Raw genomic sequence first — 71899 nt, 5'->3', positions numbered from 1 at the left:
TCACAACACATCATTATACACATACTATTCAGTATTTCTCTCCATGTACCTATGTAAAATTAACCTCTCGCTGTCATATCTGTCATCGGGCACTATCTCTTTGTCAACTATATGCAAATCAGATGTAAACTTTATGGGCAGGTGTTGTCATTCCAGGTGGTTGAGTAGCAAAGTGGAGGTTGCCCATGTGTGACTAAATCTTAAGTACTTTTGCTAGATATGTACACACACATTTTCATAAAGTCACTGGTTTAAAGTTTCATGCCATTTCATGGGGTCACAGACATTTAGAGTAGCATTTAACATGCATTATTACATTAAAAACATATCAGTATGAGGATTTTTTTTTTACATCGAACTTAAAAAAAAAAGATTTCTGAGAAGGTAAAAAAATTATGTTTTTCAAACATTAAAATTTTTTATTTGACAAAATTCCATTTTTAGGCCTTTTAGATTTCCTACAGCCAACATTATGGTACAAAAAGTTATGGTAGTCTTATTAGCGTGCTCATCGTTAATGGAGAGGTGTAATATGCACTGTCCCAAAAAGCTGTATTTGATATTTTGTTTTAAAAGCATTGCGTGTTTTGCTTGAAATTTTGCATCACAGGCCTGGTTTCTTGACAGCTGAGGTATAAGGGCCAAGTATGTATATAGATGCACCATGCTGGGTCAACTGATTTTGAAGTTCACAGTGTCTAAAGCTTGAGTTTGACTGTTTAAGCTATTGATAAGTCACACATTAGGTAAATGTATGCCTCTTCATCACACATAGTCACCACTGATGCTGCTATAAGATGAATTGGTATGTGCGGAGTCCATTTATGGTTGACAGCTTACATGTCAACCATACTAGTAGGCTCGATTGTGAGTGTATTTGGCATGCACACACATACACAAACAATTTGCGCGATTGTAAATACGCACAATGTATGGCTTTATGGAGTGGCCTGAGGGTAATGCTGCTTACTCAGCGGCTGTTGCTCTGATTAATTGAATTTTATATTTAAAAAATCTCTCATTCTGCATGATTGATATATGCTTATCATTGCATCTCTACAGATTACAAACCATCGTATTTGTATAATGTCAATAAAACGCCTTAAAGTCAATTATTTACTTTGTGTGATTGGGACATTTGCAGTGCCTCATTGAGGCGAAACAAATTGTGAATTTTACATGTCGTAGGAAGCTAAATATGATAAGTGAGTATACTGTACTCACTGTGGGCTAAAGCACTCTGCTTCTATTCCAAGCCTTCAGGAGGTCACATGACATTCTATATGTTGTTCATTACCTCTTTACCGTATTGGTTGGCTGTCTGCGTAGAAAGCCATGGAATATGATAGGCACTCTCTGAGTGGATATTCCATCTCCCACTTTTTAGAAGAGACTGAAAATTGCATTAATGCGGTGCACTTTTCGATCCCATAGAAAAACCACAGAAAGCTGAAGCTCAATTTAAAAAAAAAAGTCATTGCAGAGATTTACTATATGTATGTAGCTTACCAGGTCAGCATTTATTTGACCAAAACCTACTGTAAAAATGGTAATATAACTGTTTTCTATTTGATTATATTTTGAGAATATATTTGATGCAAAGCTGAAAGGGATAGTTCACCCAAAAATGAAAATAATGGGGGGGGGGTATTGGCACAGTGGTTAACCAGAAAATTAAAAAATGGCACGTTATGCGGAAAAGGTTGCCGACCCCTGGTTTAAGCTATTGATAAGTCACACATTAGGTAAATGTATGCCTCTTCATCACACATAGTCACCACTGATGCTGTTATAAGATGAATTGGTCTATTTGGTGTCCATTTATGGTTAACAACTTACATGATTAATACAGAAAATTAGACAACTTACCACCACTACTAATATGCTCGATTGTGAGTGTGTTTGGTGTGCACACACATACACAAACAATTTGCGAGATTGTAAATACGCACAATGTACGACTTCATAGAGTGGCCTGAGGGTAATGCTGCTTACTCAGCAGCTGTTGCCCTGATTAATTGAATTTTATTAAAAAAAATAAAAAATAAAAAATTCCAGAGCCCTTATCTCTCTTTCTGCATGATTGATATAGGCTTATCATTGCATCACTACAGATTACAAACCATCCTATTTGTATAATGTCAATAAAACGCCTTCAAGTCTACTATTTACTTTGTGTGATTGGGACATTTGCTGTGGCTCGAGGCGAAACAAATTATGAATTTTACATGTTGTAGGCAGCTAAATATGATAAGTGTATCATACTGTATACACTGTGGGCTAAAGCACTCTGCTTCTATTCCAAGCTTTCAGGAGGTCACATGACATTCTATATGTTGTTCATTACCTCTTTACTGTATTGGTTGGCTGTCTGCACAGAAAGCCATGAAATATGATAGGCGCTCTCTGAGAGGATATTCCATCTCCTACTTTTTAGAAGAGACTGAAAATTGCATTAATGCGGTGCACTTTTCGATCTCATAGAAAAACCGAAGAAAGCCGAAGCTCAATTAAAAAAAAAAAAAGTCTTTGCAGAGATTTACTATATATGTAGTCAAGTCACCTTTATTTATATAGCACTTTATACAATACAGATTGTTTCAAAGCAGCTTTACAAACAGGAAAATAGTTTGTCAATAATGCAAGAGAACAATAACAAGTCAATTTTTCAGTTAAAGTCAGTTCAATGATGATTTAGTGATGTCATCATCCAGTTCAGCTCTCTTCCAATAGATTCTGTTCAGTCAAGCCGACAATATTGCCAGAAATTAAGCGTCCGCAACTAAGCAAGCCAAAGGCAACAGTGACAAAGAACCAAATCTCAATCGGTGACAGAAATGGAGAAAAAAAACCTTGGGAGACACCAGGCTCAGTCGGGGGGCCAGTTATCCTCTGGCAACTAGCATGGTGTGGTTTAATTCCAGGCTGCAACACAGGTCAGATTGTGCAGAGGACTTGTCTGGTTCCTGTGGTCTTGTCCCGAAGGCCGTCTAGTTGATGAGGTCTTCGTAGGGGATCTAGCTTACCAGGTCTACATTTATTTGACCAAAAATATTGTAAAACGGTAATATTGTGAAGTATTATTATCATTTAAAATGACTCTTTTCTATTTGAATATATTTTAAGAATATATTCTGTGATGGCAACGCTAAATTTTCAGCATCATTACTCCAGTCTTCAGTGTCACATGATCCTTCAGAAATCATTATAATATGATGATTTGATGCTTAAGAAACATTTCTTATCATTATCAATATTGAAAACAGTTAAGCTGCTTAATATTTTTGTGGAAACCATGATACACTACTATTTAAAATAAATTAATACTTTAATTTAGCAAGGATGCATTCAGCTGATCAAAAGTGACAGTAAAGACATTTATAATGATGCAAAATATTTCTGTTTAAAAAAATGCTGTTCCTGAAAAAAAAAAAAATCATATTTCCCCTTATGTATACATATAAAATGCAGATTTTGTGAGCTATATTAATAGACAGACCACATGGATTTTACATGGATATTATTTATATTTTCATAATCATTTGTCATACTGCAGGGCCATTAACAGCGGTGACCAGCTGCAGAACCAAATATTTACCCTTTAATTAATACATTCATATACAGTTAAACCTAAAATCCTAATTACAATGTAAAAAAAATCAATGGACAAGTAGTTATTACTGTAAATCAGTGCAAAGACTGATAGCATGTAGTACACACCTGCTTTGGCCTGCGGGCCTGCAATGGAATGTCACTGGATACATTACGTTTTTGGGTGACTTAAAGTTGTCATCTTGTCTGCTATAGCAGCAGAACAAAGCATGATTGCTCCAAGGTATTGTCAGCACATTCTCTTGTTGGCAGGGTTAAGGGTAAAATGTGTTGCTGTTAGATACTGTACAAGTGTTAGTGAATGCCCCCTCACCCTCTGAGAAGATATGGACAGCTGTGAAGGGTCTGCTTCAAGCATACAAAAGCTCATATACTTTCACCTGTTTCTGATTCTGCTGTTGAAGGAGGGAATCAGCATGCCATAAACTCCAGCAGAGTCATGTCATGCTGCTCTCCAAATTCGTTTGTCATTTTTACACACAAGGACTTTATTCCTTCTCCAGTTTTTATTTTAGTTTTTTTTTTAACTTTTAGGTTCCAAGGTAACTTATCATTTTAGTCTTTTTAATCAAATTAAGAGTTCTGGTCATTGACAATTCAGGTGAACTAACATCAATGACTTGAATCAACACAAACTAACAAAGTTCTCCCAGATTGAAACCTTGCAAGCATATCAGAGTCAAAAGCAGTTTTATATTTAACAGGGTGTTTTTTTTTTTTTAAGTTGGTGCAGAAAGACATGCAAGGTCTTGAGCCAATATACAGGCTGTCCCATTCTTTGTGCATCACCAGCTGTCGCTGTCTTTAGAAAACATTTTGAAACGTTTACCATGCTTTCAGTGAGCTTTCTTGGCATACTGCTAATGTTAACATACCGAAGGATTACTTTATTTTCATTGTTTAAACGGTGAAAAGAATGAATGCTGCAAGTGATGTCTATCACAGGCTATTCTAGCTCGGCCTGAAGTTATAATTTTTTGCCTCCGATCTCGTGAGAAAACTATTTACTAGGTAGTGATTTCGTATGAATTCTTACAATTGGGTTAATATGAAAACATAAGATTTTTAGAGAGAGTAAGCATGAAGATCCACCTCTAATCCCACACTTAAACCTAAGCATCAGTGGCAGAGGGTAAGCAGATCGTACAAAAATATGTGAATGAAATACAAATTCATGTGAATTAGCCACTAATTTACCCAAACATAAAATGGTGACAAATTGTCTATTGGTTTAATCAGCAGTTTCACTTAAAGGGATGGCTCACCAAACAATGAATGTTCTGTGATCATTGCTAAAATTGTTCCAAACCCTGTATTAGTTTCTTTCCTGCTGAGCACAAAAGAAGATATTTTAAAGAATGTGGGTAACCAAACAGTTGTTGGTCCCCAATGACTTCCATAGTATGAAAAAAAAATACTATGGAAGTCAATGGGGACATCACCTTTTTGATTACATGCTTTCGTCAAAATATCATCTTTTGTGTTCATCAGAAGAAAGAAATTCATACAGGTTTGGAACAACTTGAGTGTGAGTAAATGATAACAATTTTCATTTATGAGTGAACTATCCCTTCAAGGTTCAGCGCTGTTGAAACAGTGTGTTCTTTATTTCTGTGAATATATATAGTGAGCGATGATCATGTAAACCATTGAGCTTGATATTATTGTATTCCTGACTTGCTCTTTAGCCATCACTTTAAATGCCTGTTATTGTCAGCTTCCCACCTATTTTGTTTCCTTTAGAGAGTTGCAGTAATTAGCAGATAGCTAAATGGCTTATGCTATAATTAGGTTTGTGTGTACATTCACAAACTTGCCACAAAGGCTTTGTTTTCATGATTTCTAGTTTGTACATGCAGTTTCCTTTTACTATTTGTCAGCATTCTTTACATGGAAAAGATTTAATAGAGAGGTCAAAACTTTATAATACCTCTTTATGATGTCATTATCAAACGTTATAAAATGATTATAAGATCTATATGCATTTGAAATGTCCATATATGTGAAAATATCTTGTTATTATTTTATTATCTATTTCAAAATGCTGGGTTGTTTCAACCCAACTTTGGATCAAATATGGACTAACCCAACCATTGGGTTAAATTTTTACATTAAATGTTTAACCCAAAAGTTGGGTTGAAACAACCCATTATTTTTTAGAGTGTAAATAAAACGATCTATTACGCAATACATGACTTAATGTTTGAAAAATAGAGACTTTATATGAAACTGATGTGTCTTGTTATTCAGTAAAATGTGCTAAGGCTGCATGCCGAACAAGTTCTGCAAATTAAACTGCACAAGCTATGAAATGTTTCACGTTATGAAATGTCACAGGAGAGGTTTCAGTTGGCATTGTAATCACTCTGTTTTCAGAGCACAAAGTGGTGCATCTTAGTGGTATTGTTGCATTAACATCTTTGTGGTTCTTTTTAAATTGGCAGTTACCGTTTTGATCCACATATGCTATACTGCTTCATTTGATAAGCATATGACCAGTAGCTGTGTAGTCACAGGCTTTTATGAACAAAGAGTCTTTGCTAAACAAATGAATACAAGAGTTATTACAAAGGGAGCTGTTTACAGAGCTCATAATCCAATACGATGTTTACATTGCTAACCGTAAAGTCTTATAAGGCCATTCTAAAATAAGCAAAGATAATGTTTTGCTGTTACCATTGTTATTGTTGTTGTTCAATGACAAAGTACTTTGGTTTCCTAGCCACTTCAGTGATTAAACTGAGCCTTCATGGTGGTTTGACTGAAATAGGGCAGGAGACATTTCTACTTTAATCTTGGCTAGTCCCACCACTGCTTCAGGCATAGCATTACCCAGGATGCACGACTGTAAACATTGGCCCATTTTCTCATGTGAGAAAATCCCTATGCCACCACACCTCTCCTTATTTTAGATTTTGCTGTCCCAAAGTACTGTGCTCTGCAAAATATATAAACAGAAAGAGCTGTACCGATAAATATGAGCTGGCAGGCCACCAAGCAAACCATAAAGACTCAGATAAAACTTGACCCAGCCACACCTCAAATTATCAGGCTAATGGGCGGAAAAAATCACCACTAGAGTTTTAATATTTACCAAACTTGTGTGGCCTTGGGGCAGGGAAGAAGTTGTTTATCTTGTCTGGAAATATGTTGATATGTAAATCTCTCTCACCTGTCTCAGGTGAATTAAACATAAATAGGGCAGATGTCTGAAATGAGAGACTGCTTGCATCAGGAAATTAAGAAATCCCAAACCAGGACCTAAACAAGAAAAACTAAATACTGGAAATCAAACTTGATGACTTGAAATGGACACTGGAATTTAGGGATAGATGCCAGCCAGCCATCCAAAATCACATTCCTTTTTTACTCATCAGCACAAGAGACATCTGTCGTTTTATTTATCCATCTGTATGTCACACTTCTACTCTTGACACAACAGCAAACTTAAGCTTTTGCTTGAGATTGGATATAATTCAATTGTCCTTAATTCTGATGAATGCAGGTGAGTGTATTAATTCAGTGTGTGGCTATTGTACACATATAGCATTAAACTCCTAGCTGCCATAGTGCTGTGACCAGATCCACCTTTCCAGTAATATGAGCAGAGCACCTGTTCAACGCACACAGGGCTCATTTACTGGTACTGCTCATGTAAACCAAGCAAAAAAGACCTATTCAAATATTTAAATTACATTTAAATGTTGTTTTACTTGCTGCTTCAAAATCATAACAGAGAGATAACAGAAGTCTGACCTGGGTGATGGAAACATTATGTACATTCTATCTGGGTCAAAGACAAATAGGAATAATAAAATAGGCAATAAGGTTTATCAAGGCCTTTTTGTACCATATGCTGTGTTTTATGGTATTACTCTCACAGTCTGATATTAATTTAAAGTAGGGATGTGAATAATAATAATAATTATTATTATTATTATTATTATTATTATTTGTTGTAGGCCTAGTAGTAGTAGCCACTGTGTTATTGTAAGATGATTCTCCTCCATAAGGGCTAAGATCCAGTTGTTACATAAGGTGTCCAATATTTAGGCTATTACAAGATATTAAAAAATAATAATTAAAGAATCGTTGTTTTAACTGATACAAATCTGGCCTGTGTTTGTCTAAATTGACGTTTTCAACTGACAACGAGCCAGCTCGGAGCATCCCGCTCGCAGCTGCAGCCTAAACTATCCATAATGGCTGCCGCTTTATTGTTCATATCCTTCGTTGTGTTTCGAGCGCCATTTTGCATCAGGGCGAGTGCAGCCATGGGAGCCCACAGCCCAGTCATTATCCCGTGAATTTATTTTTTATTTTTATTTTTTGCTCGTTTAAACGTCCATCTAAAATTAATAATATCCGTGCTGCTGCCTTTTACGTCTAATGTTATCAAACACAGCCGATTTTGTAAAGAATATATTGTTTTCATTTTTCATTACAAAAGTTAATGATAATCACTGTTCGTGCTGCGTTGTTTAGAAAGGTTCGTCGGATTTGTTGCTTGTGTTTTAAAAATATATTTTGAATTTTACTACGTTTACTGGCTTATTCTTTTTCCCCCTGAGCTTATGCAGCTCTCACCTCTTTCTCGTACGAGTATTAATATAATGATAACAACAATAATAATAGTAACAATAATAATAATAATAATAATAATTAGTATCTATTATAAAAATAATCTTTGCATATACTCGTAATAACGTTCCTCAAACATTAACTCAACCTGCGGACTCAATTGTGTAGGCTAGTTTCTTCACAATACATCAATACCAAGGAGAAAGAACAAATTCTTAACATGAATGTCTTGATTTAGCCTATATTAAAATATTAAACATTCCTTATGAAATAATTCTTTAAAGCTTACAGAATCAAATCACACTCGCTCCACCATGTTGTTGGTTTATTTTTTATTTCAACTATGAAAATAACGTACAATAAATAAATTTGAAATTTACTATTAAAGAATCTCAATAAATAAACTAGTTCTAAAATTATTCAATAGGGACAACGCCCGCCTTGGGAGAATTGCTAAAAGCAGTTCAACTACCCTTGTGTCTGGCACAATTCCTGAGATTCCAATGATTGAGTTTCACTGAAAAAGTCCGCAACCATTCATCTGTTAGTCGACATAAACTAAAATCCGAGAATCAAAAGGCAATAAAATACCTGAAACCTCGACAGGGGCCATCCCGATGTGTATTCAAAAAGATTACATCATCGTATTTTCAAAATAATAAACTATTTATTTCCTTTTAGGCATTGTTTCACGCCTTTTTGCTTTTGTTTAAAAACCTGTTTAGGTAGATCTCTTTTCACTTTTTTTAATGTCTCATTATAGGAATGTTGCGGTCGAGAAGCATTCATGACATTGCAATAAGATGGAGTTCGATTGTTCTTGTATGCATTTTTATGTCATAATTGTTCAGAACTGTAAATGCTGCAAATCTATAGTACAAAGGGTGCTCGTAAACAAGTCAAAATCTTCCTCAGAGAAGTCAACTGGACTGTCCAGTGAGCTCTGCAAACTCGGCGATAAAGCGTCCGAAATATGCAGGCAGGAGTCCGTCGAAAAGAAATTCAAATCGGGTAGAGAGGTGGTATCCTGCGGCTCTGTGTACGAATGCTCCGGCCCAGCTGCTCGGCCCTCAGCCATTGTGGTGGGGTTATCTGCAGTAGGCGTTGGATACGGGGGGGAGTGAACCGCTGTGTCAGGAACAGATGCAGGCTCCGGCTGGTTCGCCTGGCCCTCTTCAGGCGTGGGCTGGCTTTTGTCCGCACTGTTCGTGTAGGAGGCAGTTGTCGGGCACGTCTCACTCTCGGAGGTTGCTGCCGAACCAGAGCCAGAACCAGATACTTCCAGTGATTGGCTCGAATACGGCGAAGCAGCGTCGGTTCCTTCCAGGTGCTCGAAGCCGCTGGGCTCGCCTTCTTGCCCGTCCCGGTGGTGCGTAGTTTGTCTTTTGTGCTTCATGCGTCGATTTTGAAACCACACTTTGACTTGGCGCTCGGTTAGATCCAAAAGTGCTGCTATTTCAACGCGCCGGGGCCGACAGAGGTATTTGTTAAAGTGAAACTCCTTCTCCAATTCAAGTAGCTGCGTGTTGGTGTATGCGGTCCTCAGCCTCCGTGAACCGCTGCCGTTATCCAGTCCACCTTGAGCCTCTGCAAGAATCAAAACAGAAATAAGTCCCATACAAAAGGCGAAGTCATCGAACTTCATATGAGAAATTGTCCAGATGACAATAAAATCCCAGTGTCGAACAGCCCTGTGGTTTGGGTTTGTCATGTAGCAGTGACTGCAATGGTTAGGCATGTCTTGTGGTGTACAAGCGTTATTTCAGCAAGCCCCATATTTTGTAGCGTTCCACAGCTTTCACAATATATACTCATATCCAAAATGGCTCCCCAAGCCATGAAACAAGGTTATGAATAAATATCGAGTCTCAGCTGACATCAATTGCGATGAAATCGTTATTATAGATCAAGATCTACTGTCTGCAGGATGGCAACATAATCTTTCAGAATGTGCATAGTTTTGTATATGTGATAAGAAATGGGGGAGGGCCAATTCCTGGTCACATGACTCATCTCAGCCAATCGAAATTCGGGGCCTGGTGGCAGAAGAAAGCAATATTCGTCTGAATTGCTAAAAAAAAAAAAAATACAACAGGATATTATAATCCAGTTCTTATTGTAATATGGACGAAATAATAATAAAAAAGTCCCTCGGCTGCCATGTGTTCGGACAGTCCTGTTTTGTCGTGAGAGATGAAGTGCGGGCCTCTTATGTTAGACAATAACAATCCAAATGCAGAACTACCGGTGATGTAATTCACAGGCCTTGCCTGATAAGGACATCCACAATATGGCTTCTTGCGTATTTACAATCAAGGGTCATTAATCTTAAAACTTTTGACAAGACTAACAGACAAGAGATGTAGGTCTAGAAATATTTCATTTATCAAGCACATAAATAAGGATGTACAAGAGTGATGGTGAGATTGTCTGCCACATTTGCCGAATAGGACATTCCCAGCTATTACAATACAAATAAATTATTTTGAGGTTTACCTTTAATTAGATTTTTTTATAAACACAGCCTCTGAAGAATTGCTGAAAACTGGGACATTAAAGAGCGTAAGTTTGCAAGTTAGATAATTGTCAAATGTTTTTATAAATATTTTGCTTATTTCTTAAAATGAAGGTGTAGATGGGACGTATAATACCGCAAGAAAAATAGTTGTTAGCGGTGTGCGTGTGTGAAACATTTGCTGACTGTGACAACCAAAAGTTCATCGTGAGGTCGCGCTTTACGAATGGAAATTGCGTATGTTTACTTGAAATTCTATTGCACATTGGACGAAGAAAGCATCAATATAATCTTAGTTGATGAAAAACTAAGCAATATTGGTTGCGTCAAAGTTTAAAACGAATGGGAAAAGGGGGTAGATATTTTTAGAGCAGGAGTAGAGAGGCAGCAAGGGTGATCAATCTTTTCGCCGGCAAAGCGCTTGACAGCAGCTACCCTCAAGAATTCGCCTTTTTCCTCGAAGATCACAACAAAGAAAACCCCCATTATTCCCTCGTAGATTTGTGGATTTTTTTTTCTCCAGTATTATTTTTTCTGCATTGGATTAAATTCTATTGGCCAGTCGCATCGATAGGATTAGAGATTAAAACTAAATTGTGTTGCAGCCAGCTGTAATCTGAAACTGACTTCATAATAATTCGGATAGCTTCGTTTCGTCGTTTTTCTCCTCTAAAAGAACAGTGGAAACAGATAGGCTATAACCCTGTGTGGGTGTTTGGGAATTTTAAAGGAAATGCAAAGCGAGCTGTAGGCCGTGGGCACTTCGGAAAGGGGTCAATCTAAAAAGGCCTTCCTTCACTACAGAACGGAGTTTACTGCGAGGGACTGGGACGCACTGATAATCTCTCTTTTTATTTATTGTTTGTGTGTTTTATGTTTCTATTTCGGACAGTACTAGCATAAACAATTGTCAAGTGATCCTTTTTTTTCAACAGTTTTTTTTTTCCGCTGGAAAATAATGATTACATTCTGGGACGAACTGAACAACCATTTTAAATGCTTAAAGGGATTTCTTACGATATGTCTTATGCTGTGACTATCTATCTATCTATCTATCTATCTATATATCTATCTATCATCTAAAATGCATGAAAAAGTTAGAATATTTGACTGTTTGATACCTTGCGTCCGTACAAATGTGACTGTATTTTGTGTATTTATTTAAAATGCAAGAACTTGCTTCATATGCCATTTTTTATTCTGATAACAGCTTTGATGTGTTTTTATGCGATATTTAGACACATTAAGATAGTATAAATGTCTGTAAAAGTATAAAACGTTTAATCAATCACATGTTGAGAAATCAGGTAATTGCAAACCGCTAAGCGCCGCGTTGGTTTTTTGTGCATGCCATGGAAATGATCACTGTTGTAATAGGCCTATTTAATTTCTTTATTTTGTATTCACGCGGTTCCAAATTTCATTGTCTACATTTGTCTAAAGCCTGGGCATGCTAAAATCAAATCTGTCGCTAAATAAATGAGCACAGACAGCAAGGTTTTTTTTTTTTTTTTTGGCTACAATAATCGATCGAGATCCAACAAGCAAAAATATGTTTAGTCATCTATTATCTGTACTTTTCTTCTTTAAACTTGGGATTATTTGTAATCATTTGTTTTAATTCCATAACCAGTTATGAGTGTTCGACGATTTTATTGGACTCCCTTCACGTGACCATTGCAGGCGCGGCCTCCAGGGCTCTTTCACAGGCCTCGAAGATCCCCCACCCCCACCCCTTTCAGCCTTTGCCTGTAAATTCTGTGTAGAGTCTGTTTGGTAAACTCATGAACTTCTAGAGTGGAAATGAATAACATAACATTTTATTAAAGAATTGTTCAACAACCAACTCTTAACAAGGAAATAAAAGTAGTTACAAAGGACAAATGAAGTTCTCAAAATGTTTCGCTATATTTCGTCTAAATCTCGACTATGCGGGAACGGTTTGATTCCGTTCTTGCGCCCCCTGTACAAGTCAAGACATTATTTATACAAGGGTAACATAAACCTACATATCTCTAAAATACAAGAACTAAAAATTAATTTGTTACAATGACAAGAACACAGCGTCTTTTTATAACAGGTAGATACTAAAAAAGTACATTTTTATCGATATAAATACATGGGGATAAATAATACAAAAAAAGAAAGTATTTAAACTGGCTATAACAAATAAATATATATTTATGAATGTTCACTTGAACACACTTAGTGAAAGACGCTGATTGAAGGTCTTCCGATTCAAAATAAGATTTACTTTTCTTCCTCACCCATTAAATGTAAACTCTAAGTGCAACAATGATGCCCAGACGAGAGCGCATTAGGCGTAAACAAAGACGTCTGCGCCCTGGCTTGGTTTCCCGGACATGCATTTTTGTTCAAATATACCCTGTTTCCACGTTAAGTCAAGATATGAGAAAATGTGGGCCTTTCATATTAGTTTGGACTAATGTAGGCGAACCCAAAGATTGAGAAAGATAAAGAACTGGGTTATGAGGGAGAGGGAGGGGGCAGCGAGTTGAGAACGAGGGAATGAACTTTAATTTACTAGTATTCTCAACTCTTCTTTTTTACCCTGTGTCAAAGCCATAAAATTGTATTTACTTATAATTAATAGTGATAGGTAGCATAGTGTAAAACGGACTTAAAAGAGATGAATATCTTGATCACGGTGTCTTGCTGAAGACAAGGTGCCAGTCTACTGCTGTTTTGGGAACAAGTTAATTAAAAAATCGACTGTTTTTTTGAGACGTTTAAAAAAGGAGGTATGTGAAATAAGGGTGGTGGACGAAAACAATCCAGTGGTTTTCTTGCACCAGTAAATTTAAATGTAAGCTATACCGTACCACCCTCCAAAGTGTGAGGAATGCAGCAATAATGCTGAAGAAATACACAAATATTTAGGATGATGTAATGAGGTCGTACAGCTAGACAGTCTATTCCTTGGCATAAACTAGCCACTTTTCATGAAGTGTATCATTTAAAGGGGTATTCAGACCTATGGATACTAAATTCAGGTGTGTTCACGTATTAATGGAAGGACAACATTGACACAAACCGCTGTTCTAGTCATGGCAAGAAACCACTGGATCATCTTTTTCAACCCCATTGCATCGCCCCATGGGTTAGTCTGTTTCGTCTTGTCTTCCTTTCATTTTTTTCTTTATTTTTCCTGTTTTTTTTATTTTTTTGTCCAAACCTGCTACAGATGAGTCAACTTGGGTGCTTCTTGGATTCTACCCTGAGAAGGATGGTGCGCAGACAGATCCGTATATGACGGATGTGGGTCACACGGTCCATGGTGCTGGTTCGCCGACATCTGTGTGGCACCGTTGTAGTCCATGCTTGCTGACTGGTGGTGTGGTAGGTGATTGAGGCCATATATAGAAGGCCCAGTGGCAGGCATGGCATCAACATAGCTACCTCCCACATACACGGGGCTACCCTGCATGTTTGGTGTCCCATAGGTGCCACTGTTACCCTGTAGCCCGTGTGGGTCATAATCCGGTGCAGTGTTTCCATACTTCTGTTGGGGTGGGCAACCTTTCATTGGGTTCTGATAGGCTGTTGACATGGCGTATGCATGTTGATGGGGCTTGTTAAAAGATGGTGGGGAGGGAGCATCATAACTGCCCATTGAGTGCATAGAGTTCATAAAACCAGCTGAGGACTGCATTGGGAGAGGAGGGCTTCCTGTGGGGGAGGGCCCTCCTGAGGACGAGCCGATGCCTTTCAACTTTTGATCCTTCTTGTACTTCATCCTCCTGTTCTGGAACCAAATCTTGATCTGCCGCTCGCTAAGATTGAGCAGATTGGCCATCTCCACGCGCCTCGGCCGGCACAGGTATCGGTTGAAGTGAAACTCCTTCTCGAGCTCCACCAGCTGAGCGCTGGTGTAAGCGGTGCGTGCTCTCTTGGAAGCTGCAGAACCCGGAGGGCTTTTCTCACCACCGCTGCTCTCCGCTGGGGTGAGAATGAAATAAAACATAATTACTCCACACGGAAATTGAATGCATCGTTCCCACTAATAAAGCCGGCCATGAAAAACTTATCCCCCTGATATTGGTTGTCAACACTTCATAACTTTGGCATTTATTAAGAGACGCATGCCCTAACATTGACCTTGTGTATGTAAATCACATTACAACTAAAGCCCAGGGCCAGATTCATACTGTGTACTAGGCAATGGTGTGTTTGCTACATGGTTTGTCTTTTGAATGGTTTACAGGGAGGATTAAGACGATAGAAACCTCTACATGCAGATTCAGAGGGCTGTGGGATAAATCTTCTGTTATCTGGACACAATAATTATGTATGACAAGTGATGTGGCATTGCTGCCATCTAAAATCTGAACAATAATCTTTGTGTACTGATTTTTTTTTGTCTGATGGTTTTATAGTTAGAGTGTATAATCATATAATCATCACAATTCTGAGACTCATTTTGGTTGTACAATAAATTGAAATAGACCGACCTGTCCCCTCGTTAAACATCCAGCCACTAAAAAATATCGAAAACATTTTAAATGGGCATGGTCTGATTTAGTCCCACCCCCATTGTATCCCATTTCAAGCTAACAATGTTGGCCAACATCTGTCTCGGTCAAGAAGGGTGAGAAGAGGAGAGAATAGAACAGAAGAGAAGAGGGGGTTTGGCAAACACACCGTTAGCTGAGCTTGCACTAGGGGAGGTGTTTTTTTGCTTGGTGTTCTGACGTGACTCCTTCATCCACGGAAAGATTTGCTTCGTGAGAGCTGGGTTTGGGGCCAGAGAGGATGACTTGGATGACGATTTGGCCGTGCCCCCGCTGCCAGCCCCACCACCACCGCTACCACCTGGTTGCTGGGTGGGATTAGAGGCAGCAATGTTTACAGCGTTCTGAGGAGGGGAAACCTGGGGGGGTGGGTGGTGTTCAGGAGGCAGACTGGGCCGCATGCAGCTGCCATTAAGCTCTTTCGTCTTGGCATGCTGAGGCTGTGGGGGTGCGCTGGTGCCAAGCGACTGTAGGGAGCATGCAGACCTTTGGTAGTCACCCTCAAGATGTGCCGAGTTCTGGAAGGCTGGTGCTGGGGCATCATAGCCAAAACCGTTTGCCCCCTGGTACGAGTATCCTCCGAAAAGTGTTGAGTTGTCGTAGTAGGTCGTTTTCTGCATTTCCAAAAATCGAGTTACCGGCTACCAGGGTCCTGACGACCTTCTGGAAGAACATTGGCACTAGATGTCACGTGACGGTCTCTTTCCAATGGCCTCTTGGAAGCTGACCTGAAAGGTTATAAGAGGCACATAATAAGAGAGGCGCGAGGTAAATCCATCTTACTGCACTGAAAGACGCCATGACATGAATAGCATGTTCCCACAACGCAGCCTGCAGATGCTCTCTCTCTCTCTCTTTTTTTACCCCCCCACCCTCACTTTCTCTCTTTTGCACATCATAACAAGCCACACATAAGGGTTAGAACTACATTTCATCTGAATTGTTTAATCAAATTTTTGTTTCTATTGCATGTTATTTAAATTGTACTTATTATTACAGATTTATCTTGCTTCTGTCCCTTAAATAAATGTTTTGTGTTGTGATCATTGTTCTTACTGATATGCAAGTGTTTAGGAAAATAAATAAATAAAATACTCTCCTATTATAAAAATTAAGATGTTAGAAATCACTGGCCAAGATGTGTTTTAGGCTGACACTAGGGCTCCATTCTGAGCTTCTGATATTGTTTAAAAACATTTCATATATATTTTATTTTTGCAATTAAAACAGCACTGAACAAACACAATAAAAGACAACAAAGCGGTATTAAAAGAGAAAAATAAATATGGACAATACTGGCTAGCTCTGCGGACATATGAGAGCTCTTGCCTCCGACACAAAGGCCGTCTTTGGAAGGCTTTCTCCAGTTACAAACAAACGTATTTGGGCAACATTTAAACCTGACAACCCGGCATTGTGTTTCTTAAACTTTGTTGCTGGCCTTTATGAACGCATAGGCAAAGCTTCACCGGAAGCTTCGGATGGTGTTATTCATAATGGTCGCTGGACAGAAATAGACAAATCCAGCCCTTTAAAAAGCTCAAGACGTCGCAGCTTGGCTCTGGGGTTGCTGAGAGGACCGGGCGAAAACGATCACTCAAACACTTACAGGCACCTAGCATTTATTCTCACTCACTCGCCTGGGTAGTAAATTATTAAACAGACTAAGGGGAAGCCAAGATATTGCGTAAGATGTTTTAGGAGGACCACTGTGGCTTTTGTTTTATCATATACTTGCAAGTTCACTTCACAGTGGGCAATACAATTATTGTAATTATTTCGTGTCCTTCCTCCATAGCTACAAATTATATGCCTGAGCTGGAAATTTAAAATTAATGATATGTATATTACCATAAATGTACTAAAATGACTGGAAGACTAAATTAGTATTTTAATGCTGTCTTATATTTCGTTGGATACGTACACATACATGAAAAAAAAATGTAACGAAGGCCTGTTTTACATTAACCCTGTTTAGCGTCTTGTGATTGTTTATTAATTGAATTATTTGCTTTCGTTGCGAAAATCAAATACAAATACAATAAAGATAGAAAGAAAACGAAAGAAAAATGATTCATTTGATCAAGTAATGAATAATGCTGGTTTATATAATTGTATCTATCTATCTATCTATCCAATAATAATAATAATAATAATAAAGTGTTCCACAGATAGCATATGTGGTTTTGAAATACTATCTGAATTAATCATCCTGATATTATATTGTTCTAAAACAGTAGCCTATATGTATTTCTTTTTCTTTTGTTTGTTTAAAAACAAAAGGAAAAGCGATTGAAAGCTGCCATAACATTTTGAACCAACATTATAAGCTTCAGGGATCATAAATACATTATTGTAGAAGCTTAACTCATAAAGAAAAAATCCTTTGTTAAAATGAACTGGAATAGTCGGTGAATTTCTTTTTCGAAGATATAATTCTAAATGTAACGAAGGCCTGTTTTACATAAACTCTGTTTAGCGTATTATGCTTGTTTATTAATTTAATTATTTGCTTTTGTTGCGAAAATCAAATACAAAAAAGAAAAAAATGTTAATTTGATCAAAGAAAAAATAATACTGGTTTATAAGTGTATCTATCTATCTATCTATCTATCTATCTATATTATCAGAATTAATCGTCCTGACATTAAGACTAACAGTAGCCTATATGTATTTCTTTTTCTTTTGTTTGTTTAAAAACAAAAGGAAAAGCGATTGAAAGCTGCCATAACATTATAAGCTTCAGGGATCATAAATACATTATTGTAGAAGCTTAACTCATAAAGAAAAAATCCTTTGTTAAAATGAACTGGAATAGTCGGTGAATTTCTTTTTCGAAGATATAATTCTTTCTGATTATAAAATGTACTTCACTGCATTATATATTTTTAATCCTACTATTAATATTCTATTGTTTAGAAATAAATCTGTAAATATTGAGGAGAGGTTTGTGTTTCTGTTGTATAAAGCGTAAATGTTTGCTACAGCTTTTGGACATCGACTCAGTCTCAACACGTCACAAATGTCGGTCATTTATCTTCGAAGAGGACGGCCGGAATCCTAATCATTTACTCTAAGGAATTGTTCAGGGGAGAGAAAGGGGAGAGGAAGAGGGGGATATAAAAACAGGCATAATAGATATGAAATCATATCGCAGTTCCATTAAATGGAACACGTAATGTCTTGGCCCTCTTGTTACGGTAAGACAATAACCAACTTTTCTGTAGATCCAACCCTAACACAATTACGGAGTCGAGAGCGGACGTAGTAGGAGCAGGACCAACCCAAACGTCAACAAAAACAACATAACATTGCTTGGGCGCCTATTTGCTATTCGAAAATAAGTTACCTGATATATATGTACATTTCTAAAGAATAGCTTACATATAACCCCAAAAATATAGTAGGTAAATATTTCGATTAGAGACACCCACAGTCTTTGCATTCGGAAAGAATAGGCCTTGAACGTGCAAATTCAATATCAAATGAAAACACACCTTGGTGCCAATCGAACCATTTGCTGAAATCGTTAAATCATTTGAATATTTCATACTGACGTTTAACCACCGCATTTTATTTGCTCGCTTTAAAACACCAACTCAGTCTTGAAAAATGAATCGCACGCTTTTCTACCAAAGCCAAATATGAAAAGAAACATCCCACAGAAATGATTTCCTTTATGTAACAAAGCCAAAATTAGAGTAGATAATTCAATCTGGGGTGCATTTATTCAGAGGTAGCGGAAAGAAAGCTCCAGCTTCAATGGAAGCTTAAAGCATTGTGAACTCTTCTTGAACCGCGTTTGGAGTCATACGGTCATAAATCACTAGGACACACATACCGCCATTCACAAACTGATAGCCTATTTCAGACCAGCTTACCTTAGCCTCTGACGAGAGACGCGCGGGCAGGCATCATATTTTCCACATTCCGCCACGCTGCAATCAATAAAAAAGCCCAAAGCTCATACCAGTTTCGATATTCCAGCCAAAGAGCGCGCGTCAAACGCCGGGTATCTCGAGCACGGCTGCCCCGCGCCAGAGTGCGGGCGCTGCTGAACGATTCCCCTCGGCTCGCGAAAGGGGGAGACGGTCTAGCATGAAAGATCTGAGGTATGCGAGGGGGGCTGCAAATGGACAGGCAGCACTGCTCCTGGCCGCCCTGTCGACTGGTACGCCCTGCTCGCAGATAACAATGGCCTCAGATTTCGCCTTCAATCTCCCCTTGCCTTTTCCTCACGGCGCAGAATTGAACATCATAATCCGAGGTGGGCTCCCGATTCGCCGTAACATCTCCCTGTCTCATGTCGGGGCCCGTGGTCTGCTGGTATTATTTGCTCGTCTTTGCTAGGTTATTGTATGTAGTCAACACCAGGCCTTTCCAGCTATTGTAAATAACGGAGCAGGCTGGATGTGAGAGGCGCAAGCGTTAATCCCCATCAAACAGCGTCACCAGTGAAAACTTATGCTAATTGCAGGCGCTCGGGACAAGATAAAGGTCTATAACGGAAGCTGAAGAGTTTTTTCCCCGAGTCTCTTTCACTTGTGTGGTTTAACTATTATGCTCTAGTTATCAAATAATAATAATAATTATTATTATTAAGTAAAAAGAAAACAAGTAGATGGAATAGAAAAATAAGAGAGAACGCTAGTGTCAGAGGGTCCTTTTTTAAAATAAAAAAGAAAACAAGTAGTAGAATAGAAAAAGAGAGTGCAAAAAGAAAAAAATAAAGTTTTTTTTTTTTTTTTTAATATTAAGAAGCTCTGTCGAGACCTGGTCACACAAGTCCTGCGACTATCATAGATGGCGCGTGCACTTTAAAAATAGACGAGACAGTTCCTTCTGTTTTTACTGTAGGCTACAAAAACGACAACATTATCATCATATCATTTAAGGATGGAGGACAGAATGGAAAAACACGAAAAGGAAACGAGGAAGAAAGCCGGCGCGAGAGCAAAATGGAAAAAAAGGGGGGGAAACACCAAGGTGTTCAGAAGATATTGCTAGCCAAACACCACGTCTCCCTCTCTCTCTCTCTATTTTTATTATTCAGGACACTACCCCCGTCGTTTATGGCTACGTAAGATTTATGACTTCCACCATACACAGGCAGCTGTAAACAGGCAACTTTAAAAAGATGCATTTCTTCTAGGTGCTTGAATAGGGAGCATCACCAACGGTGTGGGAGGAAGGCACAAGGCAAAAATGTAGGTGTCTGCAACTTTTTACTAAACGGTATTGTTCCTTATTTTGCAACCTTTGCTAAAAGGATCCAATGGGGAGCCACTTAAAAGGGCACTAATTAACTAACACGTGGGCTGAGGCAACGAAATGCAGAAAACACAAATTCTACTCTTCTATTTTGCCATCTTTCAGCTGTGATATAAACATTAACAAACTGTTATTGTTCAGAGAGTTTGTCGAATTTTACAGTTCGGATTATGTCATGCTGGTTTTCATGGACTGTGAATCATATTGTTAATTTTCAAAAAGGACAGCATATTGAGCTGCGCGGTGATGGATGTTACATTTATCGTTCTTTTTCATTGGAATACAAAAAAGACAACCACAGCCTCGGTGCTTTATTTCCATGGATGTACATCTCGAGAAACCAGAAACAAAACTACACTTTCGGACATTCTATCCACCTCACTCCAATCCCTGGATACTCCTTTTTTTTAATTAAAATTGAGTTCGTTTTAAGTCTAATGTATGTCTGTGTTGAAAAAGGACATTGAAGAAGTATTAAAATTGTAGATTATACAGTTGTATGGAGTATTTTAGTTTGTGATACGTCATTTCTACAGAATTCCATTTTTAAGAACAGTGATAAAAAGAAAAAAAAAGGTTTTGCAAACCATTGCCTGAAGTCAATTACAATTAGTACTGTAGGAACAATTTAAAGAGGAAATTGTGTTACGTCAATAGGACATTGGTCTTAAAAAAATAATGGCATTAATGGAAATATATATTTTCAGATTGTTGTGCCCCTGAAATTAATATATGGCATACAACAAGACGGCAAATATCTCCAATAGCCTTTTGGCAAAACAGTTCATGAGCAGCTGTTAATGTTGTTGTTTGGATGTTTATTTACATGGTAAAAACATGTTGTGAATGTTATTCTAGCCTGGGACTGTGAGTTGCGAGTCACCGTTTGCTAAGCAATTATTTAAGGTGTCAAACGATTTTTTTCAAAGACTCTGCAAATAAATGTCATGCATGAACAGCCCCAAAAATGAAAAAGCACGTAATCACCATCCACGTCTCTATAAGTCTATATCACTGCAATGCAGATTTCACAGGCTGTCTCAAACAAACATGAACCGTTTTTTCCTAATGGCAACATTCTTTGTATACATTTCAAAGAAAACGTGGATGCAGCACACAAGAGATACGCATCTATAAATATAGCATATAACATAGGGGCCTGATTTTTTTTTTTAATGAAATTTGTTCACCCAGTATGCAACGGTATAATTGCCATCAAATTGGGTTCATTATATGCAATCAAACATGCATTTGTATGGTACTGCATTACATGCTATTGCAGCTAAAATTCTGATGTTGCATTGTATGAAAATGTCTTTGTAATTAAAACATTTTAATAAAACATTTGTTTTATTATTTAAATCAGTAAAAATCTAAATTCAGATTTCATAATAATACCAATGTTTAAGAAAAAAAAACTCTTCCTCAGACACATAACCAAAGGGTATAAATCACTGTCAAACGCAAAAAGATTGAATCACTTACCGAGATATTGTCCTTTATCACTTCTAGATTTTATGCAAGGATACAACTTCTTGATAACGAGAAGGAACTGTAAGTAGAGGAACAGAAAAAAGGAGAGATGCTATCAAAACGGGGTCGCCAAAAATCCAATCGAGAACACCAGACCTCATGTAGAGAAATTGACCTCGAAGACAATTTGATGGTTGGCCACTGTTGACCGACATGTTAACCTTAAATTATGTTCGGGAATACAGAGAGAAATTCCAGGCCAACGAAAATGTTTACGCTGTATCCCAAAGTCCCTTACTTCTATTGATTTTCAACATGTATTGAATTAAGTATGATATTTCTAATCATTTAAAACAACCTTTGGCCTTGCTAACGGATTTACTGACAGAAGGGTAATTTGAAAACCCAAACCATACATGCGCTCAAACACTGAAAATATAGATTAATAAAGGAATAAAAACGTGATACTGAAAATCTGTAGTTAAATCGCATTTTTCCTCAGAGTTTAATAGCATAACAAGCTCTCCTGGCCTTGTGAAAAAAGAATGGCCTACTTTTATGTTAAGGAATATTTAGTTATTTATAGTTAAATAACATCCCCAGACAAAAATAGATAACAGATAAAAACAGATAAACATATAATAATAATAATAATAATAATAATAACAATAACAATAACAATAACAGCAACATTAAACGTTTAAATATAATCATCATATAAATCAGACAAATTACGAAACAGATTGAAAATTATTAAATATATCATGCAACAACGTTCGGCGACCACTGAGAAAATCATGAAGCGCGAGCCCAACCATTCTGGTATAAAATCCGGCCATAAACTTGATAAACACAATCCTTAATCCAAACGGGTGCCCTGGAGGACCGAAAATGGATATATACAGTAGGCGATGGCCTGAACAGAAATTGAATGAAATGGCCTTGCTGGTCTGCATAGCAGCGCTTATTAAAAGTGGAATAAAAACGTTGGACGGTTTCGTTCGCCGGCTCGTGACAGCTACCCCAAACACATAAATCAAAACGAGGATTCCCCCGACCTCCCCGACTCTGCGGCCTACAGCGCTATAAAGTTATTTATTGCATCCCCGCACTTACGCACGCCGTTGGCTCGATTCCATTCCCAGCACCCGGGCCCGTTTCTACCGCTTTCCGGGTATTTTTGGGTCGATTCGTCCCCGGTAACACGCCAGCGACCCGCAACCTTGCTGGACTAACCTAAAGTTACCTATAAAGTGAAGGGTGCTCGTGCCCCAGCAAGCAGGAACGCTGCTGCTCTCCGAACAAAGGGAGGAGGCAGCTCCCAGCCAGAAGAGCTGATGAGCCAATTTTTAGTGAGGAAAATGGAAGAGAAAGCAACCACAGAGCAACGGCTTAGCAGAACCAGAACCAGCTTCTCCTCTATTACACGGAAAGCGTTCCAATAGTGTATATTTATTGTTCAGGCTATAGAAGGGTCGGAAGGAAACAACAACCGGATTCACGTGCGCTCATTACTGCAGGCTTTGCAACAAAGGGCTCCTGCATCATTTATATAAATGCATATTAAGTGGATGCAGGGCAATGGGAGATTGTGTTGGGTTTGTATGACCGTTTAAATATAGTAAAGCTACTCTTATACTGCATAGCTGCATATAACACTGTGAACTTATTTGCACTCATGTCTACTCACTTATAAACCAGTTACATTTTCACCTCTATTATCCCTCACCCTCGGATATTGCATCACCCACTGTATGGTCATAGCCATGTGTAATATATGTTTTTGTTTCAAAAATATGCATGCAACACGTACGTAAGAACACGGGAGAGAGAAAAAACACGCGAAACTAAAAGAGGCGCGCGGCTTGGCTTTGACAGATTGGCACTGGGTTTGCAGCGTGACCTTTCCGCGGAGGTGCGATAACTCACCAGATTAATGATCAATCAGAGGTACTTTGGAATCCCCTTGTAATGTCTTATATTTATGCATTAATTTCCCGTTCTGTACGTCCACAGGCTCTTAAAAAGCACGTATGGCACCTTCTGGAAGTCAGCGCAAATCCGACCTCATTCCATTTGTTGTGTAATTTACCAGGCGGTTGTGAACTGGCGACTTAGTAGTGACTACCTTAAGGGCCCTCTTTCCAAATCCAAAATAATGCCCTGAATCCTTTTTATCCTTTTTAAAGTCTCTAGTCTAATAAATCCAAAAATAGGAAATATGCATTTTCATTTGGAATCCGCAATTAATGACTCGTTTTCTTCAGTGACACCCAGCAAAAACACTGAAATCGCCTCCCCATCACAGAAATGGTGAGCTTTCATCAAGTCCGTTCGTTGGATTCCAGTGCTTTGAAAAGTAATGAGCTCGAACGCTTAGCATACCCGAATGCCGAGAGAGGAGGCTGTTTTAAGATGGGAGCGGCTAGCTATGTCTTCTTTTCTCTTGCATTCTGGCGGATGACATCCAACTTTCAACACCACAAACTTCAGTGTGAGGCCGCTGGATACGTTAGGCCTTCTGTGGCCAATCTTTGAACGATTAAAGGAGTTCTTTCCCTCTCTTGCTGTGTGAATGGGCAGGGGGCTTGGTTTCTGACACCCACGCATATAGCATCAACTAAAGATTTCTGGTTCGCCTTACTGACCTGTGCGCAATGGTCACAACAAAGACGCGCGCCAAGAAGAACTTTTTCTCATATGCGAATTAATCTTTCTTTATTGTTTAAGAGTGGGGTCAGGTGGTTTTCTTTGTGTAAATGTTATGTTTGTATTACTTAATGATATATTGTTTAATTGACCCGCTCTAAAGCTTAACCGTGATTAAAATATCGTCCAAGTGGACTTAATGGTAAGGCTAACTAAACGAAACTAAAAACCCGAAGATTATGCATTAGTGCGCAACGCCCTGTAACCATCCTTGCTCTAATAGAACTCATTCAGATGGTATTATATCAAAAGTGATATTCATCCAAAAGGTTTTCGACCACAAAGTTAATTTTTAAGGACCATCTGTGCATAGGGTGGATAATGTTTAACTTTTTTTTTTGAATGAAGACACTGACTGAGGAAGAGACAGGGTCTTTGGGTCAACCCAGGCCCATGCCCCCAGGGTCCCCAAAACTGCCAACTTCACAAATCTGACAAATGAGCAGAGAAAATAAAATTGCACCCTGTTAGAAGTGAAACAGTTGCAGTTGGATCTAATTTTAACTTTAAGAGTAAAAGATAAGTTAAATCAGCCATTGAATGATTTATTTTGTGGTCGCCATGTAAATACGCGCTTTAGCAAAGCTACATAACTCCACACACCATTGCAGCACTGGTGCCCATGAAAATTACAGACTGATAATTATGACAGCAATAAACTATTCTTAGACTGGAAAATATATACATAAAAAAAGCTTTATGACCTAGTTGACAATCGCACTGTTCTTTAAATGGCTCTCTCTAACTAGTCCTCTCTCTGTACTGTCAGTGATTTATGATAAAATCAATTAAATTATATCCACTTAGACTTTTGTGGTTTTATTCAGACCTGTACGCTAGTTCACGGAAACCGCTGGTCACAATTTCTCTTTTGGACTAACGACCATCAAGACAACAACAAAACCAAAAGTACTACTTAGAGAAGAGATTTTTCAAAATGTGTCAAAGCGCGCAGATTGACTCAGATGACTGTTTTCTGAGCTTTTAGTACCTTTTGGTGCATATGTCTGCAAGTGACAATGTAGTTTTTACTTGTTTGATGTCAAACATTTGTGTCAGAACCTGTAAGTGATTTATAGTCAAAGTTTGTTGACATTTAATTATATTATGTTTTCGTTCTATGTAATATGCAAAAGCAAATTTCTCCCGTCTTAATTAATTGAAAAGGACAAACCATATAATAGACTAAAGTGTTACATTTTACGAGCCGTCTACCTTGAGGCCACATTTGAATTATTAACCGCTCCTCTATTACCTTTGACAGCCAGCGCCTACTGTAGGTTTTAGGGACACCAGTCGTTTTACAAGCAGCAAAATGTAAAAAAATAATAACAAGACAAAATGGCCATAAGGCCATTTTGGGATACCTGTGGCGCGTTCAGTGGAGAGCAAAGCAAAGTTCGAAATTAGAAGCTGTTAGTAGAATAAGCAGTCCTCTGTTTAGGTCATAAATCTGTCTTCTTTTTACACTTTCAGGCCTCTGCGCGAATCTCCACACTTCTCCAATCAATTTGCATTTGAGAAATTAGGCTGACTGATGAGGAAACTTATGAGGTATAATGTCGATAAAAAAAATTTTTTTAAAACAAGTTTTTTTAAAAATATACAGAACCCCAGGCTAATAAAAGAAAAGCAGTGAGGTATGTGGGGAATGAGCCAACTTTTAGCCCTCATCGGTTACCAATTTGAAGGCAAGTGTCTTCGGTTGTTTGAAAACAAAGAAAAAAGTTTTCGAAGTCGGGCACACCCAGGGATGACTCTAGGTCACACAACGGATAATTAATGACTTGTCGGCAGAAGAGCTCGGGACACAAGGAAGAGTCCAGGCATGCGGCATCATTCGAAGCTTGCAAATCTTACCTGACATCCAGCATTCCTCCCGATCTCTCGGCTGAAGATGGGTCTTTGTTTTTGGAATATTTACGCAAAACGACGGAACAGATTGACTGCCATGCAAGGATTGTTTTATAGATGTATATAAATGGTTGCTCGATGCGAGAAGGTAACGTTTTATAGCTTCCTTGCCGATTTTTAAACGTCTGCATAAAACAAAAGGAGGCTACTTTGTGGATCAAAGCGTTCATAGGCGCGTTGGGAACTGCTAATGCGCGCGCACTCCACTTAGGCGTCCACAACCCCAATACTCCGGGAGCTCGTTTTTCCTACAGCCGAACCCCAGGCTCCGAGTCTTGGCGTGTGACTGCTCTGGAGCACCACTCACCAGCAGGCGAAAGATTCCACCTCTAGCCTCAAGCTGTCTGTTCGCCTCTCGCTGCTTGCGCGGAACAGGGTGGATTGACACGGTGAACTAGTGAACCAGTGGACTGACAGGACACACAGGGTGGAGAAGCCAACGGGGTTCGTTTGTCCAATAGGGGACTGCACGGCTACGGGGCCAACACATGGGCCATATGGTTATTGCAACCTGCAGGCTTCGGCAAGGGCGAACACGGTCAACCTCATTCCGATAATTGTTCCCTTCCCTGTCGACATCCAACACGTTTCTTGTCTCCTTTTTTCATTTTAAGGGAATGATGCCAAATTCCAGTAAATAGGAAAAGCGTGATACTTTTTCTCTTGAGTCTACAAAAATAAGCTCGCGCAGTCTTTCATGTGGTAGCTTCAGTCGGTTTTGTTTTTCTAGCTTTGCCCTAATACCTATTGCCTGCATTCACTAGCCTTACACTGCAAACCTTCAAGTCACTGCACTTGGCTTTCGTTCTTCGAGGCTTTTGTGTGCTAGGTTGTACACTACCCACGCAGAGATAGCAGAAAACAACAGGCGCGTGCGCTCACACACACCGAGCAGACATAGACGGAAGTTCAATTATAACTATTTAAAAGTGTGTTGATAGTATCCATGCTATTCTTAGCCACTGCATAAAAAGGCAGACGCTGGCTCGAACATTTCCGGCTGAATTCTCTTATCGCGTTCCCCCATGCTCCTCAAATGGATGAAAATCCAGCATGTAGCCTCTGGATAGCGTTTCTCTGCTCATTTTTCATGTGCTTTCAATCGCTGCTCTGTGTAGACCGTTATGAATTAGAGAGAGGTTTGATATTGATTTATTTCCAAATGGGTAATTATTCGTGCATTAGAAGACAGGGGAAACACCTGGAAAACTCACCTAAGCTAACATAAAATAAATCGTAGCTACATACAACTGCTACTGCTGGCCTAATAAAATGACGAATTCAATGAGAGACAAAAGGGCTTAAAGATTCCGTGTGGGACCAAAAACATGATTGCATTTAGCCACCATGCTTAGTGATAGTTTTGATAGTCACTGTGATCGTTTAGTGATTGCGAAAACACAACTATAATCGTTGAACATCCAGCTATGATCGTTTAGTGGTACAAACATACGACATTTATTTTTTGTATTTTTATTTACGACTTATATTTAACATTCCACAGAAAATGATCTGCATCATCTAAGATAGCCATACCGAAATCTCTTTATTATTATTATTATTATTGTTGTTGTTGTTGTTGTTGTTGTTGTTGTTATTATATTATTATTATTATTATTAAATATATTTTAAAATTGGATTGTCTTACGCTTATGTCTTGCTCTATCAAGTGTGGTAAAATTTGCTTTAAATTAGTCAAAATGATAGAAGGTTTGAAAATTAAATTGCGAAACAGCAGCTTAGTTTATACATTGCTCCATCTTGTTAGTGTACATTTGGATGCAATAAGAGGACAATATGGCCAACATCCAATCCAAAGACTAAGGAAACTTGCTAGTGATGAACTATCGGAATACTGTTTGATAAACAAGAAAAAAGGCCAACAAGCATTAACATCTCCCGTCATATACACAGGCCTATTCATTACATATAATTATCAAAACGCAAAATAAATTGATATACAATTATTTGAATTTACTTTATGGACATTTAAATGGTTTTACTCCAGGATTGTAATGCTGATGCTTACACTGCTCGTAATTTGTACGGCTGTCATACTAAGATTTAAAACGTAACAATTATTAATGTGGTCGTTAATAATTATTAATTAAATATAAAGGATGCATATTTTATTGCATAAATGTTATTTAATCTATATCACTGACTTTTGTGATTAACCTAACTATACGACTACACATGAACACAACTATTTTTTCTGCATAGATATAGGGACTCTTAAAGTCTTTCTAAACTGACTGGCATTTTGAATCATTTATTCAACCTCGGCTGTCACTAAACTCGTGAAATCAGATATGAGATCCGCCTGGCGAGTCCCTGCACGAAAAAATGTCCCATCTTTTCGCCCCCTGCGCATCCTCCAAAATGAGCTCGAATATTGTTTTTGACACACCGCCCGGCAACAAGGAGCGCTGCTGGAATTATACATTTTGAACGTGTTCGCCATGCCGGTGTGCCCATTAATATTTGATAGGAGCCAAGGAGTTATTCTAATTTTGCTACACAAAGGTTTGTATTACCCAGGTGGGGAGGAGGTGAATAAAACAATGGCAATGCTATAAAGCAAAGGGTCCCCGGACTCATTATTATTATTATTATTATTATTCCTGCTGCTCATTTATTGTTGTTAACAGTAACAATAACAATTATATTTTTATTTTTACCTTAAGCCCATGGATTACAATAAACGTATGTTTTTATGTTTGTGTGAATAAAACAATAAAGATCGATTAACCTCTTTGTTTGTGGTCGTCTTCTTCAGCGGCGCATGTGCATTGCACAATTATGGCCATCTCTACGAAATAACATTAACACGTCATAAACAAGATTTACTACAGGTAAAGTTGCTCACTTGACAAGCCTCCTCCTCGTGAGCAGATAAGGGGGGAATACAGTTCAAATAGCATGCCAGCCAATGAGGCATATTTCTGTGCTATTCTTTCAGTTTTCACAGTACTGAAATCACTTGTAGGGGGGAAAAAAGGTTTGTAACAATGAAAAGGCTATCAAAGTCTTCTGTGCTCAAGCAAACCAGAAAAGCCTACTCTTAAGTTTGTAAAAAAAAAAAAAGGAATTTCAGGGGAAAAAAGACCATCTTTGTGTCCGAGAGGGTAGTCCGTGACCCTCTTTTAGCTTAAAGGCAATTCAAGCTCTGACAGTGTTCTAGTTAAGAATAAACTAAAGCAGTAGCTACCCCTTTCTGCTCAGTAAGTACTCCAATTAGGTTTTTACACCATGAAGAAAAACAGCTGCAGTCCAGGTATGAGACCCCTGGCTAAGTTTCCTGGCGGGCGCGGACACTTTTATGAGATTTACAAGGCGACGAGGCGTTCCCGTTTTGCCAAATTTAAACAAATCTTCCCTTAATTGGTAATTGCATATTCAGTAACTCAAGACCTGCAGCTACTTAGCCTTCATATTAGTCGCTGATCCATTGTCGTAAATCGTTCGCGATAATCAACTTGGGGGGCTTAAAGATGAAGGGAGAGGGCAAAAGCGAAGGGTTCGCGGGCCGTTTTCGAAACAGAAAGTCGGCGAGCCTAAACGGTAATCCGGGGAATCTCTTCCTCTTTCCCGCATATCGTCGCTCGCCCATCATTTTCAAAGAGAAATGATTTATCGCGCAGACGGCCATAAACAACACAACTCCCTCACAAATACACAATGGCAGCCCCGCTGCTGCTGACACACATATCACTATAAATCAAGCGAAGTAGCTGGCTGAAAAGACGGTACAGAGAGTGAGAGAGAGAGAGAGAGAGGGACATGCAAAGGAAGAGAGAAAGATGGTTTATGTGGGACGGTGAAGAAAAGAAGAGTAACACGCTGCTTTTCAAAATATATATGTAGTGATATGAATGGAGCACGGTGTAATGCTATGACATGTCGCATCACTCCTGTTGGCAGCTGAATTCAAACGATGGAATGGGTTTGTGAGACATACATGCATGATGACAAGGGATGGCGAGGATGAGTATTTCTGGACGATATTTACTGAAACACCACAAAACAGCAAATAAATGCAAGGAGTCGGGTAAGCCTGGAACGGTGGCGGCGGTTGAAGTGGCGTTCCCCGTTTCCTCGTATACTCACAAGCTTCACACGGTGAGACGCTCCCCCGTCCAAATTTGTTTCATTGCAGCCTCTGTGAGGGTCTCTGCCTGTGCTTTTTTTCGCTCCGCTATAGGGCTTGTTTTTAAAAGGACAGTTGAATTTCACGTCAGACACTAGGAGACCATGTCTGCGATATTCCTGACGAATACATATCTATTCTGCAACCACTGCATTAATTATTTAATGAATCACGTGACCAGGAGGGGGATGGGGGCACCACGGCTTGCACGCTCGCGGGATTACTATGACCCAACACTCCACAGCTACACTACATTCTGTTCTGTCCTTTTTATTCGTAAAATGAAATTCTTCATACTGTTCAGGACAAAGGTAAAGAAAAAAGTTTGTTACGGCACGAATGTGGGCTATATGTGGTAAATGGTAACCTATATGGTAAACATAGGCTAATTACAAAGGGTTGTTTTGCATGCAAGTGGTACAAGTTTTCTGTCTTTTATAACGCCGAAGTATTTTTATTACAGACATTTTTTTATTAAAAATTTTGTTTTTCATATTATTTCCGTATTCAGTTGTTCCTTTGAGAAAGCCTACATTTGTAATCAGCATTTTATATATTTTTTTTTTAACTTTGCGATCATTTTAAAGTCAAAATATTGTCCTTAATGTTATACTGATGTCTTGTTTGATTTCTCTGTAACACTACTTTGAATATACATTAAATAATGATAAATAAAAAAGAAACTCTCTCTGTGTGAAGAAATTCTTACGATAACAAGCACTCTGATGAATGACTGTTGGCATTACAACTGATATCACATACCCAATTTTCATCACTGATTCTTTGCCTGCTTATTTAACACTACAACCACGCGTTTGTGACATTTTATCGAAATTAAGTCAGTTGAACGGTTTAAACATTTCCAATGCAGAGAGCACCTTTCTAACAAGTTAGTAGATTTGTTTGATTTAGCTCAAATTTATCCACATTATCAATCTGTTATTTTTTATATTTTAATTATTATTATTAATAATATGTTGTGGAGTTCTTAGGCTGTGTAAAGACAGGTAGCATGCGACAGATAAGGGGGGGGGTATCTCTTTTGGAGACCCTGCCGCGAGCCCTAAGCAACAATGGGATGCCCTTCTGCACAGCGCTGAGGCAAAACGGAAACAATAGACCTGGGGCTGAGTCAAAAGAAAAGGAGCAGTACAGAGACTTTGAAGGTCAAACAATAGCCTGACTTGCTGTGTGCTTCGAAGAAGTCTAGCAAAGAATCTGCACCATCTTTTCAATAGCTAATTTCAGTCAAAACAGCTCGAAGGAACGAATAAAACGCGCGATTAAAGTGTAGCCAGCTTCGCAGCAGTTTTTATCAAATGCAATTAGACTATTTGCCAAATAAGGTAAATGCAATAAAGATAAGCTTTATGTGCAATTGAACCTCTGCAATTTTCTTCTCAAAAGTGCAAGTCAGTCCATGCATTTTTTCATTTGCAAGATAGCTGTGGCGGTGTAAATACAAATAAATACATATGACGAACCAGGCTATATGTGAATTATATCAATGTAAATATTAAAGCAAAGATTAAAGCATAATGTGTGTGGCTCTGTGTTGACTGCTTTGTAAGAATGAAAGCAAACTGTGTGATTCCCAAATGGATAGCGATTGCACATGTGCTTTTAAAATATATGACTTTATGAATTAATCACGATATTTTTTTTCAGTTTTTTATATATATATAAAACTACGAAGCGATTTCTTATTATAAGGTCTATTTTCAGATTGTAATTATAAAAAAAAAAAATGGAAATACATGCAGGCCTAGTAATGCTCACAACAGAAATAAAAAATACCTAATGATAAACGTCATTCGAAAAAAGTACAACGCGATTGTTTTGTTCTTGCATGTCTTTAAATTATTTTAGGACAATGGGAATGGAGTTAAATTCCGTACTTCAATTAGTGACCAAATCATCTGCAAAGTTAAAGCGAAATAACAAATATGTAGAAACCGAATCTTTAAAATAGACTTTAAAAATTGGGATAGGAATTATATAAAAATTCGATGCCAGTCTATGTTATGTGTCGCGAGCTTTTTACAATGCAAGTAATAAATGCATTTGATATTTCTTAATAGTTGTAATTTACTAAACGTGCATCAGCAAGATAATATATATGGTAATGATAATAAAACAACAACAACCAGTATGCTTATCATCTTCTTCTTCTTCTTCTTGTTATTATTATAAGAAAAGAGAGAACTCAGATCATAAAGAAAAAATAGTCAATGAATATCCCAGATTTTACTGGCGCTTGAGTAAACAGAACGTTTGGCTAAAGGCTAGGTTTATACAGAGAGGCGGAGATTGATTTACGGCACTGAGAATACCCTCTTTTATTGGGGACTGTAAATCTGTCAAAAGCTGCATGAACGCGTAGTGCCTTATATATATATATATATATATATATATATATATTCTTTGATAGGCAGACTCGCCGGACAGCTGCTTGAAGTAAACGTGCATTTTCCATGTGTCAGGTTCGTTTGTTATAAAATTGCAATCAGGGAAAGGATTTAGATTAACCCAACTAGTGTATGAAATGTAGCGTCTTAAATTATTATTATTATTATTATTATTATTATTATTATTATTATTATTATTATTATTTTCAATAATAATTTTAATTCAAAATAATGATTTATATTTTCACGTGCTATCAGCGAATTTAATCATCATGACTATAATATGCGGTATAGCTGCAGCATACGCGAACTATTAGTTGCAAATTAAATTTGAAGTCAGGTTTTCAGAAGTCAAGAGTAACAAATAAAGCACCTGAAAATTCCTCTTTAGTGATCTCACTCATTACTCTTCGCTATCCCAGGAAATAATGGAATCTGTATCGCAGCAGCCATTCAGTTAGTTAAATATTAATATCGAATGAATTGGAGCCCGTTTGGAGAGATACGGAGAGTTAAAGAAATAAATGCACGCCTAATCTGCATTTTTCAAAACAAGAGATTAAACATATTTACTAAATAGTTGTAGTAGAACATGTGTAGATATCGGTAATAGTACAGTAATATTGATGAAATAGTAGATTAGTAATGCAGCAGAAAGGGGAGGGGTTGCGTTTTGCTGGCAATGTTAACAATGGTGATTTGCCTTACTTAATATGTGTCTCTTTAAAACACACACATGCGCACGCACACACACAAACACACAGGCTCTCAGCCCAGGCCCACAAAGCTGGCGCGCGCGGGCCATATATCTCTGTGACTATGCGGTGCTGACCTCCGCTCCGTGGCTTTTCACAATAATAATTCAGCAATGCGCGAGGGCTATTTGTTTCGCAATTAGCGGCGTGAGCTAAAACAGGCACCACACCATCACATCAGCGTTACAAGGCCAAGCGGCGAGCTTTCCAACAAACCTTGAAGGAGGGAGTGGAGACCAGAACAAGGAAAGCAAAAAGGAGGGGGCTTACATGATACAATACGAGACGTTGTCACACAAAATTGCCGTCATATTTCTGGAGCGGAAGGCCCTCTTGGCCTCCCTCACAGTGTTACAGCTACTGAAATACATATAAAGGAAATCGTAAAGTAATCTCGCGGTGTGTATTCTGCAGGTCTTGACACGCATGGTGACTATGCGGGCCTTTCTCAAGCTGCTCAAACCAAAAGACGGGAGAGATGTTTAAGGATGGGTCTTTGCAAGGCCACGGCTGCTGTTGTTTTAAGGGCCCCGATAGTTTACTAGACTGTGTGAGGGAAGAGATAGCACGGTGCCCTCGGGTTACAGTGCCCCGGCCGCGCTGTTATGACAAACTCGCCCTAGGGCTTTGTTGACCATGTAAAACGTAGCGCTGTCCTGTCCGCGCCGGGTCAAGGGTTTCAGAGGGGTCAGTCTGAGCCTTCGAAACAGACCTAATCGGTCAGAAAAACGTGTCCTCTAGTTGAACCCATTGCTGCCATTCTGCCTGCCTGCTGCAAGAATCGATTTTTTTCTGTCATCCTTCAACTTCCCTCAATATCAGTTTCTATATTTTTGTCTTTTTTGCCACGCTTCATGCTACACAGGTCCGCAGAGGGAGGCGAAAGCCGTAAACCAGAACCACTGGCCTTTTCTCCAGTACGCACAAAAGATTGATTTGCAGGGGTTAAAAGGCGGTGAGCCCGTATCAGAGCATTGGTGCTCATCTAAGCACACAACATGCAATTGAAGCAATTTGCTACAAGTCGTTTGTTTTAGGCAAATAGTTGCTCTCGAGACATTCTCTTCGGTGCTGTTCATTCCTGTCTGACCAACAGAGCATCGAATAATTTATTCTCGAAACCGGCCGCTTTGCACCTGTGTGCCACCCAAGCTCTCTGATGAAATAAAAAGGCGTTTTAGGGTGGAGAAACACATACACACGCGCACACAAACAACATTATATGTAAAAGAAATAAAGTGCCATTAACAACAGTCATTAAGGGCAGCATGTCAAATTGGCAGCTAGGAGACTTACATATGGCATATCTAGATATTGCTCAGATGTGTATGTGGCACATTGCAACTCATGCATATTCAGTGTTGATAGAAGATACACATGCGCGTTCACACGCACATGACTCCAAGACGAAAAGGAAAACATGCTACCACTTTAGTTGTGATGGCACACACCTAGAAGTTATCTTAAACACACGACAACCGGTTCCCAAAAGCTACCCTTTCTGTCAAAGCAACCATAAAACCCATCCGTGGCACAACACGACAAATGTGCCTCTGCTACCCTACTGCGAGAAGGCCATAAAGCAATAAAACTCAAAACACTAAAAGTGCGGGAAATAAAACAAAAGTACTGTACCTTAAACGCTGCCATCTCTTGTCCTGCGAAGATTCTCACTCGCGCTAACATTTTCAAGAGATTCTTCATGGGACATCCCTCGCCAAAAAAGTTTTCTTGCGGCATGACTTAGTGAATAGAAGATGGTAGAGGAGGGAGGGGGGATGTCTTCAAGTGCCCTTCAAGATTTCACTCCCCTCCTAGCAGAAGGTCCGAGCAGTTGTGCTGCCGAATGACAATAGGAGAGAAGACTTGTTTAAAGAGAAGCGGTGATTAATGATTTTTCTGTATAATTCTCACATTTTTCTTTAGGCTTCTGTCTGCAAATAATGGTGGTGAACTTTTGAGGCCCTCAAAAGAAATCTGTTCACTTCTATTCAAACCGGTGTGGCTTTTTTTTAAAGAAAATAAAATATGTGTGACAACAATAGGATTCCAAGGTCTATTCAGATGCCACACGCAAATGCATCCATTTAAGTTCTCGAGTAACTTTTGAGAGACATGTTAAAATTACATTTAAGTTGGATGCAAGATTTGGGTCTAAACCACAAAATGGGTGCATGTAGATGAATATCTATATATCTATCTATCTATCTATCTATATTAATCTGTTAAAAAATATGACATATTTATGCTACTACAAATAATATTAGCTAACAATTGTGTATATTTAACCATTTCAACTAGAGAATGGTCCTCAAATTATTTTACTGCCTCACATTTTTTGCTTTTTGAAGTGTTTGACGTTATGTCCAGACAGCATTTCATAAATAAAAGGGAGAAAACAGACAAATGGCTTTAGCGGGCTGTGCGGCGAAAAGGCCTCTGATATCAACAAGCAAGTAATAGAAAATCTTCTCGGTGCCACGGAATGCTAGAAGACCAATTTAAAGCCATACTTTTGTGTAAAGTTCAACGCCAGTAAACGGAATGTTATTTTCTCCGGCTCTATATTTTCAATACCTGCTCTAAGAAAAGAAAATGAAAATTAATACGAGGGCTGCGCCTTCCAAAAGAAGCCATTTGTCTTCTTGATTATCTATTTGGTTGTCAGGGTTTGAGCTATGGCACCGACCCGCTCCTTTGTAATATAAAAAACACACAGCTTGCGCTGGCAAACAGTCGCGAAACTGTTGTGCAAGAATTACACTCATTAAAGCATTAAAAGCCCACGAGCCGAGAAACTATTTAACTTCTGCTTTTTTCTAACATGGATCCATATTTTTAGGCGCATTCACGGCATCGTTGAGCAGAGGGTTTGTGCACCGTTAAATTAAGGAGAGACGAGACAGAAAGGAAGGGTTTTGTGATTTAGAATAAGATTACAAGGCGTAATGTACCAGGATTACTCGCAATGCAGCGATATAAATCACTAGAGAGATAGGCAGTGATCTTTAAGACAGGCGAGTGCTACAAGGCTAACGAAAATGCGCAGTGGCAAGTCAAATTCAATTAAATTGTGTTTTTAGCTAAACAGAGGACGATGGTATCCACCTATACAAGAAATATGTATTTAAAATAAGCATATCTAGCTTTAGAATCCACAAGAAGACATGACACATGAAGAAAGATTATACTTTTCCGCCATTTATTAAATTTCTAGAGCTATTTACAGTAACAAATGTAAACAATGAAAGGTACAAGCAGAAAGAAGACAAAATACAAACATGTAAGAGGAGACATTTACAATTCATCAGCGAGAAAACTGATCTTTGGAATGTAATAATAATAATGATGATGATAATAATAAAATGAATACAATTGAGAGAAAAAAGAAAGAAAGAAAGAAAGAAAGAAAGCGAAATGTATGTGCACATGTCTATGTACCATAAAAGGGTGGAAGTAGAATAAACGAAAATATAGTGTATTTACTCGAGCAATATACGCACCTTTCTCTATACAACCCTGGCCACACTTAACTTAAATTTCATTTCAACTTACAAATGCTGAGATTAGCTATTGCAGATATTTGCCATTAAGTCCAAATAACTTAAACTTATCACTTCATAAAACGAAAAAAACGAAAAACAAACAAACAAAAAACAATTGAGGTAATTCAAATAGTACTTAGCAGTGCTCTCTTTAAAATGCTTTGCGTTGTACCGGTTTTGGTTATGCATATCTAGCCGTCCAGCTTCATTGAACTTTTATATTATATTTAATATGAACAACTAATTAGTAATTTGCTGTTCTTAAACTGAAATGCGCTAAACAGGCGAGTGAAACAAGTACCTGTATTTTTAATGAGCGACAAATGGACCACACGCACAATAAACCCTCAGTCACATTGGCATTGCATTCGAAATGCAAATAGCAAATGCAAAATAACCTAATTGCTACAAAATACAAAACTTCATATCAGTTGAAAAACACTCGGCTAGTTATTTTTAAGCCAGGGGAATAAAGGGAGTCAGAAAAGGCTTCTTGACAAAACAGAGCGACTCATTTATTAAGCACAACGCTAGACGTCGAGGTAATGGGCAGGCCTACGGTTCATCCTTTGTACCACAGAGTAAACATGACAAATGAGGCCGAGTTTGGCGTGATTAAAGATGAAACACGGATCCATCTTCACCAAATCTGAAAACTATCTGCCGCCTTCTGTGCTTATGAAAGGGGCGAGTGAGCAGGAGAGGCGTGCGGGATAAAAATGGGAACCAGACTGGGAAAGCAATCCATCTAGCATTTGAGTTCGAGTCTTCACCCATTTTTAGTGTTAAAAAAATGAACATTTTCTTTGCTCCTTTCCCCCACATCTTCCTCGTATTTTATCCCTGTAATTAGAGTGCAGGGGAGAGTAGGGAGACACAACGCAGGTAAAATCCACGTTCTACACTCCAGAAAATTTGATTTTATAATTGTACATGTTTTGGGCAACAGTGGAGTGCTATAGACTTGGCGGAGGTCCGCTTGCTCGGTTCTGATTGCTGCCCAGTGTCGGGCAGCTGCTTGAATTAGTGTTGGCAGAGCTGCTGCGTATTTTGGTGTTGGGAAGTTTATGGTCCTTCTTCCACTTCATGCGCCGGTTCTGAAACCAAATCTTAATCTGTCGTTCGGATAGGCATAGTGTATGGGCAATCTCCACCCTCCGTCTGCGAGTCAGATAGCGGTTGTAATGGAACTCTTTCTCCAATTCCAGGACTTGCTGCCTCGTGTAGGCTGTGCGTGAGCGCTTGGGTTCACCCCCTGAATAGTTCGGGTTCACTGTTGGGATACGGAGAGCGACACGTTACAAAAAAGTATAACACACGCACACACACAGCCCCCAAACACACACTCACACTTACATATGATATGTACACTCCAGTTCATCAACAGTCAGATGCACAAACACTATAATAATATAATGTAGGTACTTTATTTATTTAAACGTGAAAAAAATCTGTCTATCTCGTATTTGCAAGTATACAATGTCACTGTTTAAAGCTTCGGTTATGCAAAAATGGTAAACAAAACAAAAAAAGTGGCCATTGTCTATTTAAGATAAGCAATTTGCATAGTGTCGGGACAGTGACACTAATTTCAAGATTTTATTGCTCAAAATAAGTCAGTAATAGCAGCACAAGATAAAACAATAGGAGTATTACATTTTTGCGTAAGAATTCATAAAAAAAACACATATTCAGCAATTCACAGCATAATCTATAGTTGGCTATGGGCGACTAATGTTAAACCGTGATTTTGCAAACACGGAGTTTGCCCCCTTTTGAGCGCACCCCAAGGCAGTTGTATGAATACAAGCACTAATTATCGCGGAATAATAGTTTGTAAAAGAGTCCGACTGTTTGTATTACCATTAATGTTTTATTATCGTCCCCATAACTATTAATATTTTAGCTCCCATAAAACTTTTTTTTTATTAACAATAGTTAAGTGACAATGTAAAGTACACATCAGTCCGTCCAGTCACTTAAAATCTAATTACTAAAACATAAAACTTAACTTATGGATTACATGAGATCTCATAAACCTCTTCTCGGGAAGAAATTAGAACGAGAAAGTTGCATAGACCCCGAAAGAGCTTAAAGAAGGAGTGCAATGAAAATTTATGGAGGGTGTAATTATATTGCCCTGCAAACAGACGATCGTAAATCTCGACCAAGGGCAACTTCATAAGGGGAGCAATAGATTTAACGCCGGACATTAGGCTTTCTAAAGTGGCTGAGCTGTCTGCGCACGGAAACACTAGTAAGAGAAGTTTAGCTGCACTTACCGATGTTTACGTGGACTTTTTTCATCCAGGGGTATACCACGGGATCCTTTCTTGAAGTGACCGGTGAAGTGTTTTGGCTAGTGGGAGTCTGACCGCAGACAGGCGGAGGGCTCGGAGTTACCGAGTCGCAGTGATGGCTTGGTTCACGGAGAGGGGTCGAGAGTGCGGTTGTGGGTAGAACGTGACCTCGCGGAGAGATGACCGCGGCAGGCTGCCCCGAACCATGGCACGATGAGTAGGGTGGGTCGGCGCAGCCCGACCGCTGGTGGTAGATCGACTCATGCTGGAACGAGGGGTCTTGCCTCTGGGCGCTGTAGTAGTCCGGAGAGTGACTGGGTAGGTAGTCGCTCTGGGAATATTCCTCGCAGGGTGGAAACTTGGGGTCCACATAGTTGGAGTTGATCAAATAGGAACTCATGGCCATTAATTTCTTTGAATTGCACACAAAATATACTAAAATTTATATGTATCCCTTTACTCGTTTTCCTGTTTCGTAGAACCCTCCTACTTTCTGTCAAGTGAACAAAGTTAAGGGTCCATGTGACATCGTCAGCCAATGGCGTGGATCTTCGCGATTCCCGGATAAGGAAATGGGATTAGTCAATTTAGACCGCGCTCATCAACTCACATTTCGGAATAGTCTAAAATTCCATTCTTTCTCAAACGTTGCTATGCACTTGATGAGATAGTGAGTAAATCAAAACAATAACAAGCCAATGCAGACACGGCGAAAAGGCATGCTGGATTCTACCAGCCCCACAGAAAGTCACGCCCCCAGTCCCTCTCAGTTCATCTGCACGTTGAGAACATGACTACACCTCTATAAAGAACTGTTCAGATTTGGCGAATAGAAACACTGCTTAATTTTGGCCAATGTTCATGAAAAGCGGTACCAGGGGAAAGTGATGCAAGAAGCTCGCCTTGGCCAAGTTCTTAAATGCACTCGCTAATAAAGGTGAGAGAAGTCGTGGCGTGAGCAGCGTGTCAGAGATGAATCTGGGCTTGTTTAAGATCGATAGAAAATTCATCAACTAATTCAGGTTACAAAGCCTCCTAAATCACAAAGGAGACCTGCATTTAAACGGAGTCTGCAGTCATTCCACTCCAAACAGCGCGTTTATCCTGTATGCCAAATCTACACACACTGAATAGTAATATATGTGCTTAATTCACTATTAACACCAGTAGCAAATATTTCTCGCTGTTTACTAATAGTAATGTTTTAAATTAACTGCATTCGGATAATCATTAATCAGTGCAAAACTATACAAATTATTATTATTATTATTATTATTATTATTATTGCTCATTTCGAATTCTTTCCTTTTTTTCTCATTTCGAATTCTTTAAAAGTCTCATAAAATATGTGTGACATCATGAACGCCCTTCAATTCTACACCAAAATTTACAGAAAAAAAAATGTAGTAGTTAGGGAACAAAAGAACTTTCGTTACTGCAACAATATTCCACTAACAAACAGTCATTAATAAACAAACCGAAAGTTATAATGTCATCTTCTTTGCCCGTTGAAGTTGAAATGTAGCCTATACATCAACTACATACTCCCTTAGACACGAATTTGTGACTGTGCGTCTGTATACACAAATCCGGATCTACAGGGTATATATAGATGACAGGTATCTTCTTGACAGGTATTGAGAGAGCCTGCTCACCTTGACAGTACCTTCCCAGTGTCAAGTGTTGCACCTGGAACAGTCTGCCTCCAAGGATATCAGCAATCTGTCTCGCCACTTAACGGATCGGTGCTTCCTTTATAAACTTTGCTAATGGTTTGTGGTAAACACTGGAGTTTTTCTTGTACATTTCTCCCCGACATAGAAACTAAACGCATAACATACGAGAGGAAAATGGACATTTTTTTCCACTATATGGCCCAGAAACAACATTTTCATACCCTCGAAGATCAATCTCTTTGTCTCTTCAATATATATACTGAACGGTCGAAGAACACACCTTTGTCGTCTGGTGTGCTATTTCATGTCAAAAACGTTTGAAATCTGAAAAAAAAAAAATAGACTGATGTTGGAAATTAATAAAACACACAATTACAAGCTAAGACTTACACAATAACATCTATTCACGACAGACATGAATTTTAAAATAGTTCCTTAGAATCTAGCACAGAAAGCGCGTACAGGCCAGCAAGTAAATGCGACCGCGACAGATCTCAACAAAGGTCAAAGAAAGCTGAAACAGCCACTGGAATAAGACGTGGGTTTTATGGCAGGTCAGCTCTGTTTGTTGCCGGCAAACACCAGTCAAACGGCGAATAAATAGTGAGGTGAGAGGTATAAAACAATAAAATATGCACATAGGACAATACCACTAGTTCTTTAACCCCTTGACACCGAGCAAACATTTTATGACTCTTTAAACAAGCGTTTCTCTCACCAAACACTCGGTCACTCATTTCATGGAGAACGCTCTGAAATAAAGAAATAATTCATTCTAAGGAGATTCTCTTTGTTTTGGGGATGCACCGATATTTCAAGGCTGGTTTTTAGACGTACAGAAAAGGTAAGATTTCCTTTAATTCTACAGTAGAAGGAAGAATAATGGAGTAGGCTAAGTGGGAAAAAAAAAACGAAAACGCATGAATTTTTGGAGTTTACTTGCTATTTAAAATCATCGACCGTATCCGATTTATTACAGCAGCAAGCAGTAGGCTATGTTACGTTAGTAAATCTACACAAAAATGAGGGATAAACATAAAATTGTTTGTAACTACATAACGCTCCGTTTGCCACATTTCGTACCTTAACGAAAAGAAAACTCTACCAGAAAAAAAGTTACTATAGTACAAACATCGTAAAATCAATATTGTATCCAACGAAATTGTCGTTGTGCTTCATACCAAAATATTTCAAACAAGCACCATAACACAATATATCGTAATATTGTCATTTTAACATTATAATTTTCCTTCAAGCACTAAAACAATGCCAAACAGCTGACAATTTAAATAAATATTTTCGTTTTTCTAAATATGTACATATAAAATAACGATTTAGTAAATGTCACAATATTGGTATGATATTGGAATATATATATATATATATATATATATATATTCATTCATTCATTCCTTATTATTGTTTGCCAATCTAAATCTGGAGGGTTTCTGGACAGTCTTTGTTCTGCTGCGGCAAAGGCAGAAAATTTACTAAAGATTATAAATTGACTCCAAAGTATACACGAAAAAGCTGTATTATTAAATGTATCAAAATAATATCGAATAGTATCGAAATATTCTCAAACGAAGGAAAATCTTTTTCCATTCACGGAGCAGTTTAAATGTGCTTAAAAAATGGCATCATATCAAAGAAATCTGTAGCACCCCTAGCGTTTGGCAGTCAAAGCTCTGGCAATTTTTCAAATGGGCCTCTGCCATTTTCAGCTCCCTTTTTTTTAATTTGCCTGACTCCTTTCTTCTCTCTCAATTTATTTTGATTTCTGCTTGGTAATAATTGTGCCGACCTTCTTGCACTGAAGCACGTTAGCATCCATGTCCGAGTTGAAAACATGCAAACAGCTAATCATTTTGTTTAGATGACTTAGCTTTTACTTCGCATGTAACCTCTACATCTTATTTCACATTTTATCGATGCAAATCTATTGTAACAGCAAAGGAGAAAGTTCAGCCTTGGTGTCCGCTCTAACCCTTTCACCCCCTGAAGTCCCCGACCTCGCCTTCACCCCCGAGAGCCATCTCCTTCTAAAAGCCATGGGGACCTCAAGCCATCTGCCTCATTATGGGGTTAATATGTACACCGACAGGCATTCAAAGCCGCGGCTCAGAGACTATAGCCAAGGTAAATATTCACGATATAAAGCCCACACTCGCAACAGTGCAACTCCGTGGGGCTCGAATATAAAGTCATAACTCCGTTATGATAGGAGGGGGGACCCGTACTCTCGCCACAGTGTGCGAGAGCACGTGGTCTGCCCAAGCAAACACCTGCAAAAGAGAGCGCCGCGATATGCAAATGAAGCGCCTTTTTCTTTACTTACTTTTTTTACTCTGACCGTTGCACCTCTCATTTTGGTAGTCTCTCGCCCATATCTTCTCTCCTTTGCTGTACATGGTCATTGCAAGGGATTGTCGCCTCTCCGAAGCCCTTCTTTTCGTTTCAACCGTTCCTGCGAGTCCCTCCGTCTGAACCCCCCCTTTCTCTCCTTTCTCCAAAGCCACAGGTTTAGCCCGTGACCTCGCCGTGATACCTTTGTGTGCTCAGCTCCCTCTCATTTCCGTGGGTCCCCTCGAGCTCCTCTTTAACATCACGCGACGATAACAGACAGGCGGACATTAAAACATCCAAGAAAATCTTCAACCGATTTAAGAGCTCAGAAAAAGCAATAATAAGGAAAAAGCACCGAGCCACCAACTTCGACAGCAGGAGTCATCGCGCCGTATTTTCCGTTTTGAGGCTTTATCTTGCTGGCAACAACAAGGGGCTTTCCCCACACAACGCAGCCTTCTCTGTCCTAAAACAACTAAAAATATAATGCACGTTAGCCTCGAGCCGCTGTGAGCTCTACAATACCATTGGGCGATATAAGGCATTTTGTTGTGGACTCTCAAGTTTTCATATTAATCTCGCACTTTGGCAGTCTTTGTTAAACAGCGAGGCGTGTCACGAGTCCCAGTACATTTTAATATTTGTTAGACGCGCTGACCTCCGCTTCACCTATATATATATATAATGAGGGTACAACACTGCCCAGCAACGGCACATGTTACGATGGAATGGAAATTAATTCCGTGAACTCTAGCTGAACTCCAAATGGGACGAGTTTTCTCATATAATTATTCACCACTTACGTACGTTGTTTCTGAGAATACCAAGTCGTTCAGCATCACATCATCCTGGCTCTCCACCATTAGTCCAAATGTTCAACGTGTCACGAGTCCCAGTACATTTTAATATTTGTTAGACGCGCTGACCTCAGGTTCACCCCTTCTCTGGGTCTCTCCCACTCTAAAGTTCTATAGTAATGAATGCATAGTTTGCTCGCTCATGTTGAATTGTGCCCAGGTCATTACTTTGAAGAAAAATGGCTCGAGGAAGGGGGTCATTCAAAAAAGCTTTATAACCCACAAATCAGTTCAACCATAGAGCAATTCTTTATTTCCCTAGTTGTATTCAGAACACTAAAGGAGATATTCAGCGTGTCTAAAAGTCCAGACTATAAAAACGACTGCATATAACACACACTTCTAAATGTGCATTTAGAAGAGAGAACTATGCAATTTACAAAACAAAAAGTTCGTTAATTCGTTAACTAAAAATCCACTTATATAAAATAATTTTTGTGTGTGTGAACAATTAAAACACATCGTTTGTGTTAATCCACTCGAAGGGTGCCTCCTTGATAAAAACGATCCACATTTTAAATAATAGATTAAATAATTTATATATTTGTTTATACATAGGCTATATTTAAATATATATTTAAAGCGTTAGTTGTTGCCATGCGAAAATGTGTGTGTGTGTGTGTGTGTGTATGTATATATAGGCTATATATGTATATTCTTTTTTGAGGTATTCATGACGATTGGTGGGAGATGATATGATGGCACTAAATTTGAGTTTCCTAAGAAAGGGAAATGTGCTTCTTAAGTAAATTTCCTTTGTTTATTCACAACTTGTCTACATTTTAAGCATGTAAACAAAATACCGCAGGTGGTCTTCCGTTTCGAATGTGGCGAATGTGATCAACAAACAAAAATGTGGAATACAATAGGCCTCATATCAAAATAGAGGTATGGCGTCACGGAACTAATTTTATTTATTTCACAATCAGAAAAAGAAAATATTTTATTTGCGTTGCGTTGAATGCGCATCCGGCGACTGCAATCATAAACTCGGTCACGAACCATAAACTTGTTATTTCTCTTATAAAATGTTTAGATATAAGTTTCTTATTTCGTATGTTCACATGAATATTATGACATGATAAAGTAGAAGGTCGTCAGAAACCCTATATGCAAGCTTTATTTGTAGAGTTAAAATTATAATGTTAGACATATAAATTTACACAATTCACATAAATGGCTTTGGATTTACAAGATTAGGAAAGTAATAGCCTATAGAATAAACAATTAAATAATGTGTTTTCAATAATATATTTTTTAACACAAAGTCAAAACATAACAGCAACAATGTTGTATTATAAAATTTTTTTTTTTTTTTTTTTTTTTTAAGTGTCACGTAAATTAGGCCTGCACGAATAAATACAGATCTGTTATAGGCCTTTGACTGGCCTTACTTGTATTAATAAACAAGCTACCTTTACAAAACGCATGCACGCAATAAATATAATTAATCTCAGATTAAGCTACATTTTAAAAAGTTTCGCAGTGCAACATCAGGCCTTTTTGTTGATCCTCTAAACCTCAAGAATCGACTGTCTTTTTTTCTCCCCAACACACCCTTTCGCGGGAACGTGCTTTGTTACAAAGTCGGTCTTCTATCATTTTTCTAATCTTTTCAAAAGAGACTGTCTGAAACTCCTCACTCCCCCTCTTTCTTCTTCTCCCACTTTGCCATTGACATCCAGCGATTGGTCAAGCGCAGTGAGTCGACAGCCAACGACCGAGTCACGCACTACGTAAACTTTTGACCCCTGAACTATTTGACCCCGCCAAATCTCGCGCCACTTCTAACGAGACTACGTTCACCTTCTCCCGCTCCTTTGGATTAAACGTAGACAGAGAGAGAAGGGAGAACGAGCCAATCTTGTGCCTAAACCATAGTTTTATGCTTCCTGATTAACGACAAAAGCATTGAACTAGGCTGGCTCACGATGTAAGCTTCTACATGCTGTCTCCTATAAGTACTATTATTAGCACTTTTCAGATCACGAAAAAAAGCTACGAAATCTATCGGATCGAATTTAGGATAGTATTCTATGTTGATAATTTAAATCGCGTATTTCTAGATGTTTCCAAAAGCTTTAGTCCTTAGAACAGGGCGACAAACAGAAACCGGCAGCCTCAGACATCATGATCTTGGTCTAAAGCTATATATATATATATATATATATATATATATATATATGTATATTTTGACTTATTTGCCATAAATATTGCTTTACATTTAAATTTCAGAAATTTATCATCATAACTTTAGTAATGATTTAAAGTTTAATTCGAATTATTTTCCCAATTAAATGTTTAGATTATTAGCTATTACAAATATCAATATTTATAAATGTGTTGTTCGTTATGTAATGTAATGTTTGTTAAATTATTATAGCCTAATTATGATTTATGTATATGCAAAATATTTGAACAACATAAACAGTGTCATTTTTTGTCTTATGTATCGCTTTTAGAATTGTTCACGTAAATAAGTACTTTTTATTATACTTTATATATTCTCCACACTTGAACAGCCTACATATTTGCAGAATTTGTAGTATCTAATCAGGATTTTTGTTTTTATCGAACTCGGATCATTTTTAGTAGGCTATAGGCCTGCGTCTTAAACGGAATAATCGGATATAATCAATCTGTGGCTTTGTGGTTAACGCAGATATGGCGAGCAGGCGATGCAGTTCAAATTCTGCTTGTATCATCTGCCAGTCCTGTTCACCCTTACTCTTCCTGTTCTATATATTTGCTATGTGTAGAAAGTGTCAAGAAGGCCAACAAAACATGCAGAAAACATAAATGTGGGATTTCTTGTTTGTTGTGCTGGCTTTAAATTGAATTGAAGGATCAATACAAATGTTAAAAATAAAAAATAAAACAATGAAATAAAACATCCTTAATCAAGATACCCAATTTTTAGGACAAACATCGCATAATTTTGCTTTATGGACTCGTATTGTTTCGCGCTTGCGCCTTCGCAGCAGCGCCCGTCTGCTGACCCCTGGATGATCCCGTCCCTATGCATTATGGATGAGATATGCTCGGAGATTGCCCCTAGCAAAACGCATTAGTCTTAAAATTGCTATTTAAACGTCCGAAATTGCTGCGTCTACATGGTAGAGGCTTCATGGAAATCATAGAAATTGATTTTTAGTACCAGATGCTCAATGGGCAGAGAATGCTGGAAACTTTATATTGAAATGTCCTGTTAAATAATTTCTCTGAACCTCGTTACATCAATAAAAAGTACAGTAATACCAAATAGTCGTATATGTCTTTGGGCTAAACTTCATTCATAGACTGTAGTCTTTGATCCCCTGAGTTTGTGTCAAAACGTAACACACACCCTGAAAATATTTCTCTGACGCACAAACACACCTAGAATTAACGCCCTGTCGCCTCAGTGACTCACAGCACAGCACATACTCAAGGGAATTTGCTATTCCTCATTTTGCATTGTTTTGTATTTGCACTGTATGCTATAAGTATGGACTTTATGAAAGTGGTTGACCTCGATTGTGGTTGTATGGAAGCTTGTCTTTTTAAGGGACTTTCTAAAGGAATGCTCGCATTTTTTTTCATGGAGGCCAGAGCCCTCCCCACTCATATCATTAAAAAGGAAGCTGATGAAAAATGAAACGGTAGCCCTCGACTCATGCTCGCGACCACAATTTCGCCTTCCTGTTTACGGCCTGAAACTTCCTAACTCTGTTGCTCGGACATACCCACACACGCATACACACACAAACTCTCCTTTACTCTCTCTTGTGCGCTCTCTCTCTCTCCCTCCTTCTCCCTCTTTCTCACACACAGAAATGCCAAATGGAGGGCTATAAAATCTGTAACACTCATTGAAAGTAGGCTGTAAAACACCCTGAAAGCTTAACATTTATTATTTTGGAGGTAATGTTGATGTTAAATGCAGATGAGCAGGAAAGATGAGAACCAAACAAGTATTTGATAAGAAAAAATAAGCATGAGTATTTGATTTTCGATTAATTTACAACGTGTTTTCTAATAAAGGTTAAGGTCTGGCAAATAACCAAAAGCCGGTCCCGAAAATCAATGTCCAACATATTGTATTACAAATACAGACATCCTTTTATTTATTTATTATTTTAGTACCGTCTGTAATGAAATAATATGCAATTTAGAGGATAGTTCAAATAGCTAAATATTACTCGTATTAATATCCATTGAATAATTAAATTATTAAAGATTATTAAATAATATCAGGTAACTGTTTTGTAACTGTCAAGTTACACGCACTAACTGTAGTCACGGTAAAGTTTGGTGGGATTTACAGTACATTCAATAAACAGCAGCAGTCAAGTCTTAGTTTCTCTGTTGGTACAGATAAAAAAAATAGCGAGAGGTCATTCCCGCTGCCTTGAGTGTAATATAATGATATACAGATTCAAACTGTATTGCGTTGAACTCGAACTGACCTGAGGCGACAAAAGTGCTCTGACAGAACAATCAAAAATATTTATTCAGAAAGTATAATTTTACTGTAGGACTTTCTATATTATTATAGCTATTTGTCTGTGATAAACACATAGTTAGATCATAGTCTAATCAAATACTTTGCTCCAGTTGCCCATTTAAGAAAGTACAACAACTTTGTGTTCATTACGCGCTTCCTCCCTGAAAAATACAGGGGCGGGGAAGGAACAAAGCTTTGCTTGTAGAACCGTAGGGAGGCATATTGTCATATTGTTGTCTGTGTGTGTGTGTGTGTGTGTGTGTGTGTGTGTGTGTGTGTGTGTGTGAAAAAGAGAGAGATCCAGGGAGATGGTTTTCACATATTTCACAAAAATGATTCGCAATAATGTACAATCGCAATATAACTAACGATTATAAAAATAAAAAAGTCAACAGCTTTTTAATATAAATGAAACTTAAATCCAAACACACACTTAAGCACAAACACATATATAGATAGATATAGACATATAGATAGTTATAGATATAGATAGATATTTACACGATTAATTAGACCGAAGTTTCATTGGGAAAAACTTTTTAAAGACGGCTTTTTAAAATAAATAAATAAATAAAAATAAGATGACCAAAGATAATTTACTAATTCTATTAGTAATGTACTGTAATGACACAGCTAATATCTAACGACCTCTTCTTGCACTCAGAGAAACAAAATGATTGACACTTCTACTTGAAACATACCCCTCCTTTCCTTCCCACATCTTCCTAGATCAAATCACCGGCCAGTGCAGCCTTAAATTGAACTTACTTTGACTCTGCACGGTCCACTATCCATATTTCCGCCTCCAAATGAGTAGAACCGGAGAGACATTGCACCGACTAGACACTGGCACTGTAGTGGCCTACTGGTACGCTCTTCCTCTCACAACTGACCCTTTAGAATCCCCTCGAAGCAGTTAAACCGTCACTTGCATTCTAGAATGTGAAATATATAGTACATTGTCAACTCCCCGAAACCATAAAACTAACTTTATGGACCCCACGTGACTTTTGAGAGCCAGTAAGGGGTATCTGTCTGTGGCCTGGGCGACTTTTACGATCTAACTTCAAGATAAAACGCTCATTCGTTTGACATGTAAATGTCATAGCTACTTTTTGTATAGTTTGGGCAAAGGGAAAAGCAAAATTACAAAAGGCAAGTGGCCGTTGGTACACTGCGGGGACTTCTGCTCGGCTCTCAAAACTTAGAGGTAGAAGAAGAGTTTGGCACGCATGGTAAGTTTAAAGGTTCAGTGCTTGTTTACTAGGACGCAGAAATGCAGGGGTATACGTAGTAGAGCGTTTGTAAATTATATAAACATTCTGGAAAATGTGTGTTGTTTAGAATTAGCTGGACTATAGAAACGTCTTAAATTCTATACACGCCAGGTTTTGGTGAATATTTCTCCCAATGTCTGTTTTCGCTTAATAGTAAGGACATTTTAGCATTTTGCTATTAGTGTCCAAGTTGAGTGTGAACTGTCAGTGTAGGACAAGGATCTGCACATGGCGTAGCAAAACGTTTCTCAGTAATTTAAAGGACCGTACTGCATTTTGAGTTTCAGAGAATATTATGAGTGTGCAATCGAAAACTGTCAATCATTGACAATAATTAGTTGTCTCGATTCTGTGTAAAATTAAGAATTGTCAAGAAATGTATTAGGTTTGAATATGAGGAACTTTATTTTTTTTACTCCAAGTTAAACTACAAACAAATACAAAAAGCTTTTTGGCAAAATGCTAACAGGCAGTTCGACATGACATTGCTTTTTTTTTCGTTTTCCACACGTTTGCCGTTCATTCTGCCTACTACAAATAGCCAACTGATCACAATAAAAATGTTCAATATGTACATCCTTTTTGTAACATAAACATGATCCAGTAATATACAATTACATATTTGGAATACAACTATACACACGTATGGACGGGTACAAGAATCTAGTGAGGACTATTTACAAATTTTCATTTTTTCTCAAAAATAATAGAAGAGTTTGACATGACAAATTGAATGTGATTATTTAGACAATGATTAAACAGAGGACCATGAAATATACAGAGGCGTCTGCTAAATTTACTGCAGTCACTAAACTAGAGCTTTACTTCATACAAGGGCAGATGCGTTTCTAAGTCGTAAACTCAAAAGGTGTACACGTGTATAGGTAAATAAGTTATAACATTTAAGAGCTCACATGCTAACTCTCAAGAAAGCATTAACATAGCACTTGACACATAAACAATATTCATAACAAGTACAACAGGCGGTATATTGATAGCTTCTTTGCCCTTCAGTTTATTTGCTTGCCAAATTTATGGTCACCATAGTATTAAAAGAACAACATATGAACACTAATTTTCGTTTCATTATAGCAGTACCACAGTAGAATTTTAAAATTCCTAAAACATCCATAACATGCCGAAAGGTGCCGCGATGTACAGTACTCTGTAAGTAATGTTTTGAGACCTATTTTCCGTCTCGTTTTCCTCGTGATTTTCTTTTGCAAACCACGTAGTAGGACTTGTGATACAACTATGGCTGGAAAGCGCTACCTGCGGTAGCCAGACTCATGCTCTTCAGTTTATTGTCCTTTTTCCATTTCATCCGCCGGTTTTGGAACCATATCTTAATTTGACGCTCTGAGAGGCATAGAGCGTGGGCTATCTCTATCCTCCTCCTTCGGGTGAGGTATCTATTGAAATGGAACTCTTTTTCCAGCTCTAGCGTCTGATAGCGGGTATATGCAGTTCGGGCCCTTTTGCCGTCTGGTCCAGTCATATCTGAATAATGTGGACAAAACGCAAAGGGGAATAAAGATTAGCGAGAATTGACCTGCACACCATTTCAACAACAGTTTCCAACAACTTTTTTGCTATAGATACACATGAGTGACGCGATTTACAACTGAATGCGTACAGGGAAATCGCCAAATGGTACACTGCACAGCGCCTCACTCTAGGCTCATGTCGTTTGTTTTTTGTTTCGTTTTACTTCTTAAAACCTCAGTATTTTATAGATGTCATACAGCACCAAACATTCGTAATTATTATACATATTCAATTTTTTCTGCCGCTTGTTTAGCCTATCCATCCCACTTTTCTCGCCTTTTATCCCGTGTTCTTTCTCTCTGTTTTATAACCGGTTCACCAACACTAAACTAATCACATTCCCACACACCATAAAGCTGAACTTTTCACAGAAACAAGAACTTGTAAACCTTCCTGCCCTCTCTTCCACCCCGCTCCCATTCTCTCTTCTACAGTTTGCGAGGCTCCACACTTGATAGATTTATGGCACTTTCACAGAAATCTAAAATAAAGGCTGTTACTGGCGCCACACTTGAATTAAAATCAGAACTGAACACAATACGCATTCGCTAGCAAACAAAGAGACGTAAACATAACACGTGTGTACCATGGCTAATATGTAGTTTCCTCATCCAAGGGAATATTTGGGGAGCTTGGCCATCGGACGTCGCCGAGGTAGTGGAGGTTGCCGTGGTCTCTTGCTTCTGTTGTGTCCGGGGTGCAGAGTTGTTCGCTCTGTGCGACGCCTCCTCGGTCTCAGAAGAAGCGCTGGCCTCGTCGATTTCTGTGAAATGTGTGTTGTTGGTTAGATTATTACCCGCAGTGGTGGTGCTTTGGTCGGAAGGGGGCGAAGAGCATTTGGGTCCAAGGCTTTCGCTGTTGGAACAAGGCAGTGGCTCCGGAGACGCGAGCGAGCAGCTTGACTGCTGCCGGAATCGCGTCTCCGGGGCTGGCGACTGGAAGACCCGGGAGTTGTCCCCAACCGCCCCAAAGTGGCCAGTGCTGGTTGAACGATTGACGCTTAGGTCCATTCCATTGTAGTTGTAGCCGTAAGAGCCTGAATGCATGGTGCCGGAGTCCCTGTACGAGGCGTTCATAGCGCTGCTGCTAGTTCCATAATTTAGTAACTGATAGTCAGGGCCATTTGGGTAGCGCCCTGAGAACGAGTTTACAAAGTAAGAGCTCATTTAGGTTGTTTTAGAGGGCTTGATTTGTAGATCTTGGTCGTTATAACGCTGTGCTTCACGATTTATGATGTATTAATGAATTATAGCAATGCACTGTACTTCGTTTTTGCTATGTATGCGGCCAAATATGGGGGTGGGGGTGCGTTTGAGAATCACGTGCTTTTGTTGACCAGTCGTAAATTCTCACTGATGACTTCAAGAGGTAATTCATGCTCTATGGTTACAAATGATGACGAGACGGGGAGTCGTTAGACTCGAGTCAACGTGTTCCTCCCTCTTCGGGGATTTGCTGCATGTAAGCGGACAGCGTCACCTACTGGGAATTAAATTTATCGCACACTGGAAAGATATTTTCAGCGCTTAACGCTACCTATTTCTCTTTTAAATGGGAATCAAAAAGATTTTCTTTGTAGTTTGTTGTGATATTAATAATGTTTAGTGTATTTATTGACCCTTAACGCGCACGAACATTGCCCAGAATCTATGGGGAGTACTTGATAGGCAAATATCAATATACAGTTAACTGTAACATTATTCCGGATATAACAAAAAATAAATAAAACTATTCTATTTTAAACATGTTAAGAATATATTAAGATTTAGTTCTTGAAATTATAACGGTTGTAATTGTGTGAAACCCTACGGCTACTCCAGTAATTTAAAATTGTACCTTATGTCAAGTTACAATAATGATTTTAAAAAATGTAGCACTGATGAGGACATTGACTACATGAGATATAGTCTTACCGAAGATGTATTTTTTCAAACTCAAGAAGCGATGTAACTTTTACTAGACGTGTTCCAAAGATGAGCTTCTCACAAAGCAAATTCTATGGAGTGAATATAAGGAATGCGAGATCGTGATTTATGTTCCAAGATGATATATGGTTTGTTGACAAAACGCCAATTGCTGCTTCATGTATGTGCATGATGTAAATCTTTACTGAACTTCCATGCACTTTTGATTACGTTAAAGCCTGCAAAGGACCATTGAAATACCTCAGATCAACATTTACACTGACATTTTAGCAAAACTTTTGTTGCTCAAAAAAAGTGCAGAATTTAACAATAAGTAACATACATTATTCTAGCCTGCGAAGAAGCATGAAGTCCATCCATTGTCCTCTGTGAACACATGCATAGATGCATGTATACATGTTTTTTCATATATAAATATAATTTAATGTGACGTTGCTTGTCTGTAGAAAACATCTGCATTATTGTTGTTTTTTTTTTCTATTAAATTGTGTGTCTGATTTTGGGTTTGTTTTTTGTTTTGTTTTTTTGTTTGTTTTTTTGAAGAGGCAATTAGGAACCTCCACCTGAAAAATTTGGTTTATTGTCGCTTAGCCCTCCAGGCTGTATAGTCTCCCAGGGTGAGTGACCAGCGCCGACAGGTCAGCTTTCTCTTTTGGTTATCTATTAAAACCTGCTGAACCTTTTCACCTCTCCCTTTGTAGGAAGTATTTTGGAACCAAGTGGGCAACGTTCGGCCTCTTAGTAGTACAGAAAGCGAAACCAAATCCCTAACTCAAACTTTTTGGGGCTTTGTACCTGTCTAATGAAATCAGGAAAACGTGTGACCATTATTTGTACTAAAATATCATATGCACATTCATAAATGTTTCATAAATGTACATATTATCCAGCAGGTACTGAATTTTCATACTAGTTACGCAGAAGGGTGCATGTATATTGCGATGCCATACAGACTAAAGTTGCGGTAAAGGCTTAATTCTCATTATATCACCTACGGTGAATATGTTTAAACTAGTTTTCTTGACAAAATAATAATAATAATAATAATAATATAGGGAAAGCATAGCATACAGGTGTTTTACCGCAAAATGATTCTTCTTTTCATATGTTCGGCCGTCATCATATGTACAGTATGACAAGCGGATTGATTTGTTTGTTTTATTGAATAACAAACAAATGTACGTTCTCTCTCTCTCTCTCTCTCTCTCTCTCTCTCTCTCTATATATATATATATATATATATATATAACATTTATATAGATAGATAGATATACAGACTGTTGTGTTCCTACTATGTAGCTAGAATGGTTTTCTAGAATCTCTAACTGCTTTTCACCCAGTCTCACTAAAGTTTAACGTACAAAAACATGAAAGATAGTAAAACGTTTTCCGTACAATGGGAATTTATTTTTTTATTTTTACACAGCTTAAATATAAACACGAATATGACACAAATTTCAAATAGCTTCGTTCAACATGGGCATTTCAGTCATACGAGCAAATCTAAAGTCAGAGTAAGAGCGCACTAAACCACATGTTTTAAACGTCATGTACAAAAGGAAAGAAATCACAAAGGAAATTACAATTATGAGTTAACAGGAATGCTACAGTTTCTAACATGATGGAAAGTCTTCATTTGTATTATTACAGAGTTGTGTCTGGTGACCTCTATGCAATAGTTTTCTTTTGGGGGGGGGATTTTATCGTTTAAAATTTCATTCTGTCCTCTTCTCCTCCTCCTCTTCGCCACTGGTTTGTGAACCGCTGATCACTTTGTTCTCTTTTTTCCATTTCATTCGCCGGTTTTGGAACCAAATCTTTATCTGACGTTCTGTCAGGCACAGTGCGTGCGCAATCTCGATGCGGCGTCTTCGGGTCAGATACCTGTTAAAGTGGAACTCTTTCTCCAATTCTAACGTCTGGTAGCGAGTGTACGTCTGACGACCCCTTCGGCCCGCGTTACCGAAGGTCCCTGTCCATGAGATAAAAGAAAAAAGTCAAACATTAACACCGAAAGCGTGATTTGTGATATTATTACAATGATAAATGTGTCCTGAGAAAACAACTCGGAGGTGACACAATGACAAGAAACACTCAAGACAGTGTGAAATTTATGCACCTACAATACAGTCCACAATATCACATATTTTTGCTATTTTGTATTTTTACCATATTTAAATATGATTATTATGGCAATTTTCAGTTATATGGTCCTAATTTAAACGCATGTGCAGACATATTGAGAGGGAAAATGCAGAGGAAATGTTATTCTCCTTATTTTCGTTACAGATATAAACAAAAGATACCGGTCTATTTATATGCTTCATATCTAACTTTATATCTGAACATAGACGCAATGCGTCCAGTAATAGTTTGAGCACTTGTCAAAGTTGTGTTTGAACATGACTGAAACATATACGCGTACAAAGATGTCCATACTGCTGATCTTTTTTATTTTTAAACATGAAACTACTGTTAACGGACAAGGGTTAGTAATGGGCAGCGAATAAAATCAAGTTATAAAAAATGCACAGAGTATTCAGCTTCTATTGTCCCTTAGAGTTTCGTGAACTATTGCGTAGTCTAATCATAGGATATATTACGTGTTTTATATTGCCATGTACTCGCCATTGTTCGTATCACAAGAAGGCACAAACAGCAACAGATGTGTCAAAACAACAATGGTCATTTTGTAATAGGACATACGGTAATGCAACATTCTGTTTATAATTAGACAAGCTTCTCCAGTGATTAAAATGATATGAGCCTTGCGGCGAACATATTTCTAAAAGTCCTCCCTCAGAAGCAAGTACAGTACATATGAGAGATTTCACAGAACTTTACAGGAGTGGCTTTGCTTTCAGTATGACATTATGGTGGAGACGAGCGTATTTGCACTGTATGGGCTTCCGGCATTGTACAGTGAAGCTGTAAGTCACTTATAGCACGCTCTAGCTCCGTCTTTATTAGCGATGAGAAAAATGAAGGGTGAAAAAGACAACATGAACTCACCGTTACAAGAGTTCATCCGTTGCATCCAAGGATAAACCGGCGCTGACGGCTTCTGTTCGTCGGCCTCAGGGTAGATGCTTTTCCCCGTCGACCCCGTGCAGTCTTGCTTGCGATGATCCTGACTGAGAACGAACGAGTGTTCCTCTATGCTGGCGAGGGCGCAGGCTGGGTCCTTTTCCCTGTAGAAGCTTGCTGTCGCATAATCGCAGGGACCGGCGGCGGTTGCCCTGCCGTAGGCACCGTTCGCTTGCTGGTAAAAAGAGGATGGGTACGCCTTCTCTTGGACACTGGAACCTCCATAAGCAGCACCGGTATAGTGTCGTAAAGGGTCTGTGTATCCGGAGGAATATAACGGTATCTGTCCCAAGAACGACTCCTGTCCTCCGGGCAGAGTCACTGGGAAAGTTGAGTTTACAAAATAGGAACTCATTGGGAGGGTACGGCTCTTTTGCTTGGTTTATGATTTGTTGTGTTTTATAGTCCAAGTGGTTTAGCTATTAGTAGTTTATCGGAGATTGGGTTTTAGTTGGGGGGGTGGGGGGGTGTTCTGGGTGGCTATGTGCCAGTGCGGGACAGAGGGAAACCGTACCATCTGACCAGCCACTGACCAATAGCGAGCGGACGTGCCTGCAGAATAGTATCCTTGAGGGGGGCTGTGATTGCACGCGCCGGGGGACCCCGGAGCAGAGAGCTAGCTTTTTTTAATCCCTTCACCCTTTCCGTATACCCTCCAATGAGATTGCACAATATGAGTCACATAGGAATTTTAAAACACTAAATTGAATACATGGACACGTTGTGCCCCCACATACAGTCGGCTTTGGTCCTATCAAACCATTGGAGAGTAGAGTGTCAACATACAAGCTCTGGAGTAGCAGATTTCCCAAACACACATTATTCCGTACAACATTTGATAATTTTTCATCCTTCCTTATTTATATTTCAGATAGGTAGTTTACAAGGTCTTATCGCACAAGTAGGTCACAATAGATAAAAATGACATATTGATGATCGCGGCTTCATCGCTTTTTTTCATCACTGTAATTTCATAGTGATTTATAAATGGCAAACGACGTGTTAAAGAAAACCAAAGCCTATATATAAACAGTGCAAAGTAACTGAGCCTGAGCAAAACTACTTAACAAAATCCAATAGGTAACAGATATGTTGTTGTATACACAAAACTGTTTATTATTATTTTTGTAATATTTAGTGATAATCAAAATTATTAAATATTAATTTTGACACATAATGATAGTTTTTGATATGTGTGTGTGTGTGTGTGTGTGTGTGTGTGTGTTTGTGCGTGTATCTAGTATATTGTGCGTGTAAATCTAAATTTATTTTTTATGAGTAGGCTATAAAACAGATTCGAACTTTTTTTGACTGCATTTCGCACAAGATGTTTCCTCCTTTGCTTAAATTAATGGTTTGAGAATTACAGCAAATAATTCAACAGTGTTTTAGCTTTTTGTCAATGTTGCGCTGCACTGGTCGAGCGTGTGTGTTTTTCATTAACCAAACGTACAGTTATGGTGGCCGGGTATCCTGTCGCTATACGACCAATAAACCATTTGCGGCACAACAAGTGGATATTTTTAAAGGTGGCGCACGGGGGGTTGCGTGCATTTTACTTTAATTTCGGTTTCCTTTGACTAGGATGCTGCATTTCCTTTCGCACTGCATAGTTTTCTGCGAACGGAAAGGATCTATTGTGTTTCCACTTGTAGAAATGAGCAAGGGGGAGAAGGGCCCGGTCAACGTTTGTTAATTATTAATGAGCAATAACTATCATTACACGTTCTGTAAATTCTTAACCAAGACTTCTTAGTTTGTGATATCACAGTATTTAAACGTAACTGAAAATACAAGCGTGATACGTCTTTCTCCAAAAAGCTCATGCTTCATTCTTAACTTCATTATTCTTCTTCTATTTTTACAGGTATTTTCTTCCTCGTCGAAGAACCACAGAATCCAGCGAGACAACGGGATTGCAATGGACTAATAGAGTCAACTTTTCTGAAAACATCTGCGGAAGTCACTTATTTAGTGATAAGGAGTAAAAGTAAACAATTTTACACCCGTTTGGATATGGAGTTACGTGTTTTGATATGAATTTGTTGTTGTCAAGTATGCTATAACGTTCTGTAAATTCCCCCGAGTGTGGAGCATATGTGAGTATGTCATATGTATTAATGAAAATTAATACACGCGTGTCTAACTTTTCTAGTCTGTTTATATAATGCATATGTGGAAAAACATGTATCTATTGTTTTTATTTTCATTGACTGGTCTTTTTTACTTGAAATTGTTATTTTTTTAAATGAATAGGCTACATGGATTTAAAACTGTAAAAAGCGCACGTTCATATTAAAAAATATATAAAGAGCTCACGAGTTTGCTGTTTTGAATGCTGGTGTCAGACATTTGTTATAATTACTAATTCTTGAAACTGAACAGTTAAAATGTCATACAGGCTTTACACTAAATGCCGTGTCTCCTTCGTGAGCAATGTGTGTTTTAACATAAATAATTGAAGATACTTTTAGGCTTCCTTTAAATTTATGGTAAAACTGTGGTTGCCGCTTTTACATCATATAGCCTATGCTGCCTTTACACGCTTTCATTTCATTTGAGTAGGCTACATTATTTTCGCGCTTTGTGTTTATAGCACGATATTTATGCTCACGGTTTCACTGTTTATCTTCTCCCCTAAATACAAGGTCAGACAGTAATATCTATTTTATTTATGCATTGTTTGTATTTTAGGATACTATTTCTGGTTAATCAAGTTTCATTTACAAATGCGCAAGCAAAGTCAGAGGAGGGGGGATCCGCAAACTCTTGTCTTAAAGTGTACCCCATTGTTAATTTATGAAAGCTTTTCTCCCACACGCTAAAGCAAAAGTAAAGTACAATACGTACATTACTTTAAGACTTAAAAGCGCGTCTAAATGGAAAAAAAAATCCGAGAACTGCATGTTAGACAACATAAAAATAAATGGAGATGCCCGTGTCTTTATAAATTAGTAAATCAAACATATTTGACCTTAAAAAATCAATATTTATGCATTTTTATGTCCATATCAGATTTCACTAACATCATAAACCTAGCGGATTTTCAGAAGCTTTGTCAGTCACTCACAACAAGTGATTTCTGCGTATGTGGATGGTTATAAAGCCTACTGCTCTCTGTTTCCAACAAAAATAATGATTTTCAAATATGTTATGGTTGATCAAAGAATAAAACTTTTTAATTTTACTTTAAGCTACTTTAAACATGTCGTTTATATTTATGTTAACAATCATTTAAAATCCGCCCTGTAATTATCCATATTTTGAAATAGCATAACTAATTGAAGTCATAAATGCGGGAGCTATGCAAATAAAAAGAGAGTCAGACTGTCTGTACTTTTTACATTATGGAAACTTGTGTCTTGTGACTGGAGTTGCTTACAAATGATAGTACTTAAGGTGCAAAACGGCAGAACCGTCAAATATACACAAAGACCAAGAGACAAACCATATCACACATTCGCTCTTTACGACATTAAACAGGAGTCATACAATCTCCAAGTAGTCCCTCCTCCCTCTCACTTTTCCCTCTCTCTCTCTCTTTCCGGTTACTATGCCCACTACCAGTCCAAATAAACACTTATTGCTTTGAGTATGTACTTCCTTAAAAGAGAAACGCCAAAGAAATAAAAAGGTCAGCATGACTTTAAAAACTGACTAAGGATGTAGGTTTTGGATAGGGCGCACACAGGTCGTTTCGCACTCAGGCCTCGGCGCACTTCATTCCCTTTACAATGGAATAACCTAGGAGTAGTCAAATCCTGATATTCTGGATGTATTACAAGAAGCAAGAGAGCAGAGTAGAAGGAATATAAGCCCTTCAGGCCTCAGGTTTGTGTGTGTGTGTGTGTGCCACAAATCTTCCCCAAATGCAGACACTTCAAAGAACAGCAAGAACAGCTAGGAGAATTTACAGCCCCTACATTCTTTTACGTTTCACTGCCACCGGGCCGAGAACCCCTCCCCGTCTTTCCTGTTATCTGCGGCTGCAATGTGTGTGCTTTACTGCATACAACATTTAAGAGGTTTTATTAATATTTAAAAGCTAAAGCACACATCTGTTGGTGAGTGTTGAATGCTGGTGTGACTTGATAAAAGAGGAAGAAAAGATACTGCGCGTACACAGTCGCACAAACACTCACACAGCAATAAAACGTGCTTTAGAAGAACACTAAAACACATTCTCACACTGCCATAAAACGTCACGTCACGCGCTGGCGTGCGCGCACACACACACACACACACACACAATACAGCAAACAAATGCGCACTGTAATAAATCCTTTCTTTCTTACACGCTCACACACACGTACCCAGTGTAATAAACACACCCTCTAGTCTAAGTAGTCTGTGTTGGCAAAATGCAAGAATGACCACTAGATGGCGCCAGATAGCGGGTAAATGGCTTATGTGTTGGGATTTGTGTCGGCAGCTCTCAACAACAAGAAGCTGACCAGATTCTTGCACCTAGGAAGATGAAATTAGGAAAATATCGAGCAAGTTAATGCACACAGAAGTTTTTGATAAACAAAAAAATACTGAATATTTCTTTGTTCATAGTCTATTGGATGGATATTCTGTGAGACTGCCAGTCCCTGTGTAAGAGACAGAGAGATGATAGTTCTGAAATATGTGAGATATATTCCAAGCATTTTAGTAATTATATACAAGTTACCTAAAAAGAAAAAAATAATAAAAAGAAAAAAAATATGTGAGTCATGCATAGACAGACAAGAACGTTACATATTTGCTGGACAGGATGGAACAGATTAGAAGGGATCAGAGAGGGAAAATAGCCTATGTCAGGCAGAGCCGCAAGGAATCATTACCTTCCTCTCACAGCAGCCGGTAGAATAACCTGGAAGATTTGTTCATCTGATCTGGAAGTGAAAGACCTCCTATGCTAAACACAAGGAGACCTTTGGGTATTTGGCGTATTTTGAACATAACCCTAACATTGAAGTGAGGCCTTCAAGTATTGTTATATTTTCTGTTTATTTATTATTAGTTGTTTTGTTTTTTGTTTTTTTATTAGTTTGTGATATAGGGCGGTATGCAATACATTTTATCGCATGTAACTTTAAATGTGGCACGGAATAATATCTCGAGCATTTCACTTCATAAATGACCGAGGGATATAAGGCTAAATCCAACTGGCAAGACAGCAGCTTCTTCAAACCTCGCCCTCTCGCCGCAGCCATGACTGCGCTTCATATCATAAATACAGTAATGCAGTGGGAAAACCCGAAATCAGCACATCTGAATCTCTGTAAATGCACACGATGCATTAGGTCTAAACACCACAAAGCTGACCAGAAGAAAACACAATGAAAGGCACCAAAACGCTTATGTCTGCTCCACCCAAGATTTAAATGAATAATTGGATTTAGACAAGGTGTTTACTAATAAGTCGCGAGTGTACAGCTTAGAAGTAGAGTATACGTCCATCCAGTGCGCATGATTAGGCTTGGTCGAGCTCTTACCTCAGAGAAACGATGCGGTTGCGAGACACTGACAGACTTACCTTTGTTGATAATTCATCACCCAGCACCAGGACAGAGAGGCGCAAACCTCTCGCCATAGCTCGCGCTCGGTAAGTCCTGTTGCTCTTCTTGGTCCCGCCATTAGTGCGAAGCAGTGAAAATGACAGCGGTATCACAGCTTCCATCCGTTACACCCGTATTAGTCAACGGGACTCAGACCCCAGTATGAAAAATTAGATGAGACCCTACTGCGTGTCCCGATTTCAATAAGACTCCATCGCAGTGGTTATCCCAATCACAGGCGGCCACATTAGCATAGCAGAGCGGAGAGGAGGCTGTTCTCTCCCTGTTCATTCTGAGAACATCAGCCTGAACAATGCTCTCCGACTGTGTGAATTTTCAGTGTTGGTTAAAATATACTATAAAAATAGAGCAAGAACCTTTAAGGAGCACAGTGAAGCTACATTAAGTGCTGCGGCCAAAAGAATGCTGCAATATAACCACTTGGGAAATCATAAAAAGTTCATGTTCACGGTTACTCGTCCACATGACCATTCTCGGCCAATCCCAGGACCCAGGCACTCATAAAGTTCTATCACAAAGTTGTAAATTTTCATAAAACAACAAGGAATTTATTGCATTTCTTCATGGCTGTTTTAACAGCAGTAGCTCTGCCGTCGCCATCTTTTTCCCTATACAATCCTAAGGAAAAGTTCGTATTTTCGTGCTTGTTTCCATGCACTGGTATACTAACTAAAAAGCGTATTAGTCAAACGTGTAAGATAATAGGCTTAAACATGTGATATTTGCGTTTTTGAAGCCACAAAATAACATCAGTGCCGTTTAAAAAAAAAATTTCATAATTTAAGGCAATTTAGGGATACAGTTGTTATAGGTTTAAGGTGCTATAACAGGTTAGTGACTAAGTCACATTTTTGGGGGGATAATTTCTACCTCAAGAGACCATGATTGCTCTTTATTTTTAAAATGTTCGAGCTGAAGATTAGCTACGTTAAAATCAGACCCATAATATTGTACAGTAATATGAAAAAAAGAATTAGCCGATTAAAATCATTTTAATTAATATTTTTAATATTGATTAATACTGTAAAAAGTCGATTCAAACAGAAAGACAGACGAGTGAAAATTTCGTTATAATTAAAAAAAAAAAAAAACATTTCAGAACGAAAGATGTAGGACGAAAATAGTTGTCACGTTATGGCAGTACTGCAATGCTCAACCCTGACAGTTCAAGCAAGATATACACTGCACAAAACTATAGGCTAGATGCACGAAAAATTCGCAGTGCGACAAAATGCACGTTATTGAACAGCACAATAAAGCGAACAGCACTGAAGACTTTGGAGATTTGCTTTAAACAAAATAAACACATTAATTAAAATACGGGTCACTTATAATATTACAGTTTTGTCTAAATAGGAAAAGGTATTGTCACCAAAAGCTTAACTGCTACAAGATCTGAAACAAGAAAAGACTGACCGTTTTCCCATTCTGCAGATTTTTGTCCCTTTTATGGCGTTTCCGGCTTTTTTATTGATGCACTAAACACATTAGTTTACAACCCCATAATATAAACGCCTTCTTTTGGTCTCACACGATACAGAATCTGTCACTTCCCTACAAGCACTCGGCTTGACCTAAGGGGGGGAAAACAAAGTCACAATAAGCGAAAACTGTTCTATTAATGTTGACGAAAAACGACAATGTCACTATAATATTATAGAATAAAACTAATAATGCTTTGATGCTTTGTGAAATAACTTTCATTCCACTGATCACTGCTAAATCTACTACATTAAATAACTGTTCATTTTTTTTGTTAATTTATAGATATTTAAAGAATTCAAATATTTAAAATGTTTTATCATTATTATTATTTTTATTATTATTGTAATTTGTATTCTTTTGTCCACAACAAAACAAAAACTAAATAATTTTCCCAAGTAATGTAAAAGTATTAATAAAAACTTTTTTTTTTTTTGCATGTTACTAACATTTTAGTAATATACACATGTAAATGTTAATATAAATAAAACAACTTTTTTCGAGGATGTATTAACCTGATGAAATTAATTAAATTCAATGCATAGAAATTAATAAAGAATAACCGTAAAAGTAGACATCCAGGCAAGGTTGCTTTATTACTTTTCCATTTTTTATATTATTATTATTATATAAAACACTAAGCAGAGGCGGACTTTCGAGTGGCCTTTTAGGGCAATATTTTAAAAAGCCCATGCCTTTATAAAAATATAAAAATACATGCTCGTCGTATTATCACATTCAGGGATCTTTGGCTCAACATTACTGTGATTTTAATTCGATTAGAAACGAAAAGCAAGCAAAGAACACAGAAAAGAAAAATCCCCGAGAGGCAAAAATTTAAACATCTTGTAGTCAGCTGTTTATTTGAACACTTTCACAAAATATAACAGGGGAAAAATGCTTAAGCAGACAAAAATGTACACATAGATACAGAATAGGGATGTATCAAAATATGAAATCATTACAAATAGCTTGCTCCCTTCCGTGTTTGACCCCACAGTGACTAGTCCGAACGTGGTCACAAATATGAGTCACAAATATATGAAATAGCCTATATATTCCAGTATTATTAACACTATATTAATCCTATATGTATAGCCTATAATTTAGGCTGCTTATATTGGAGTATTAAACTTATATTAAAATGCGTTTTAAAATTACTTGTATTACTACTAGGCCTATATTTACTATAGTATAGTCTAACACATTAACACCTCTAACACAAGTTACATAGGTAGACGACAGTGACACTTTATACAGTATTGTAAGTAGCATGTCTTTTTTTCCAACTCAGTGTATCCTGAAATAAAGCAGGTTGAATCGATAGTATAGTCTATAGTATAATCTATTTTTATGTCTTCCACTTGCGTGGCTACTCTTCATCTTCCTCTTCCTCGTCGCCCCCGATTTGGTCAGCAGCAGGAGAGCAGCGGCCCATTGATTTGTTCTCTTTCTTCCATTTCATCCTTCTGTTTTGAAACCAGATTTTTATCTGGCGTTCGGTCAAGCACAGGGCGTGTGCAATCTCAATACGCCGCCGTCGTGAAAGGTAACGGTTGAAGTGAAACTCTTTCTCCAACTCTAATGTTTGATAGCGGGAATATGTCTGACGGCCTCTTTTCCGGTCCGCACCTGTGGAAATGGGAAAGGATCAGAAAGCATAACAAATACGAATATATGTGTACCAACAACATTAGTAAAGAATAATATGAAGTGTTCGAATCTTTTTCGGTAGTTAAAATAAAATTTAACAAAATTATTCCGCCTGGGTGAATTAGTGTGAATGAAAACAAAAGACTTATAATTCAATTAAAATAATTTAAATATGATATAGTGATCGAAAAATAATTCAGATTTAAGCTAAAAAAAAACTTGCCACTTCAACGAGTTAATGTAAAACGAGAAATTCGACATAGTCTATTTTAGTATTTTCAGTAATATTGCACACTGGGGAAAAAGAGTCAACAACACGCATGCTGCTTCTTGTAGGTGTATTATTATCGCACCATAAGCAAAGCGGCCAGTGATTATACAAACACATTTTCAGATATTGAGATTTGTGACTGTAAATACTTAGATACGACCTGTTAGCTTTTTGCAGAGTGCCTAGGCGAAAAACCATCACATAATAAGCAGTTATTAAATCCTGAATTTTTTTTAAAAAGCGGCAATCAAATCCAAACGTTTTAAAGACTTCAAAAAAAAATTTTTTTTTTAAATAATTGTATTCCTTACATTTAGGTCACAAACTGTAGTGAAAACATAAAGCAAAACGAAACACACATAGGCTACACATATGTGATTTAAGCATGCGTTTAACCACTATTTAAGCGTTAAGTTTTAACTCTATATTAAGGTTAAAACAGTAACTAATCAAAACTTTGAAAGGTAAAATATATCTTAAATATAAAAGTGGAATGTAATTCAAAAGCAAAATGAAAGTACACAAATACCCCTTCTGAATGTAAATTCACTGGTTTGCACACTCCCGTGACTCTAATGGAGCCCTGGCGTTCAGACTTCCTTCTAAACATGACCAAAGTCAACAACATGATCTAGTTCCCTTACACATAAGCGCTGAAGTGTTCGTCTATCCATCTAGATAAAGAAGCCATCTATGTAAAGTATCCATCTTTTAGCTGCACGTTTAAAGAGAAGAAATCTAACTAGACTTCCACAACCTTGTCCATGCATGGTCAGTGACTTTCTGGTGTCCCTGCGTTTCCGTTTCCAGCAGACTGTCGACAAATGGGGACTGCTTTGAGTTCGTGTGCTTTTTGAACTTTTTATTGCACTCTTCAGTCGTTTGTATCTTACTTCCGTCTTGTCGGCAACGCCGTGTCACTTCTTGTTGATACTAGTCTAGCACAAACTGTCCAAAAGCATAAAGAATTTGAGTGAAAAGCAGAAGAAATTAGAGAAATCGAGAGAATGAAATACAAGTTTAGTATTGAAATCAATAAAAACGATAAAGCTGTTTCGTTCTTAAAGATGTATAAAATACGTGCATAAATTGTATGTCCTTGCAGAACGAAACGCTTTTATACGAGTTAAAACAAGGAAGAGCATTGTACTCGGTTACTGTGCAGGGTCTCTACACAGGCTCCCGAATGATAGACATGGAAAAAGAATTTTCATCTGCTGTGTGAATGTGTCTGTCTGTGAATAGTGAAAGAGAAATAAAGCGAGGGACAGAGCCCATCTATGTGAAATATCAAACCAAAGCACGAAATCAACTGAAAAGGCAGCTGGCCCTATAGTAACAAAGACACAAAACCTAGTGGTTGGAGTGGCCCAGCTTATGTGTCTGATATGTTAAAAAAAAATTATAGGAGCAAAAGGATTAGCCTACTTCTTGTGATTAGCCTATATGTGTTTATATACTTGTGAATATTTGTTGTAAGGCCCGACTTCCTTCTATGCATCTGTCTACACCAGTTTTGGCGTATCATAAGACCAAATAAGTGGCCTTTACAGCAGACATGACAGGACATCAGTGGACTAATATGATCTTTTTAAAAACAATACAAAATTTAAATGCTTAAAATACCGTTTCCCTATTTGAAAGAGGCTTAATGTTTACAATCGAAATTCGGTCGATTGGCTGCGGATATTATTAAAACTAAAATGATTTAAAATGTTGTATCTCTCTGCACAACGACAATAAGATAGGCTAACTATGACTCATGCATTACTTTTAAATGACATTGGCATTTCACACAAAACTAAGACACAGAACGAAAATGTACACCAAAGGCGCGCAAGGACTATCTGTCAGTAAATGTCAACAACTTTGCTAATGAGGTATCTGTTTCAAAAGTATTTATGTTGTTGTATTTTTACACTGGGAGCTAACAAGAGAAGAAGCGCCCCAGGTTGACAGTTGACTGATAGGAACGTCGGTGCTCGTGGGGAGTGTCTTGAAAGGCCGCAGAAAATCATTAAAAGAGAACTTGTCGACCTCCTTTTCAAATACGTCAGCCTGGATGTGGGGTGGCTATGTGAGAAGAGTGCAATTACTACGAAAAGTTGACGATTTGTTAAAAACCATTGTTGAGCGAATAATTAGTAGCGGAACTAGCCGTAGATCTTGAGTCGTATGTTTTGTGAAATGTCCAACACATGCGCGCGTGCACGCACGCAGGCACATACATGTACAACATATTCATATATAAACACTGTTAAATTTCTGACAGTAATTTAAAACAAAGGTCCACCCAGCTCTAACAGACCCTAGAAATACAAAGCCCCGCCCTCTATATCGATAATATGAGGATTTTTAGCCATGACTGCCAACATACTAACTTATAGATGGATTCATGTGTACACAAGCAGCAACATATGCAACCATGACAACAACAAATATCTTGGATATTTGTTAAAGCTAAACATAATTCATCAAGCCTCTCATATACCGCCCCCTCCCTTTTCCTCAAAACACGAAATACTACTAGGGTGTCTTGAATTATGGCGAGTAATTAGTCTTTAAAAAGATCTGAGGAAAAGAACACTTTTTGAAATGACTTGGTCGCTCCCCTTAACCTGTCTCCCTCCCCCTCGGACATACATAGACGCACACCTCGGTCCTTAAGAAACATTCAGTTTTCACAGACCTGTGCTCCTCATCCACGGATAGATTCGGAGGTTGTTTTCGTTGTTTTGATGGTAGCCCCTCTGCTCTTCTTTACCACTGCTTTGCGCTTTACAGAGATCGCCAGCGCTCACCATGGGTAGATTCGGATGGTCAAACAGAGAGCTGTGCATGTTCAACGAAACAGCTCCCAGTTCATACGCAGTAGGGTACATGCCTTGAGTCTGGCTGGAAAGACTAGCACCGTTAGTGTACATGCTCGACAGGGAGACAGAAGGTGTAGAGGAGACCGGTGCAACGCTAGAAGCCGAGCCGTAGCCGCTGGCCCGCTGCGAGCTGCACGAAAAGGCGCAAGAAGTTTGCTCGGGAAACACGCCTGTAGAGAAGGCTGAACTGGCCACTTGGTATTTGGAAAACAACGCGTTCGCATAATACAATGAACTCATAATTTGAGAAGTGATTTATATGCCAAGAAGTTTTAGTGTCGGTTTTACGAGGTCCAATGATATATTATAGAATTACAGTCTAGATTTACACCAAAAATCACCCCTTTTTCCTCTGGGGCCACGTGATGGGCAGCACGTGATGAAATATCCTCCAATGGGTGTACGTCTTCCCAGAGCCCCGTCTAATGTGGAGAAGGGCTTTGCAGCTGACCATCCACATAAATTTGTTAAATTATTCACTTACAGCCAACGGTACCGTCAACACAAATGCACATGGAGAACACACAAATCGATAGGCTATTGAGAAGTTTTCTGTAATCACCTAAATCCGTGCCAAGAAATAAATAAGTGTGGGCTGTACAAACTTATAAATGAGTTCAGGTTGTCCAGATTTAGGAACGTGCCTCCTGTTTGGGAGGCCACCACACAAATAACAAGAAACCTATTTATTTCTGTATTGATTTTCAACACTATTTCCTCTTGTCACCGGTCCTGCGCATACCCCAATCTCATCACTGCATTTCTGCAATGTTTGTACAGTGTGCCCGTGTCAAGAGCAGTGCCTGCTTCAAAGCATCCCTATGTCCTGAACAGTCACCACTAACTAGCCATTTCCATGGCGACGGAATGGTTCAGTGCACCCCAAACAGTTTCCCTGTACATAGTTAGCAAATACGTTCACGCGAGAGCTCTGAATCTTGTCATGGAACTTATACTCTCTGAATGTTTGAGAAGCCCACATACTTTTACGAAAGTAATTCACCTGACACGATGTGCTCCCATAACTCAAATACCCACATTTAACAAAGACCAGCAAGATGGAATTTCGTTTTAAGAGATTTTCGATGCAGATTCACGATAATACATAGTCTGTTTCTGTTTAGTGGGTAATTATGTCGTGTTGTGTTACAATATTGGTCTGACAAAGTAGTCATGAGGGTTTTCAGTTGTGGTTTCACTCTCTTTTAGTTCACGTATCTAACTATAAATCAAAAATCATACCACACTACATGACTTTTCTATGAGATTTACAAATTTGTAAACATTATGTTTTATTGTTCCATAAATTTGTTCTCTTCCATTCTATTCCATGTTTGTGCTTATATAGATTCTTTGAAATTAAGGCCTATGTTTTAACATAACATCTTGTTTGGTAACCTAAAAAGTTTTTTTTTTTTTTTTTTTTTAAGCGGACATTGGAACCGCACGTTAGCGAGAAATGATGTAGAAGATGCATGGTGCCAGGGACTGTCGCTTGTAAACTTTATTGTAAACTTTAATCTGCCGGATTTCTCCAGTTTTAGACACTAGAATACAGTTAAGTATGACAACAAAACATATAGTCATCTCATAAACTACTTCAGTAAAGGTGAACGACAACAATTTGACTCATAGTAAACAATGGGTCACATGACATAATTTTCAAAATTCTTTTTTTATTATGTTTATTCATTTTTATAATCCACTGTGCGCATGCTTACCCCATGAAAGAAAGACAACAAAAATACCATCGATTTAAGAAGAACCAAAGACGTGTAAAAAGAGATTCTACGGCATAAATAGGCAGTTTCATGTTGTTGGAAGTCATTAATTTCTACGTCATCATCATAACATATAAGTGAGAACAGTTAAAAGTGCACCATTTAACTTAAAAACTATACAGCTGCCAAGGTAATTGTTAATGACAATATCCTAACAATTGAAACTTAAGTTTCACGATAATTATTTCACAAAGAAAGGAGACTAGCTTTAACACTATCATACTCTCTGAACAACAATTAAAAAGTAGAAATGCCTCTTGTCCTTCGTCTTCCTGAAGTTCTGTGGTCACCACATTAAGTTTATAGTCATTCGTCTAGTCCCAGTCATTTTTTATGTTCCTTCCTCGAGTGAAAGGTGTAACCACTCGACATGATTAAAATGTCTCTGTGAGACAAACCTCCCATGCAAACACCGTTATTCTCTTCATCATTGTCCGTTTTATTTTCCCTATTTATTCTTTGCCGTTTTGATTGACTGACACGTACACACACAAACACACACACACACACACTCTCACACACACACACACTCGCATCCGCTCTACATTTGTTTTGCCTTGTCGCAGTCTTCGCCGGCTGACTGTGTCCCGGATTCCTGTTCTTTCTCTCGTTTCTCTTTTTCGATCTGCTCTTGTTCAGACTTGCTGCTTGGAAACTTGTCCTTGTTGTTTTCCTTTTTCCATTTCATGCGACGGTTTTGAAACCAGATTTTGACTTGTCGTTCTGTCAGTCCCAAAGCGTGTGATACTTCAATCCTCCGCTTGCGTGTTAGGTAGGGATTGAACAGAAACTCTTTCTCGAGTTCGAGCGTCTGATAGCGGCTGTAGGTCTGGCGGCCTCGCCTCCGTCCGGCAGCTACTGGCAATAAAGAAGTTTACAGATGTTAGACAGAGCTCACAATACGCGCCAAATCGTAATTTTACAATCAAGTTCAAACATATTTGTGAACCAACATTGCACAAAGGCAACTTCCATGCGAAATTAACAGCTACAGTACATAATCGCGATACATTATTAGTTTATGGGTAGGCTTTTAGTGTACCATGGAGACTCCCCACAGCCACAGTAATTAATGTAAAAGCTCCGCCATTACAAATATAAGTACCACAACACTAATACAAAATAATGAGCAACACTAACCCCACAGTTGAGTCGTCAAAAAGCAGGCTATACTATTTCACATTTTCAAAGGATTAGGCACAGCCATAATTGACATAATCATTGTAAAACGACCATTGTGTACTGAAATAAACTCAAGGCTCCCTGTAAGTCGTTAAAGGCTGCAGTAAAACTTTGACCTGGGTG

At 38.3% G+C, this 71899-nt stretch overlaps 6 protein-coding genes and 1 pseudogene across 8 annotated transcripts in view; all 7 read right to left on the bottom strand.

Annotated features, from left to right (window-relative positions):
• Positions 1 to 8643: 8643 nt before the first annotated feature.
• LOC107717196 (homeobox protein Hox-B2a pseudogene) lies at positions 8644 to 9931 on the bottom strand (annotated as a pseudogene).
• A 2903-nt stretch (positions 9932 to 12834) lies between these two features.
• LOC107717222 (homeobox protein Hox-B3a) lies at positions 12835 to 30768 on the bottom strand. 2 transcript variants are annotated; one of them, XM_016523905.1, is made up of 4 exons: positions 30718 to 30768; positions 21997 to 22063; positions 15371 to 15968; positions 12835 to 14668 (listed from the first exon to the last, which is right to left on the bottom strand). In XM_016523905.1, exons 3-4 carry the CDS (start codon positions 15858 to 15860, stop codon positions 13908 to 13910), a joined length of 1251 nt encoding a protein of 416 aa, XP_016379391.1. In that variant the 5' UTR covers positions 15861 to 15968; positions 21997 to 22063; positions 30718 to 30768; the 3' UTR covers positions 12835 to 13907. The 2 variants fall into 2 exon arrangements, with proteins under 2 accessions (XP_016379391.1, XP_016379392.1); XM_016523906.1 differs by lacking the exons at positions 21997 to 22063; positions 30718 to 30768 and adding an exon at positions 19122 to 19180.
• Positions 30769 to 37443: 6675 nt separating this feature from the next.
• Positions 37444 to 40220, bottom strand: LOC107717201 (homeobox protein Hox-B4a-like). Its single transcript, XM_016523881.1, has 2 exons — positions 39748 to 40220; positions 37444 to 38738 (listed from the first exon to the last, which is right to left on the bottom strand). Exons 1-2 carry the CDS (start codon positions 40169 to 40171, stop codon positions 38422 to 38424), a joined length of 741 nt encoding a protein of 246 aa, XP_016379367.1. The 5' UTR covers positions 40172 to 40220; the 3' UTR covers positions 37444 to 38421.
• Positions 40221 to 50896: 10676 nt separating this feature from the next.
• LOC107717200 (homeobox protein Hox-B5a) lies at positions 50897 to 53218 on the bottom strand. Its single transcript, XM_016523880.1, has 2 exons — positions 52542 to 53218; positions 50897 to 51907 (listed from the first exon to the last, which is right to left on the bottom strand). Exons 1-2 carry the CDS (start codon positions 53119 to 53121, stop codon positions 51660 to 51662), a joined length of 828 nt encoding a protein of 275 aa, XP_016379366.1. The 5' UTR covers positions 53122 to 53218; the 3' UTR covers positions 50897 to 51659.
• Positions 53219 to 55307: 2089 nt separating this feature from the next.
• LOC107717199 (homeobox protein Hox-B6a) lies at positions 55308 to 57387 on the bottom strand. Its single transcript, XM_016523879.1, has 2 exons — positions 56893 to 57387; positions 55308 to 55852 (listed from the first exon to the last, which is right to left on the bottom strand). The coding sequence occupies exons 1-2, from the start codon at positions 57320 to 57322 to the stop codon at positions 55596 to 55598; spliced, it is 687 nt and encodes a 228-aa protein (XP_016379365.1). The 5' UTR covers positions 57323 to 57387; the 3' UTR covers positions 55308 to 55595.
• A 7914-nt stretch (positions 57388 to 65301) lies between these two features.
• Positions 65302 to 69141, bottom strand: LOC107717221 (homeobox protein Hox-B7a-like). The gene is made up of 2 exons (XM_016523904.1): positions 68630 to 69141; positions 65302 to 65648 (listed from the first exon to the last, which is right to left on the bottom strand). Exons 1-2 carry the CDS (start codon positions 69051 to 69053, stop codon positions 65389 to 65391), a joined length of 684 nt encoding a protein of 227 aa, XP_016379390.1. The 5' UTR covers positions 69054 to 69141; the 3' UTR covers positions 65302 to 65388.
• A 1158-nt stretch (positions 69142 to 70299) lies between these two features.
• LOC107717220 (homeobox protein Hox-B8a) overlaps positions 70300 to 71899 on the bottom strand; it is a 2735-nt gene continuing 1135 nt past the window's right edge. The window contains exon 2 of one of the 2 annotated variants that reach the window (XM_016523902.1): positions 70300 to 71452. In XM_016523902.1, coding sequence (XP_016379388.1) covers positions 71136 to 71452 — 317 coding nt within the window. In that variant the 3' untranslated portion in view covers positions 70300 to 71135. The remainder of the gene's footprint in view (positions 71453 to 71899) is intronic. The other variant, XM_016523903.1, reaches the window with a different exon arrangement.

Source organism: Sinocyclocheilus rhinocerous, unplaced genomic scaffold, assembly GCF_001515625.1.
Source record: "Sinocyclocheilus rhinocerous isolate Xijiao unplaced genomic scaffold, SAMN03320098_v1.1 scaffold3377, whole genome shotgun sequence".
Taxonomy (NCBI): domain Eukaryota; kingdom Metazoa; phylum Chordata; class Actinopteri; order Cypriniformes; family Cyprinidae; genus Sinocyclocheilus; species Sinocyclocheilus rhinocerous.
Note: the sequence above shows the minus strand (reverse complement) of the source record. Positions and strands in the feature narration are given on the sequence as shown.

Excerpts from the sequence above, each read along its gene's own strand:
- LOC107717201 (XM_016523881.1), bottom strand. The coding sequence starts at position 40,171 with ATGGCCATGAGTTCCTATTTGATCAACTCCAACTATGTGGACCCCAAG. Across the intron at positions 38,739-39,747 it reads AAAAGTCCACGTAAACATCG|TGAACCCGAACTATTCAGGG; the intron begins GTAAGTGCAGCT and ends GTATCCCAACAG.
- LOC107717221 (XM_016523904.1), bottom strand. The coding sequence starts at position 69,053 with ATGAGTTCATTGTATTATGCGAACGCGTTGTTTTCCAAATACCAAGTG. Across the intron at positions 65,649-68,629 it reads TCCGTGGATGAGGAGCACAG|GTGCGGACCGGAAAAGAGGC; the intron begins GTCTGTGAAAAC and ends CCATTTCCACAG.
- LOC107717222 (XM_016523905.1), bottom strand. The coding sequence starts at position 15,860 with ATGCAGAAAACGACCTACTACGACAACTCAACACTTTTCGGAGGATAC. Across the intron at positions 14,669-15,370 it reads TAGTGCAAGCTCAGCTAACG|CGGAGAGCAGCGGTGGTGAG; the intron begins GTGTGTTTGCCA and ends TTCTCACCCCAG.
- LOC107717199 (XM_016523879.1), bottom strand. The coding sequence starts at position 57,322 with ATGAGTTCCTATTTTGTAAACTCAACTTTCCCAGTGACTCTGCCCGGA. Across the intron at positions 55,853-56,892 it reads ACGGATGAACTCTTGTAACG|GGACCTTCGGTAACGCGGGC; the intron begins GTGAGTTCATGT and ends TCTCATGGACAG.
- LOC107717200 (XM_016523880.1), bottom strand. The coding sequence starts at position 53,121 with ATGAGCTCTTACTTTGTAAACTCGTTCTCAGGGCGCTACCCAAATGGC. Across the intron at positions 51,908-52,541 it reads GAAACTACATATTAGCCATG|ATATGACTGGACCAGACGGC; the intron begins GTACACACGTGT and ends CACATTATTCAG.